Here is a 71,738-nt window from a genome sequence, read left to right as displayed (position 1 = left end):
TAAATGGGGAAAACCCGAAACAAATGAGCAGCGTTTGCGAAAATACAATTGACATGCTGCGGAATAAAAAAACGCACCGCAGGTCAATTTCTGAGCTTTTTTTTCCCCCCTTATCATTTACGCAGCGTGTGATGAGAATTGTTCACATCTAATCTACTCTGCTGCTACTGTATTAGGGCTTGTCCACACTTAACGGAATTGCTGCGTATTTTCTGCCCGGAAAATACCCAGAATGCAGTAGCAGCAAAGTGAGTGAGATTTACCAAATCTCATCCAGACGCTGCGTAAAATTTCCGACCAGACATTTTGTCCTGCGGTGCGTATTTCTCGTGCCGCATCATGTCAATTCCTGCTGCGGAAAGTGGACAGAATTGCTACGTCACCATCTCCCAGCATTGAGAAAAACGCAGGAAAATCTGCACCACTTACTGCAGTAAAAACCACAGGAAATGGTGCTTTTTTTCTGTAGCAGAATTTCTACTGAAATATATATATATATATATATATATATATACATACACACACACATACACACACTATACATATGTATGTATATATACACTCTATCTCTATCACAGATACACAAAGTAGGCACATTATACACAAAGTACACACGAGTATGCACATTATACACATATAAAGTACACCTTGTAAACACACATGAATATGCACATTAAACACATTGTAAACACACATGCACTTACCTTTTATGTAGGATATTTGTGAGTCTTCACTGCAGCTCTTCTCCTGCTCACAGCCCGACACAGAGCCCGCCGACAGTCTCCCCTCCCCCATGTCCCGACAGCTAGCAGCAGGAGGAGAGCTGTTTAGAGCAGGGAAGGGGAGCTGGAGGGGGAGCTTCTAAAGCAGCACAGACCACGGCTGCTAAGTAGGAGCGAAGCTCCCCTCGTCTCATGACAGGTGCGGTCCTGGCACCGGGGCTCCCTCCGGTGCTAGCGATGCCACTGGGCATGAGGGGGTTCGGGCGGTCATGGGCCCCCTGGGAGCCTTGGGCCCCGGGCGGCCGCCCGAACCGCCCTAATGATAATCCGCCACTGCTTAGTGGTTCCTTGGGAGCTTTAGATATTTCGGGAAGGAATTTAAACCAGGAAAATACCAGTAAGGGCAGATTTACACGAACGTGTGCGTTTTGCGCACGCAAAAAAACGCGGCATTTTACGTGCGCAAAAGGCACTTAACAGCTCCGTGTGTCATCACCATATGATGCGCGGCTGTGTGATTTTCACGCAGCCGTCATCATTATGACACTCCGTTTGGATGTTTGTAAACAGAAAAGCACGTGGTGCTTTTCTGTTTACATTCATAGTTTGACAGCTGTTGCGCGAATCACGCGCGTCCCACGGAAGTGCTTCCGTGCGGCATGCGTAGTTTTCACGCACCCATTGACTTCAATGGGTGCATGATGCGCGAACAACGCACAAATATAGGACATGTCGTGAGTTTTACGCAGCGGACTCACGTTGCGCAAAAATCACGGACTGTCTGCACTGCCCCATAGACTAATATAGGTCTGTACAACACGCGTGAAAATCACGCGCGTCGCACAGAAGTATATCACGTTTGTGTAAATAAGCCCTTATAGCTAGATTACCTGAAAAGGTTCTTTCCGGTATGAGAGGAGGCCGGGGGAATAGGTAGAAGGTTATGTACGGGTTTATAGCTTACAAGGTCATTTATGATGGTGGAAACAAGCAACATCGGGCTGCGACCCAGGTTTGAATCATCAAATGTTTCGGAATAACCACGGTGGACTTGGATTGTTTGGTACGAGCTGAAGCAAATGTAAAGTTTTATCTGTATGGTTACTCTTCCATATTTCTTACAGTAACGTCGATACATTATGGCAAATGTTCAATTGTTTTTCAATGTTGTTTTGATTTGACGTAAAAATGATAAAATGCTAATAAAAAAGAATGTTTAAAATAAAATCATAATTCTGGAGCATCTTTTAATAGAATTTTGTATTGTGTTGTTCCTCTGTTATTCCTCCTAGAAATTGATGAATAAATTGACAGCTGTGTGTTACCGTTCCCCTTGTCAAAGGGGCGTGTCCCTACACAGTCTGAGACTGTGAACACTGATTGGACATTGTCAGATGGTGTATAGACACACCCTCAACTGGTAACACCCAGTTATCAATTTCTGAATAAATTTGTAAGAGGAATAACAGAGGAACGGCACAACGTAGGGTTCTAAGAAAAGATGCTCCAGAATTGTTGTTTTATAGGGAACAATAATATTTACTAAAATAGACACGTCAGGTGAGGTGACAGGTCCTTTATAATGCAGCATTTGTCAAGGGATCACAAGAGACTGACTACTAGCGGCTCTCCATGCAGTGCTCGGGCCAAATTATCTTTCTCCCCCTACCCGAGCACATGCGAAGTATAACCACTAGGAGGGTAACAGATCATTTACCCTAAAAAAAATAATTCCCAGTAAATATGAGTCCTCCCTCTTCTGTCAAGTTCTTCTTATTTGTTTCTGGGAAAGTTGGATGACAACCAATATGGCCTGGCCACCATTACAGCTCCTACAATGACTGTCACCCAGCTTTCCCAGAGAGATAAATGGCAAATCTGGCCCTTGAAGCACCCCCCTGATTTTCTCCACCGCCTTGGGCTAGGGCTACATGGCGACAAATGTTGTGCGACATGAAATCGCACGAGCATCACATAACAAATAAGGTATTGGACTTGATGTCACATTAAAGTAGCGCAAAAGTGACTCGTTTTTTGTTTTTTTTTTGCCGTATAACCCTAGCCTTAAAGGAACAGTGTCACGAAAAAAAAATTTTTACATCAGTTTGATTTTAGTGTTTTATTAAAAACTTTTATATTTATTTGTGTGTTTGTGTGTTACTTTTTTTTATTTTTGAACTTTTTCTTCCCTATGGGGGCTGCCACTTTTTTTCCATCTCTGTATGTGTCGATTAATGACACATACAGACATGGAATACGGCAGCCACAGTCCCATAGGGAATGCGAACGGGGCCCGTTCCATCCACTATGCTGTATGCCGTCTGTGTGGGAACGGCGCATGCGCCGCTCCCACACAGTCCAAGTTGAACTGTGCGACGTCCGGCGCCATTTTCCTGTGGACCGGAAGTCGCGGCCGGACAGTAAGATTACTACTTCCGGTCGCGGCTTCCGGACTTGTGCACTTGGAGCGGCGGTAGCAGACGGAGTGGACGGACCGGAGGGAGCGGCGGCGACTGGAGCAGGTAAGTGATTTCTGTGTATGTACGTGTTTTACTGTGTCTTTACTAGTGTATGTAAACCTACTACACTGTGTGTTAGCTTAAAAAATGGCGACACACAGTGTAGGAGGTTTGACCGTTCAATCCCCTCGTTTCTCCCGGCACTAGCCAGGATAAAGGAGGGGGGGATTCTGAGAGTTCACTAGAGCGAGTGAGTTTTGGGAATTGCTCCATCTAGTGACCAGCGCTGGGAAATATTATAAATTAGAATCTAATTTATAATATTTCCTGACTCGTGAAAAAAATTAAAAAAATTAGAACAATGTTTAATCACCTATACACTAATTGTTTAACGAAAAAGAAAAAAAATAATTCTAGCGTCACATTCCCTTTAAAGGAGATGTCTCGCAGTGATTACCCTTTTTGTAATGAAGAAAAAACAAGAGTTGACATCCCTCAGGCCGGATTCACACGAGCGTTGCGTTTTTGCGCGCGCAAACAACGCAGCGTTTTGCGCGCGCAAACACTATTTGACAGCTGCGTGTGTCATCCGTGTCTGATGCGCGGCTGCGTGATTTTCGCGCAGCCGCCATCATAGAGATGAGGCTTGTCGACGCACGTCACTGTCCAAGGTGCTGAAAGAGCTAAATCTTTCAGCACCCTCGACAGTGAATGCCAAACACAACAGCGAAAAACCTGTTAAAAAAAAGATAAAGTTCCTACTTACCGAGAACTTCCCGGCCGTTGCCTTGGTGACGCGTCCTTGGTGACGCGCCTCTCTTGACATCGAGCCCCACCTCCCTGGATGACGCGGCAGTCCAAGTGACCGCTGCAGCCTGTGATTGGCTGCAGCCTGTGCTTGGCCTGTGATTGGCTGGAGCTGTCACTTGAACTGAAGTGTCATCCCGGGAGGTCGGACTGCAGGAAGGAGACAGGAGTAATCGGTAAGTTAGAACTTCGGTTTTTTTTACAGGTTCATGTATTTTGGGATCGGTAGTCACTGTCCATGGTGCTGAAACAGTTTAACTCTTTCAGCACCATGCACAGTGAATGTCTCCCGACGTCGCGGACCGGAAATTTTTTTGCCGGGTTTGGCCGAACCCGGTGAAGTTAGCTTCGGTTGTCGGGGTTCGCTAATCGCAAAGACACTCCGTTTGGATGTTCGGAAACAGAAAAGCACGTGGTGCTTTTCTGTTTACATTCATCCTTTTGACAGCTGTTGCGCAAACACGCAGTTCGCACGGAAGTGCTCCCGTGCGACATGCGTGGTTTTCACGCACCCATTGACTTCAATGGGTGCGTGATGCGTTGAAAACGCTGAATCAACGGACATGTCGTGAGTTTTTTGCAACGGAGCAACGCTGCGCAAAAAACGCTGCCATGTCTGCACGGCCCCATTGTCTAATATAGCTACGGGCAACGCACGTGAAAATCACGCGCGTTGCACGCGCGTATTTTACGTTCGTCTGAATAAGCCCTCAGTGTGATTGATCAGTCTCCTTACTTACATGGTCCCCTGACACCTCAATATATAATTTATATCCTGTTCTTCAGCGTTTCTGTATACTGTGCAATTACCCCTCACATGTTATCATTCTACTGAGATCACTCATATATCTTCTACACTCACTGGATGGATGACTTCATCCAATGAATTATAATTATAAGAGTTATCAGCGTGTAATAATTAGATTAATAGCGCCATCTAGTGTTATTTTTAAAGTCTTACACACATATAACAGAAATATCAATCATTTTAAAAAAGTTTCCAGCTTTAGAAAATAAAACCTATTCATTGTGTAATAAAACGTTATGCAATCTTCAAGTTTAAATGTCTGTCTATACATCCATTAACTTGTCAACGCTTCATATTGCACATTTATATCATGGTGTGCACAACTACTATGCCTATGTGATCAGGAGCCGAAGCAGGGCTGTTAGTTTAAAGAATCCTCTGATCTTTGTCATTAAAGGCTATATACACACATATACATACACACATACAGTGGAGGAAATAAGTATTTGATCCCTTGCTGATTTTGTAAGTTTGCCCACTGTCAAAGTCATGAGCAGTCTAGAATTTTTAGGCTAGGTTAATTTTACCAGTGAGAGATAGATAATATAAAAAAAAAAAAATCACATTGTCAAAATTATATCTATTTATTTGCATTGTGCACAGAGAAATAAGTATTTGATCCCCTACCAACCATTAAGAGTTCAGCCTCCTCCAGACCAGTTACACGCTCCAAATCAACTTGGTGCCTGCATTAAAGACAGCTGTCTTACATGGTCACCTGTATAAAAGACTCCTGTCCACAGACTCAATGAATCAGTCTGACTCTAACCTCTACAACATGGGCAAGACCAAAGAGCTTTCTAAGGATGTCAGGGACAAGATCATAGACCTGCACAAGGCTGGAATGGGCTACAAAACCATAAGTAAGACGCTGGGTGAGAAGGAGACAACTGTTGGTGCAATAGTAAGAAAATGGAAGACATACAAAATGACTGTCAATCGACATCGATCTGGGGCTCCATGCAAAATCTCACCTCGTGGGGTATCCTTGATCCTGAGGAAGGCGAGAGCTCAGCCGAAAACTACACAGGGGGAACTTGTTAATGATCTCAAGGCAGCTGGGACCACAGTCACCAAGAAAACCATTGGTAACACATTACGCCGTAATGGATTAAAATCCTGCAGTGCCCGCAAGGTCCCCCTGCTCAAGAAGGCACATGTACAGGCCCGTCTGGAGTTTGCAAATGAACATCTGGATGATTCTGAGAGTGATTGGGAGAAGGTGCTGTGGTCAGATGAGACTAAAATTGAGCTCTTTGGCATTAACTCAACTCGCCGTGTTTGGGGGAAGAGAAATGCTGCCTATGACCCAAAGAACACCGTCCCCACTGTCAAGCATGGAGGTGGAAACATTATGTTTTGGGGGTGTTTCTCTGCTAAGGGCACAGGACTACTTCACTGCATCAATGGGGGAATGGATGGAGCCATGTACCGTCAAATCCTGAGTGACAACCTCCTTCCCTCCACCAGGACATTAAAAATGGCTCGTGGCTGGGTCTTCCAGCACGACAATGACCCTAAACAAACAGCCAAGGCAACAAAGGAGTGGCTCAAAGAGAAGCACATTAAGGTCATGGAGTGGCCTAGCCAGTCTCCAGACTTTAATCCCATCGAAAACTTATGGAGGGAGCTGAAGATCCGAGTTGCCAAGCGACAGCCTCGAAATCTTAATGATTTACAGATGATCTGCAAAGAGGAGTGGGCCAAAATTCCATCTAACATGTGTGCAAACCTCATCATCAACTACTAAAAATGTCTGACTGCTGTGCTTGCCAACAAGGGTTTTGCCACCAAGTATTAAGTCTTGTTTGCCAAAGGGATCAAATACTTATTTCTCTGTGCACAATGCAAATAAATATATATCATTTTGACAATGTTATTTTTTTTTATTTTTTTTATATAATCTATCTCTCACTGGTAAAACTAACCTAGCCTAAAAATTCTAGACTGTTCATGTCTTTGACAGTGGGCAAACTTACAAAATCAGCAAGGGATCAAATACTTATTTCCTTCACTGTATACATACATATATATATATACACACACACACACACACACACACACACATATATATATATATATGTTTTTTTATATATATATATATATATACAGTCCAAAGGTAGATGAACACAGCACTCCAATGGTTTCCAGGAAATCAGGCCATGTGCTCGTTACCTGGGGTTGAATCAATTCCCCAAAGAGATAGACAGAAGCATAGAACACAGCAACGGCACCAGGACTTCAGAGTAGATGAAAGCAAAAAGTGGATTTTATTCACCTCAATACAGCAACGTTTCGGTTCAACAGGAACCTTTCTCAAGCCATGAAAGCTGGCTTGAGAAAGGTTCCTGTTGAACCGAAACGTTGCTGTATTGAGGTGAATAAAATCCACTTTTTGCTTTCATCTACTCTGAAGTCCTGGTGCCGTTGCTGTGTTCTATGCTTCTATATATATATATATATATATAACATACATATATATATATATATGAGTGTGTGTGTGTGTGTGTGTGTGTGTGTGTGTGTGTGTGTGTGTGTGTGTGTGTGTGTGTGTGTGTGTGTGTGTGTGTGTGTGTGTGTGTGTGTATATAAATAGTTTCGTCAGGGTGATTAGTGCAACTTTGTAAATCATTTTTATTAAAAATTCCTTTTACTTTTGGAGATACAGCTGTTCTGTGTGCTCTATACAGAACAGCTGTATAGTTTGCTTTACACTGGATCCGACAGTGCCGCGGATCTGACAGGTCCAGTGTCGGCGGGTCCTGCGTGTCTCTGACATGCAGGGTCTACATGTAAACGATCACAGCTAAGTTCATAACTTAGATGTGAGTAATCGATTACAGGTGGATCCTACCCACCGACACTGAAGCCATCCGGTCAGCGGCACTGACGGATTCAGTGTAAACCGAACGATACAGCTGTTCTGTATAGAGCATACAGAACAGCTGTATCTCCAAAAGTAAAAGGAATTTTTAATAAAAATGATTTACAAAGTTGCACTAATCACACTGACTAATCTAATTATGCCTTTAATCCCTTCTATGCCCAATAGCTCATCATGACATACAAGGGTCGGAGTAGAGGAGGATACCGATCTTTGATCGCATCACAGGGCCTGAGTGTGAGACGCATTGGATTCCTAAGGTTGCCACCTTCTCCACAAAAAATATAAAAGATGGGGCATGGTCCATGTAATATTCCTGGGCTGTAGGGTAATTAAAGCATACCTCCCAACTGTCCCTGAGTGAGCGGGCGGCCAGTGGTGTGCCCCTGTTTCAACTTTCAACTTTCCTCAGGACGCAGATACAGTTGAATTCAATGCTGAAGCAGGAAAATGTCAGCAGGGAACCTGCTCCAGCTTTCAACTATGGGGTCCCAGGCCAGAGCAGCTCAACCTCTCTGGCCGGGTACTCCTGTCTTGGGAAAGCCCTTGACGTCACAGTCCATATATGGACAGCGATGTCAGTGGTTCCTACAGGAGCGGAATCCCCAGCCAGAGCGTTGCCGGGGATTCCAACATCTTAAAGCCCCTAACATCACAGTCCAAATATGGACAGTGACGTCAGGAGCACCTCCTGGAGAGGAATCCTCGGCCAGAGCATTGCCGATTCTCTTGCCGGGGATTCCACTCCTGTAGAAGCCCCTGGAATCACTATCCATTTATGGACAGTAGACAAAAAATATGTAAAGAGGCAGCACTCCAATAGTCGTATCAAAAAGGATAAATTTATTCACCCATCAGTGCAGTAGAATGCAACGTTTCAGCTGCTGAATACAGCCTTTGACAAAGGCATTGAATTCAAACTGCATTCTACTAACCTGATGGGTGAATAAATTTATCCTTTTTGATACGACTATTGGAGTGCTGCCTCTTTTCATATTTTTTGTCTACATGTTGGGGATTTACAAGTCGGATCCCTAAGGCTTTGCACCCTTTTTACCCTGGAGGTTCTGTTCTACTGTGCTGCCCATACTTTTTCTGTTTGGACATATATGGACAGTGACGTAAGGGGCTCCTCCTGGAGCGGAATCCCTGGCCACAGCGTAGACGATGCTCTGACTGAGGATTCCGCTCCTAGAGGGAGCCCCAATGGATCTATCTACAGGGGTGTAGCATCCACGGTGGCATAGGACAAAGAAAGGGGTTTCAGGGTTATTCCCATCTAACAAAATGATGGTATTATAATTAGGGGGGTCCAGACTTCTGGGACCCCCATCGATCCTGAGATTGAAGTGGCCGCAGCGCTGGTTAGGAACTACAGCACGGCCCCATTCATTCTCAGTATCAGTGGGGGTCCCAGAGATCGGTACCCCAACCAAGCATAAAGTGCTGGCATATCCTGTCGATATGCCATAACTTCATAAAATGGAAATGGCCCTTTATTGTCTTGCGTTCTAGAACAGTAAGAACTTAAAGGGGTATTCCAAACTTAGACATTTATAGCGTAAATGTCTGATAGATGTGGGTTCCACCTCTGGCACCTGCACCTATATTGAGAACAGGGGACACCCGACCCCTGTTTCGCATTGTGAGGCGGCTACTAACTGCAGATTCCAGGTGGGGATTAGTGGAGCGGGGGCCACGTGTGGCTCTTTATTCTGTTCTATTGGAGTTACGGAACCAGCGTTCTGGCATAGGAGGAAGTCCAATCCATATAGGAAGTATTGCAAAAATGCTGCCACTTACTATTTTTTATAAACTTGTTACTATCACCAGCCTCCCAGTGTGACTGGGCCGGTGGTCTATGGGCCTGGTGGCAAACCCTAGTTTCACAGTATTTTTGTTTGATTTGAAACTTTTTCGTAAACTAGTCATGGAGAAGATGAATATCAGGTGCAAATGCTGTTTTCAATCATTTTTCCTGATTGTTGTCCAATAATTGGTCACATTAATTTGTGCAAAAGATAAATAGTCAAGAACATTTTGATCCATCGTGTTGGATTCTCTTTAGTATTCAGCCGTTATTTGAAGAATATAGTACAACAAGGCACGTTGTTATAAAAAAAAAATATTTTTAATTATTATATTTCTCTTTAACCCCTTTACGACCACCCATAGTGTATGTACGTCACATGGAGATGGGGTTGTTTGGAGCAGGCTCCATAGCGATTGCGGCATTAAAGCTGTTAGAAAGAGGGGGTAGCCCCCTCCGACAACCCGTCGGACCCCAGCGACACTTAGGCTGGGTTCACACGAGCATGTTACGTCCGTAATGGACGGAACGTATTTCAGCCGCAAGTCCCGGACCGAACACACTGCAGGGAGCCGGGCTCCTAGCATCATAGTTATGTACGACGCTAGGAGTCCCTGCCTCTCCGTGGAACTACTGTCCCGTACTGAAAACATGATTACAGTACAGGACAGTTGTCCCGCAGAGAGGCAGGGACTCGTAGCGTCGTACATAACTATGATGCTAGGAGCCCGGCTCCCTGCAGTGTGTTCGGTCCGGGACTTGCGGCCGAAATACGTTCTGTCCTTTAAGGATGTAATGTGCTCGTGTGAACCCAGCCTAACACAGAGTGCCGATGGTTCTCATGGCAACCTGAGGGCTAATGTTGGTCCCCAGGACTGCCAGCTTTGTGCTCCTGTTAAGCCTGTAAGGGGGTGCCTGTAATCGCCGGCGATGCAGGGGAACCCACGCAGGGACACGGGCTGATCTGCGGCTCGGGAGTCGGCTCCCGAGCGGAGGAGCGTCCTGGGCGTCATGGTAACGGCCGCTCTGCCGACAGCCATGACGCGTGCGCTCCCACAAGGAGGAGGGCGAAGTCTCGCGATGCGAGACAGCAGAGGAGGAGGACCGGATGTGGAGGGGGAGGAAGAGAGTGCAGTGGCGCGAAAGTTGGGCGGGAAGAGAGAGAGAAGAGGAGGGAAGCATCTAGCAAGGAGGGAGAAGAACGGTCAGGTGACCGGGAGACGAGCGGTCAGGACAGACCCCACAGGTGGCTATAGGAGACAGGAGGGCAGAGGGCTGCTGGAGCAGTGCCTGAAGAGGACAGACATCAGTGTGGCAGCAGCAGAACACTGCCAGAAGGGACGGGTCGCACTGCGGCAAAGAGAGAAGCAGAGGAGACGCGCAAACAAAGGACTGACCGAGTCAGGAGCGGATTGGAGCGTCAGCATTCGCTGCAGGTACCGGTCATTTCCCCGCAGCCCCTAACTAGGACCCTCAGATCGCCCCAGGGACGATGCCAATACCAGTTTGAGTCTGATCACCCCAAAGAGAGAAGTACGGCCCTCCTTTATTCTGGACACAGAGTACCGGACAGACTAGCCTTACAATCACCAGAAGATTAAGCCTGAATTTGGCCTAGCACAGGCTCGCTTCCTCATTAATCGCGACAAGGCCCCTGCGTGTCCCCCAGAGTGTAAACCCCTGTAACCCTTGCATGGAACTGTTGTTGATGAATAACCTCCTTAACCCTTGCATGGAACTGTTGATGGATCACCGCCTGTAACACTTGCATGAACTGTTGTTGATGAATCTTGTTGGCACAGGAGCAGACAGAAGGAACGGTCGGGTTGACGGGACTTTATTGGACTATTAGCTGGACTTTGTGTAAACCTTAGCGTCAGCCCGCCAGTTCAGTTGCGCCCAAGGGGGTCTATCGTTCGGACCACCGACTGAGGAGAGAGAGGGTTGTCATGAAAGGTAGCGGATAGCTCCGCAAGGACCCGTGATGGTGCTAGTAGGTACGGTAGTTCGCTGATTCCCACGACGCGACCCGTGGGCCGAGAGTGTGACTCTTACCCTAGGGTACGCTGCCAGTAGCAGGTAGCTCCCGCCGTGACTGACAGCGGCGTGTCCGTAGCCAAGCCTGGCAACGTGGGGTCAGGCACAACCTCTCTCCGGGGGACTTCCAGCGGGATCGAAGTCCTCAACCTCAGGAGTCCTGTCTGCTCCATAGAAAGAGAATTTGCTGTTACCTGCTCGCTGAAGTAAAGAAGTTGAACAAGAGAAGGTGTGTCTATTTCTTTGCGTGCCAACAGCGGTAATCCCTCCTACAAGCCTTGCCAGAGGCAGAACTTATTAGGAGCTGGTAAAAGACACAATAATCTTAAAAACAAACCCTTTTCCCCAAAAATAATTTTTTTAAAACACGCAATTTGTATCGCTGCATCCGTAAAAGTATGAAATATTACAATATAACATTAACCCGCACTGTGGATGACGTAAAAAAATAAAATTATAACGTCAGAATCGCTGTTTCTTGGTCACCTTGTGTCCCACAAAAATGGAATAAAAAGTGTCATCAAAAAGTCGTATGTACCCCAAAATGGTACCATTAAAAACTACAGCTCGCCCCGCAAAAAATAAGTCCTCACACCGCTCAATCGACGGAAAATAAAAAAGTCATTGCTCTCAGAATATGGCAAAATGTTTTTATTTTGTGAAAGTAGTAAAACAAAAAACAAGATATAAATTTGGTATCGCCGTAATCATATTGACCCGCAGAATAAAGATAACATGACATTTTTAACGCAGGGTGAACGCAATAAAAACGAAACCCAAAAAATCATTTGTCAAGGTTTCCCAGAACATTAAATGGTACAATATGTGGCTCCATTAAAAACTATAACGCAAAAAAAATAAAAGCCCTCATACGGCTACGTCGACGGAAACATTTAAAAGCTATGACAGGCGAAGAGGGACCACAGAGTTCCTTATTTTTCCCCTCCCACAACTTTTCCATCTGAAGAACCCCGTGTCCCACTGTCCCGACACTTGGAGGAAGCTTTGATGTGGCTCAGGACAATGGAGGTCCTCTACGGTTACAATGCTATCCTTATTGTTAACTAGAAGTTGTCGGAGTCGGACTAACATTATCTGCATTTTAATATAAGAAAGAACATAAAGGCAGTAAAAAGTACAACAGGGGTGTGGTGGTTTATTAAAATAAAGTTGTTTAAAAAAAAAAAAAATAACATCGGCGTGCCCTCTAGTCACCCTTTGTAAATGTGTTAATAAAGTTGTAGTGGAAAAAAAAAAGCCAATGAAAGTCTATTCGGCTAGCTAGTGCGCATGCGTGATTCTGACGCCTTACGGAACGTTACGTCAGAGTGCGTCGCGGGCGGGCTGTGACGCAGCGGCTGCCGTTCGGCAGGTGCGGGGAGCATGGACTTAGGGTTGGAATACACCGGCAACGGCGGCAAGTAGCCCCGGGGAAGCGGGGGTTTCTCACCCACCGCAGCCCCCCCCAACCTCCGGCAGGGGGCGGCAGGCGGGTAGCCCATGGCGGCGTCTCAATTACTAGTGGTGGGTCAACGGGTCAGGGCTGTGCTGGATGTGGCCTTGCGGGTTCCTCCTGTTTTCATCATTGATGCCATTTTAAACTCTTCCCCCGATGCCTCGGCGGGATACGCGTCCATCCTGGTGCAGTTTCTCCTCCGGCTGCTGGGTAAGAGCTCCATAGACCTACATGTATCACGTGACTCCCTACTTAAAGGGCATTTCCATCTAGTAGTCAATAAATCCCGGATGTTTCCTTTATTGTTGGTACAAAGTCTATTCTGCAATATCTGACATATATTTTAGTTTCTGGGAATCTGGGTGACAACCAAAATGGCCACCATTACATGATCTGTCACTGACCTTACACCCGGCTTGTCCTTTATAGTACATTTCACCATCATAGCAGAAGCCGATGACTCAGACCTTTACTTACTGTTGCGGATGTGTCAGTAAAAGTGACTCCTTTCTAGTGTGATCTCTCATTACCGCAATATCTGACAAGTGACACTTCTACCGCCTGTTTCTGAGAAGCTACTACAAAGGTGACAACAAATATGGCTGCACTTCCTGTTGTGGTGGCCATTTTTGCATTATTTACATCTGCTGTTGTTATGGGTCCTCCTTGCCCTGTAATGCAGGGACGTGTCGGGTCCTCCAGCGGTCAGCACTCTTCTGCGCTCCAGCTGTTGTAAAACTACAATTCCGACCATGCCCTGGTATCTTATGACTGTAATAATAAAGCCTTTGGTTGTCATGGCATTCTGGGAGTTGTAGTTTCACAACAGCTGGAGTGCTGAATGTTGCTGATCCCCCTGTACAGCAGCAATTGATGACCCCATGAATACAAGAGCCCCCATGATGAGCAGCTGATCGCCATGGTCCTGCTCCCCAGACCCCCTGCAGATAGCATATCTTGCCAGCTGCAGTCAGTGGCTCACTTCTTCTGCAGCACCCCCTACAGGAAAAATGTAGTATTACAAGATGTCCACTCGAATGACTGTTCATATATTATGCGGTGACTGGAGTGTGAGAGATATTACTTACTGAAGGGATTGAAAAATGTAGTATAGGGGGTAAGGGAATGGTGTGATAGACCTCACTAAAAAGGTGTCTTCAGGGCACACTTAAAAATGTGGATTTGGGGAACTTATTGAATTGTCCGGGGAGCGCAATCCAGAGAACTGGTGCAGGACGAGAAAAGAAGGCGAGATGGATGGCTGCGGGGTCAAGGACTCCACGTCAGAAGTTTTGATCGGTTGTGGTCCGAGTACTGAGATCCCAACCGATCGCTAAAACGAAGCGGCACGAGGGCTCGGGTGAGCGTCGTGCTGCTTAGTCTCTGCTCGGCTTTCCTGCGAGCCGTGTACGGGCTCAATAGAAAGTCTACGAGGAAAGCGGATCAGAAACGAAGCTGCGCAACACGCGAGCGCTTCTGCCGCTTAGTTTTACCTGGATGCTCTGGGGTTTATTATACAAGGGATTTGCCTTCTGAGTTATTCTCTATAATGTTATTATCGGAATCGCTCCCGTTACCAGCAGAAACCAATCAGATGTGGAGTCTGCTGAAATAATATTCCCTGCAGCAAAGGAAGAGTGGAGCAGCTGCCTGTAGAAACCAATCAGATTCCAGCTCTCACTTCTCAGAGGTCTGTTTGAAAATGAAAAGCACAATCTGATTGGTTGCTATAAACAACTTGCACCATTATTTTTTAGGAGCTAGGTTGTTATATTGGACAACTTCAGGACCCCCTTCCTACACATGCCGTAACTGTACATCGTGGCGCAGGTGGAGAAGCATGGGTTGGGCCTGCTCCATACGCTGCAGGTGTCAACTGTGTATTCTAGCTGACACTTTGCAGATTACTCAGATCCCGGTCGTTTAACTACTTAGATGTCGCGGTAAATATCGACCATGGCTTCTAAGCCGTTAGAAAAAGGGGAGCCGCCTCTGTCACTCCATCAAAGGAGGACTCACGGTTTTTTTCTATTCCACAATTTTTTTCTATATGATATGGTACAATAAATGGTGCCTCTTAGAACATCTTCATGCAAAAAAAAACCCTCTTATGGCTTTATCGACAAAAAAAAAAAAAAGTTATGGCTCTTGAAAGTCCGGGAGGAAAAAAGGAAATTGAAAAAAATAAGAAATGGCTGCCGCAGGAGGTGAATATAATTTTCTGCCAGCCATTGCTGTTTGCCATGTTATCTATACTGTGCCGCCTATGGTGGTCGGGTAGTTCATTGCTGCTGTACATTGTGCTGGCGCACACCCTTGTACATATGACCTATAGCCAATCTCTACAACCTTCGCACCGTGACACAGGACATGTATATGAACTGCCCCAGATAAGATGTCACTGATGTTCGTCAGAGTATAAGGCCCTGTTCACACTGAGTTTTTTGCAGGCAGAAAAATCGGCCTCAAAATTCCTTCAGGAGTTTTGAGACAGATTTTGCTCTGCCTGCAGTTTCTTTGTGTGAAGGGTCCGTGAAAAAATGGAACTTGTCCTATTTTACTGTGTCGCGCCTCCCTCCATACACTCGTCTATCGTGGATCCGAGACAACGCACCTCGGACGTGAAAAATGGCAGCTTGTCATGTCCGAGGTTAACTACGCCCGTATGAATGTAGCCTTACAGCCCGGCTTCTAGAAAAGACCACATTTACGTCTTTCCTGATCGTCGTCCATTTATCAGTCACTTTCTTTCATGCAAATAACAGATATCTGGCACTTTTTTGGACTGTTTATTGCCCATCATGTAATAATAATGCGGTAACCATCATTAACATATTCCTAATGTAAATTATTGAGATGTCGTTCCTGCCAAGTAACCAGACCCCCCCCCCCCCCCCCGCAGTTACAGGTCCGCCGTGACGACTGCTTTCTAATGTTTCTGTAATTACACCTGTGACTTGTGGACCTGGTTACACACTGACTTTTATATGGAAACCTTTAGCAAAGAATTACTTAAAGGGATTGTCCAGCAGTAACATTTGAGGCAGAATGTGTGTTAAAATAACAAAAGGGCCCATTACTCTCCTAAATCCCCACCTCTCCAGCGCTGGTGATCCCCCTGGTCTGCTGTCGGTCTATGTGCCATTCACTGGCGCAATGGTGATGCTGGTACGTTTGGCACGTGACTGCTGCTGCTAATAACGGATTGGCTGCAGCGGTCACGTGCCAGCTTATCACATCGCTGCTGTGAAACCGATAACAATGCGGGACCACAGGACTGTTGGCACTGGAGAACGGGTGTACGGACTGTTTTTTAAAGGGGTATTCCCATGTTAGACATTTATGGAATATCCTCAGGGTATGCAATAAAAGTTGGAAAATTTCATACAGCCGATTTGCAACAAAAAAAATTGCAACTAAATTTGCACCTATTACATTGTTGATTATTTTAGATCTTTACATCTTGCACAGAATCAAACCTCCTTTTTTAATTTTTTTAAGCTTTTCCTAAAATCCTTGTTCATTGACAGATCTATAATAACCTTCTGTTTGTTTTTCAGGTGTCCTGGCGTCCGCCGTAGTTCTCGTGCTGTCCCGGAGAGCACTTTTCAAGTTTTACACCATCAGCGTGGCCCTCGTAATTGCTGCAACTTCAGTGTTGATGAACTATTATTCCACTTTGCACATTAACTTGAATTCACCTTACAGACTGGAGGACCTTCCCTTTAAAGGACCTTCCCTGTGGATGCCACTGATTGTCTTACAGCTCATATTCGGCATCGGCTTCATCGCTTTGCTGGAGACCCATTCTACGTACTCTCATCTCATCATTGTGAACATGCTCGTCCCCGCTGTCGGATCTATAATTGAACTTCCGTTCGAGCTGCAGGAAACGCTGGTTTTCATTTCTGGCCTTGTTTTTGCCGTCTACACTACAGTATGCCTGTCCCTCCGCTTCAAATGGTTCTATTACTCCACCAAATACACGGTGCTCCTGCTCAAGCACATGTACCAGGTTTATGGACTGCAGGTCATGCTGGAAGACGCCTGGAAAAAAATCCACTTCCCCGAGGTGTTGAGAGTATTTTGGTTGACTCGACTGGCCACCCAAGCGGTGTTACTGGTCTACATGGTGAGGCTGGCGAACGCCAGTGCGGGAGACGCCGCCTACTTCATGCGGTGGAGCGACTTCTGGGAACTCGTCTGCAACCTCATAATAAGCGGCTGTGATTCCACGTTAACCGTCTTGGGGATGAGCGCCGTGATCTCTTCCTTGGCGCATTACCTCGGACTCGGAATACTGGCCTTCATCGGCTCCACCGAAGAAGAAGACAAACGCCTCGGCTTTGTAGCGCCAGTCCTGTTCTTTATTTTAGCCCTACAGACCGGCCTGAGCGGATTGAAGCCGGAAGAGAGACTTATCCGCCTTTGCCGGAACATGTGCCTTCTGTTGACCGCCATTTTACATTTTATCCACGGAATGACGGACCCGGTGTTGATGTCACTCAGTGCCTCCCACGTGTCTTCTTTTCGGAGGCATTTCCCAGTGCTCTTGGTCTCGGCGTTCCTCTTTGTGCTTCCGATTCTCCTCAGCTGCGTCTTGTGGCACTACTACGCCCTCAACACCTGGTTGTTTGCCGTCACGGCGTTCTGCGTCGAACTTTGTCTTAAAGTCATCGTTTCGCTGACGGTGTACACGCTGTTCATGATCGACGGCCACTACAGTGTAGTGTGGGAGAAGCTGGACGACTACGTGTACTACGTGCGGTCCACCGGCAGCATCGTCGAGTTTATTTTCGGGGTCGTCATGTTCGGCAATGGAGCCTACACCATGATGTTCGAGTCGGGAAGCAAAATTCGAGCTTGTATGATGTGTCTTCACGCTTACTTCAACATCTACCTGCAAGCCAAGAACGGGTGGAAGACTTTTATGAATCGTAGGACGGCCGTCAAGAAGATCAACTCCCTTCCAGAAGTCCAAGTCTCCGAGGACAGTGAAATCGATGACGTCTGTGCAATCTGTTACCAGGAGTTTCGTACGTCCGCCCGAGTTACTCCCTGCCACCATTACTTTCACGCTCTCTGCCTTCGGAAGTGGCTGTACATTCAAGATACGTGTCCGATGTGCCATCAAAAAGTCTACATCGATGACGACTTAAAAGAAACCATGTCCTCGTCCAACAACAACGGATTGTTCGCGCCAAATGAAGAACCCGTACAAGATCCTATCGATGGGGAACCTGAGCGGGAGCTGGACGGCCACGATCTGAGTGAGGACGAGAGCACGGAGAACGAGGAGGAAGAGTGGACGGCCGAGCGGCGCCGGTCCGGCGCTGAAGAAGAGTTGATTCAGGATATCGATAATCCGAGGGATTAGGCATTCTTTATTTATTTTTGGTTTTTTTCCCTCCTCTGCTGTTGTGTCTCTACTAATAAGACGTTTAAAGGTGGATTTAAGATCAGGAAACTTCTTTTTGTTCTGTAATTCTGAAAGCACAATCAGAATCCTGACGCCGGGTCTGAGCGGATAAGTGTCTACCACGTGCTGCTGTAAATATCTCTCGGTCTCTTTTGTGACCTGATTAAAATATGTACATTCTTGTACATGAAATAAAAAAAAAATGATTTTGCTTCCGTCGCTTCTTTGAAAACCGCATTGAGGAGTTTCTATGGCATCGCATATACTCTGGATGTGAAGTTCTGCAGGTGGGTAGGGGGCCGCTCCGTAATACAGAAAAGTGACGTGGGTGACCTCCCTGCCGCCCCCTTACCTCTGACTAATGACTGCTACTTATCCTGCTGGCACAAGAGATTGGTTCCCTTACATCACCCCATTATCTAAATGGTGTTATTTAGGCAACTGCTCAATAACTCTCGTATAGCAATTTCTGTTTTGTGGACTCAACCGGTTCACAATATATCAATTTAATATAAATCAGTGTTTTAAATCAAGCCCCATATGGGGAATATTTCAAGCTTGTCCTATATGCTCAAAAATGGCCACCTCCTATAGTGTAAGAAAAGCCACTTCTTATAGTGTAACTAAAATTTTTAAAAACTTTTGACATGTCAGAAGTTTTGGTCGGTGGAGGTCTGAGGCCCCCATCGATTCCCCCCCCCCGCTCAGGTGAGCGCTGTGCTGCTTCATCTCTGATGGGCTTTCCTAGGAAAGCCGAGTGAGCACAGCGCTCACCCAAGCACTTCTGCTGTTTGGCTTTAGCAATCAGCGGGGGTCTCAGTCCTTGGACCCTCACCAATCAAAGCTTCTGTTGTGTCAAAAGTTTTGTTTTAAAGGGTAATTAAACTTTTACAGGGTATTTGCATTTTTGCAACCCAATTATTGCTCCAATTCATCTGTGTCTCCGTGTTCAGACTGCAAACAAACCCTGTGTGTGAGATCTGATCCAGCAGCAATGTTACCTGCCCATCAGCCCCCTCTTGTTACCCTACAAACAATAGTAGAGAAGGCAGATGGAAGTGAGTAATGTGACTAGGGATGCACGATGCATAGAAACTTCGATACTCTGCATCCCCAAACGGTTCAATACCGCTATTTCATGTATTTCTATACTAAGCTGCGCGGCCGCACAGCTCAGTATAGTAACACATGAATGTATGAGAGCGGGGCTGCGGCCGCACAGCTCAGTATAGTAACACATGAATGTATGAGAGCGGGGCTGCGGCCGCACAGCTCAGTATAGTAACACATGAATGTATGAGAGCGGGGCTGCGGCCGCACAGCTCAGTATAGTAACACATGAATGTATGAGAGCGGGGCTGCGGCCGCACAGCTCAGTATAGTAACACATGAATGTATGAGAGCGGGGCTGCGGCCGCACAGCTTAGTATAGTAACACATGAATGTATGAGAGCGGGGCTGCGGCCGCACAGCTCAGTATAGTAACACATGAATGTATGAGAGCGGGGCTGCGGCCGCACAGCTCAGTATAGTAACACATGAATGTATGAGAGCGGGGCTGCGGCCGCACAGCTCAGTATAGTAACACATGAGTGTATGAGAGCGGGGCTGCGGCCGCACAGCTCAGTATAGTAACACCTGAATGTATGAGAGCGGGGCTGCGGCCGCACAGCTCAGTATAGTAACACATGAATGTATGAGAGCGGGGCTGCGGCCGCACAGCTCAGTATAGTAACACATGAATGTATGAGCGGGGCTGCGGCCGCACAGCTCAGTATAGTAACACATGAATGTATGAGAGCGGGGCTGCGGCCGCACAGCTCAGTATAGTAACACATGAATGTATGAGAGCGGGGCTGCGGCCGCACAGCTCAGTATAGTAACACATGAATGTATGAGAGCGGGGCTGCGGCCGCACAGCTCAGTATAGTAACACCTGAATGTATGAGAACGGGGCTGCGGCCGCACAGCTCAGTATAGTAACACATGAATGTATGAGAGTGGGGCTGCGGCCGCACAGCTCAGTATAGTAACACATGAGTGTATGAGAGCGGGGCTGCGGCCGCACAGCTCAGTATAGTAACACATGAATGTATGAGAGCGGGGCTGCGGCCGCACAGCTCAGTATAGTATAGTAACACATGAATGTATGAGAGCGGGGCTGCGGCCGCACAGCTCAGTATAGTAACACATGAATGTATGAGAGCGGGGCTGCGGCCGCACAGCTCAGTATAGTAACACATGAATGTATGAGAGCGGGGCTGCGGCTGTGTAATACAGTCATTGCCCCGCTACTGAGTCCTGACAAGTGCGCGCCGCGAGGATGATGCGGGCGGCGCTGCACTAATGAGCGGCGGCACTGAAAACCGAACATGGCAGGCGCCCTGCAAAACACCCCCATGTTCTGTCCTCCGTGCCTGAACCGCCGCTCATTACTGCAGCGCTGGCCGAATCACCTCGTGCTGACCGCGCGCGCACTTACTGTCAGGAGCGGGGCCATGGCTGTATTACACAGCCGCAGCCCCGCTCTATATAACAGCGGAGATCAGAGAAACCGCTCATCTCCGCCGCTATTCTCCTGAATGCTGCGATCAAAGCTGACTGCAGCATTCAAGGGAAAGTGAGAAAGGGGGGGGGGGGGATGCCCCTAAATCGCTTCACAGGGAATTCCTGTGATGCGATAGAGGGCCATACCATATATAGGCAGACAGCCCAGAGTCCATTGAAGGACCCCAGGACTGTCCTACCATATTTCCTGTTAGGGCATACTCAGGTCTGTCCTAACTGCCTGCCTTTTTACTATTCGTACATTAAATTTTAAAGTAAAAACAAAGTAATATTAAATTTTAAAAAACACACACTTTTTTTTTTTTTACAATAAACATTAACCCCTTCCCGTTGTAAACAACTTTCAAATTTTTCATTTTCTCCTCCCCACATTCCAGAAGCCATAACGTCTTTATTTTTCCGTTGATATAGTCCTATGGGGGCTTGATTTTTGCGGGACGAGTTGTAGTTCTTTGTAGCACTATTTATTTTGCCGTATAATGTACTAGGAAACGGGAAAAAATTATTTGTGAGGTAGAAAATGAAAAAAACAGCGATTCCTCCATGTTTTTTTGCACGCCGTTTTTACGGAATTCACTGCAATTAAAACAACATGTTAACTTTATTCTATGGGTCAATGCGATTACGGAGATACCAAATATATATAGTTGTTTTCTATATTTTACATGTAAAAACCTAAGTGTAAAAAATAAAATTTATTTTGCATCGCCAAATTCCGAGAGCCGTAAGTATTTGGTTTTTTTTTCCGTCGATTAAGTGGTATGAGGGCTTGTTTTTGGAGGGATAAGCTGTAGTTTTTAATAATACCATTTTGGGGTACATGCGACGGTTTGATCACTTTTTTTATTTAATTTTTTTGTGGGAGATTAGGTGACCAAAGAATAGACATTCTGGTGTGTACAATTTATTTTTTGTGGTTTTTTACGGTGTTCACCGTGCAGGTTAAATAACGATATATTGTAATAGTTACGACTTTTACGGACGCGGCGATAACAATTGTTTATTTTATTTTTTTACTATGCTCTAGGGGGAAAAGGGGGGTTTTTTGAACTTTTAATTTTTCATTATTTTTTTTACACAAAAAAAGAACAAATTTTTACTGTTCTTTTTTTTTTTTTTTTTTTTTTTATTCCCCCTAGGGGACTTCAACCAGCGATCGTTAGATCACTTGCACGATATACTGCAATGCTAATGTATTGCAATATATCGTCATTCTGACAGGCCGGAGGCAGGGCTTAATAGGTGTACAAAGATGGCGAACCTGGGGGCATTCATTAAGCCCCCAGGCAGCCATAGCAACCATCACCCCCCCCCCGCGATTGCATTACGGGGGGCGCGATGAGCTGTTAGGGGGGGTCGCCCCGCTCTTTCTGCCGATTTTAAATGCTGCGGTTGGTATTGACCGCAGCATTTAACGAGTTAAACTAGCGGGATCGTGCTCGAGCGTGATGCCGCTAGTTACTCTGACACCGGCATCGTATGGAGCGAGCTCACTGTGGGGGCCCGCTCCATACTTCCCCTACCCAACTTTGGCGTATGGATGCGTCACATGTCGGGAAGGGGTTAAAATAAGTCTCAATACATAAAATATACACATTCGGTATTCACGCGGTCGTAATAACCTGCACAACTATTTTTTTGCGTCATTTATGATACACTAAAAAAAATAAAAACTTTTCACTTATTATTGTGGGGCACGAGGTGCGATGATGAATTTAACCTCCATGCGCCTCACATTAATAGTAATAAACCCCATCATGAACCTCACACATTAACCCATTATGACTGAGAAACATGATGGGGTTAATTACTATTAATGTGAGGCACATGAGGTTAAATTTACCATCACACCTCGCGCCTCACATCAGAAAATGGAAGAACTATTTTTTTATATTACAGTATCATTTTGGTATCGCAATACTACACGAAGTATCGGTATCGAAGTCCAAATTCTGGTATCGTGACATCCCTAAACGTGACTGCAGGATCAGACTACACAGGGTTTTTTGTACCAGGAAGACACACCGGTCTTCATACACAGCACTCGCACAGTATTGCAGGGACTTGCTCTGAGGGTGAGTCCGTACATGGGGTAAATATACGGCACAAAATCCGCAACTGTAATCCTACAGCAAAAACACGCATGCAGAATTACTTTTACAACTTTTGCACCATATTTGTAGTGAGGAATTTTACACAGCGTTGAAATCTGCATCCAAAATCTGATGCCTAAATGTATTATTTAAACCATTTTTTTTTTTTCCATCCCCCACCCATAGGAATACATGGTGCAAATTTCGGCAGTGGTTTCCCACAACAAAACTTTGGCCACGTGTGAATTAACCCTTAGACAGCCATTCAGCGCTTGCACTTTAGTAACAGTGTCCGGTGCTGCAGGTCGATATTGCCCGGGGTATTGTAAATTGCTAATACAATGTTCCTCAGGTTACAATATTCCCACATCCTGTTATTTTACTGTGACAACTTTGCCAATGTGTAAATGATTTGTCCAAAGGTGTTTGTAAAGCGTTTACACAACCAGGATCTGTTGTGAACTGAAAAAACGAAATCCCCCTTCATTTACACAGCAGTATGGACTTTGTGGACCATGAAGAAGGTGACGGTAGCGGTGGCTGCAGGCAGCGAGAATTTTATATTGTAAATGTCTATGCAAGGAATTTGCTGCTCCGACCGCTACAAAGATATTATGCAATAAATTGGCACATAATTTCTAACCTAGTAATGACCGTGTTAAAAAATGGATATTTACTGTAAGGCCTTGATTCGTCTGGCAAGAAATATACAGAGGTTAAAGTGTTAAACAGACGGCCGGGAAAAGGTATGTCGTGTCGTGTTCTCCACTCTGACACACACGGAGCGGCCTTTCACAATCCAGCTGGTTCCTCCTGTCAGACGCGACCTGCCAGCTGAGCGCTCACATTCCTCCGGTAACCAGAACCAGCAGAATTCTGAATCTAGTTGTAAACCGTAAGGGTACGAACCCACAGGGCGGATACTCTGCGTAAAACGACACAACGTATCTGTCCTGGAAGCCACAGGGAGCTTCGCCTGACAAACCCCCCACCAAATTATAGTGCAGCTCTTCAGGTGCCACGTCTGCTGCGGAAATAGAAAAAAAAGATTATACTTACCAGCCGCGCGGCGCTCTCTTCTGAGCGTAGTCCGGCTTCTTGGGATGACGCTGTAGTCCATGTGACTGCTGTAGAAGTCATATGGGATAAAATGTCAGCCCAGGAGGCCAGTCTGCCCTCAGAACAGAGGGACACGTCGCTAGGACAATGTCCGGGGGTAAGTATAAGCTTTTTTTTTTTTTTTTAATTCATCCTAACTCAAAAATAGCTTGGTGGCAGATTCGCTGTATTTACATTGAAAAATACCTAGCTCTTGATTGCGGGTTTTACCTCCTTATTGCATTTAATAGGAAAAACCCACAACAGAAGAGCGGCGATTCCGAAGCATAAATTGACAAACTGCAGCTTTAAAAAAAACGCTCCGACCAATTTATGAATTATTTTTAAGCTGATTTTTTTTATTTTTCTGTGTGTGAGATTTGTTCAAATCTCATCTACTCTGCTGCTACTGTGATAAGCTGTGGATTCCCCGCACTGTTTACGCCTAGTGAGTTCCTACATTAATTTGAGAAAACATCGTGTAATTCAAGATCAGCGAAACAAATAATGTACAAACCCCCCGGACATCCTGCGGCTCCACTGAACCGAACATAGATCTCTATAAAACCCTGTGATCACCCCAGCATGGCTCGGTAGCACCGCAGGGGGGGGGGGGGGGGGGTCCAGGTCTTGTGGCTGTAATGTGGTCTGAAAGTGTCTGTATTATGACCCCCTGAAACCAGAACGAAAGACCATGTTGTCTAATAATTGGCTCACTCATCCCGCTGATTGCAGGTTTATACCGCCGGTGCTTGTCCTGAGGCCATGGCGGAGATAACTGCAGCAGTGACCTAGGTAGCCGGCTGTGTAGCATAGTTATAAAGGGGTTAATGGATATTTATGGCTTCCACGCTCCCCTATATCGGATCTGGACTTTACTCTTCAACCTCCAGATCGGCCCCAATGTTCTGGATGTAGGCAGACGGCTGCAGGATCCCGGGCAAGTCTAGAACTTGTCTGATACTCTATATCTGGAGCAGGAGCTGGTCATCACTACAAGAATTCTCACATAAGGGGATGTTCACACGCAGTGACCAAAAACGTCTGAAAATACGGAGCTGTTTTCAAGGGAAAACAGCTCCTGATTTTCAGACGTTTTTTAAGCCACTCGCGATTTTGGCTGCGTTTTTTTACAGATGTTTTTGGAGCTGTTTTTCAATGGAGTCCATGAAAAACGCCTCCAAAAACGTCCCAAGAAGTGACATGCACTTCTTTTGACGAGCCGTCATTTTACGCGCCGTATTATGACAGCGACGTACAAAATAAAGGCTCGTGGGAACAAAACATCATAATTCCCATTGAAAGCAATGGGCAGATGTTTGTAGGCGTATTAGGGGCGTTTTTTTTCCAGGCGTAATTCGAGGCGTAAAATGCTCGAAATACGTCTGAAAATAGGCCGTGTGAACATACCCTAAAGGTGCTGGTTATATTTTCATATAATGTACAGATGAATGGAAACCCAAGAACTTCAATTTGATAAAAAAAACTTCCCTTAAAAATTGCATGATTGGATTGGTTGAATCTGCCCCCCCCCCTCCCCCCATGACTACTCTTCAGTCAAGATTGTAAAATGGGTAAATGATGCAATAAAGCAACTATTGGAGGCAATGATAGTGATCCGGATTTATGGCAGGAACCCGGGTGCTCCTCCTTAGATATCACTGGTCTGTTCTGTCACATTGTTTTATGAATGAGTGCACAAGACAAACAAAAAAAATCTTATCCATAGCAACCAATCAGAGCCCAGCGTTTCTCACTACTCTAAAAACATGCTCGGTATATTGAAAAAATGAGAGATTGCGCTCCTTCCTCTAAGGTGATGACGTACTTCAAAAGGATTAATATATACAAGTCAATCTGGATTGATTCACCTGAGGATGATCGGCACAACTCGACTTTGATGCCCATCGGGTGGGTACACCCTGGTCTCGACACGGAGCAGACCCACGGTGTACAGATCTGTGTTTTACACCTTTTAGCATGTTCACTAAATAAATTGATTTTAATATCATCCGATGGTCCTGTGGACTCACTAAACCATCCACACGAGCGGTCGATACAAGGAGCATCTTTTCTACGTTCCTTACTCTAAAAATATGATAGCCGCACTGTGATTGGTTGCTATCACCACAAGGCCAGTATTTCGCTGCGGTTTGATGAATGAGGCCCCGCGGGTTTATTAGTACATTTTCCTATAATATTAGCTACACACACTACGCGTCTGGTAAGAACACTTTGGTGGTGTTGTTGTACAGAGTTTTCGCCAGCTCCTCGGGTTCCTCTTCTCTGACCGCCGCCATGATCTCCAGTACTTGCCTGCAATATAAAATAATCTATAAAAACCTCATCCCATTAGGGTCTGCGCTTGTATTGCTCTTTTAGATCATTTGTAATCAATATTGGTGAAAATGCCACAAACATCTAAAGTGAAAAAAACCCCTTTAACATTTTGGGTAACGTCAATGGCGAAAACCTGCAACAGATCCCGTCATATGTAAATACGTTTTGCCATATTCATGTTAAAAATATCTGAGCTTTATCAAAACTGGCGCAAAAGAAAGCGGAGCAGTCGCCTTCGCAACCAATCGGCTTCCTGCTCGTTTTTCGGAGGGCCTTTATAAACGAAAGTTACACCTGATTGGCTGTTATGGACGACTTTAACATTTCCTTTGCACTGGTTTTGATAAATCCTCCTCCAGAGGAAAATGAATATGTCCTAAAGCCTCGCTATATGTTAAATAGCGGTAAAAAAAAAAACCCTGGTCCTTTCTAGAATGTGTCTGAATATTCATCTAACCCCTCCGGGACGTCGCTGGTCTACATATTTTATTTGCACTAAATTTATATGTTCTGGAATCCACATTCCCACAGTGTGGGGGGGGGGATTTTAGGGCACGCGACAGAAATGTAAATCTGCACCATGACCGGCTTATCCAAACACCAGGCAGCAGCGGCTTATTACTGTAGGTGTGATGAATGTCTGTAGGTTTACTGTGCTGCATGATATAATTATCCATTAGAATAGCTTTATTAGGCAATGTATATGGCGTGCGCCACGCGTTTTAGACCCTTTGTGTGCCTGCTGCAACGGATTTGAAAACTTTAGGAAAACGGCCTATGAGTTGTCCTATTAAAGGGGTATTCATATCTCAGGATAAGTAATGTGGAGAACGGAGGTCCCCCTCCGGCCGCGGCTTCCTTCATTCACTTCTATGGGTGTAAGGGGAAACAACCCAGCACGTGGCCACCTTACCAGGCAGATCAGGAGACCCCCATTCTTCACATAGGTGTGGATTCCTGCACCTATTCGACATTAATGGCAGATTCTTTACATATACCATAAAGCGGCTTGCAAATGACAGAGTGCCGTGGTATCTGATAGTTTTTACTGACCCATTCACTTCAGTGGGGGAATTGGGTCCATGAAAACGGACCGACTCTTCCATCTGTGGAACGATAGTTCATGTCCTATCTTTCCACGGGACTCGGGCGTCACACACGATCACGTGCAAGATGTCTAAGTACCTGAGATGAAACTATCCCTTTAAGGCCCAGGGATGTCTGCTCCGTGGGACTCGGTACGACCCTGTGTTACTAGCACTGCAGCACCTTCATTCCAAGGCCCCGTTGTGGCCGCAAGACCCGCACACCTTGTGCTTCAAGTGACCCGAACATAAATCATCGAATCCTTTGGTGATCTAAGTTTGGGTCAACTGAACCACTAGGAGTCTTGTGGCGCTTCTATGGACTTTAAAATGCGTCCGCGTTATCTCCATCCCCGGCCTACGGTGGGTGGGGGTCTGTTTTTGTGCCCAGGCAGCTGTGTTATGTGCCAGATACTCACACAATGTGGCAGGGCTCATTCCTGTCCTTCAGACACTGTCCGGACTCCCACTTCTTTTTCGTTGGGAATGTGGTTTTCACGTACTTTGAGCCAGCATGGGTATTTTTCACCCCACACCATGGGGCATCTATATAATAAAAACAGGAGCGCAGCGTCATACATCTGTAAGAATACGCGGAGTTCCCAAGTCCAGTCCTCAAGAAACCCCTGCAGGTCATGTTATTAGAATGTCCTATTGAGATAACACATGTGCCCAATAGGAGGCTGCGGCGCTGACCACCAGGGCTGCCAACAGTCCGACCCACACCGATCTAATTTTAGATGGCCATCAATTTTAATAACCCGGATGACCCCTTTAATATCTTCTATGCTGAGATATAATTGTTTGAAGCTACAGACACAAGGCCGGAGGCTGCACTACTGAGGGGTTCTAGTTTCTCAGATGCTGTGTTGTCATGACCTTGTGTGAAATAAAAGGAATTGTTCATTAGGAAAACATGGTTACTTTGTTCCAGAAACAGCGCCTGCCCATGGATTGTGTCTGGTATTGCAGCTCAGCTCCATTGACGTGATGAGACTGAGCTGCAATACCAAATACAACCTGTGTACGGGTGTTTCACTGTTTTTGGGAGAAAGCAGCCATGTTTTTCTAAACCTGGACAACCCCTTTAAATCACAATCTATATCCTACCCAGTTTTTATAGCGACGCTTATGTCTGAACATTTGAATCAGAAGGGAACGTGATGTCACCAGAATCTCTCAGTAGTGCAGCCTCAGGCTCTAGGCTTGCAGTCACGTGATCATATCTCAGAATAAAAGAAAGATATTATAAAACAGTTTTTTACTTTGTATTGCACACTAAAGAGTCTAATACATTTCTTCTTAAAGGGGTATTCTCATCTTCGACATTTATGGTATATCCACAGGAAATTACATAAATGACCGATAGATACGAGTCCCACACCTATCTATAGAACAGGGACCTCTGTCCTCCCTTCTCTCGCTGTCCTATGAAAACAGCCGAGCTTGCTGGGTTATGCTGTATCCGTAGCTCCCGAGTTCTGTATACTGCTTAGCGTGCTGTGCTACGCTGTTTCCGTAACTTTCATTCACTTCTATGGGAATTACGGAAACCACATAACCCAGCAGGCGTGACTAATTTCCATAACTCCCGGGTGGAGCCCAGCAACAGCGGCAGAAGGAAGGACAGGGGTCAGTGGGCCCCATTCCAGAGATAGGTGTGGGCTTCAGAGGTGGAACCTGCATCAATGCCATAAATGTCAGAGATGGAAATATCCCTTAAAAGCTCTGCCGACCTGACGTGTCTATTTAAGTAAATATTAGTATTTTTCATGAAATAATAATTCTGGAACATCTTTTCTTAGAACTCTGTGTTGTGCCGTTCCTCTGTTATTCCTACTGGAAATGTATGAATAAATTTACAACTGGGTGTTACCGTTTCCCTTGTCATACTGGTGTGTTCCTACATCGTCTCACTCTGTCAGCACTGATTGGACAATGTCAGACTCTGTAGCAACACATCCCCAACTGGTAACACCCAGTTGTCAGTTTATTTAAAAATTTCTAGGAGGAACAACAGAGGAACGGCACAACTAGAATTGTTATATTATGGGGATTACAAGTATGTACTAAAACAGACATTTCAGGAGAGCTGACAGGTCCTCGATAGGAAATGTCATCACTTGTGGGGGGTGGGGGCTGGGTAGACATCTCATCCCAGCCCCCCTATGTTACAGAATGGGCTCGGCTGCACATAGCAGGGCATTTCTTGGATGATATGCCAATGACCGTTTCCCCACAACTCGTGCAGAAACAGGATGGGTTCTTCTTTTGAGTTCTACCCCGTACCAATTCCAACCTGCGGGGCACCATTTTATTAAAGTCACACATCCCTTCATACTGAACAGGTACATAACGGCTGACTGGATATTGTCTCGGTGCCTACCTGTCTCTATCATCAGCCTCTCGCTGGGTATGGACTTCAGCACTTCCAGGTTGGATTCTGTTTTTAATGAACTAATAGAATAAAAGTAAAACAGGAATTAGCCACATATTGGATTGACACGCTGAGGATGATTTATTCATGAAGAGGATATACCAGGCATTAAGGCCTTGATCACACAGTGCAGATTTTTCATGCATTTTTTAAGCCAAATCCAGGAATGAAACCGAAACAGAAGAAATCTATAAAGGAAGGCCTTATAGGTCTGTTCTCCTGGATCCAATTCTTGTTTTGTAAAAAAATAAAAATGCATGCAAAATCTGCACTGTATGAACAAGGTCTAATAGTTCAGAGTTCACCTGTGGGTGAAAAGAGGGCCAGCTGAACCCCCCTCCCCACACTAGCATTTGGGGGTGCTTTATGCCACCCAGGGCAATGCTGATTGGAGGATAGCAGCTGACAGACGAGCCTCTCCACTCTTGTTAATATGGACGAGTTGTCCAGTTTGCAGCTTTTAAGATTAGCTGCTAATATCACTACAGGTCCTTTACACCGGCCAATTATGGGGCAAACGAGCGTTCACAGCGATCATTCCCCTGGGCAACGATCAAACGATGAATATGCTGATCGTATCGTTTTAAATACTGAAAATATTATCATTGTCGGCAGCACATGTTCCTGTGTAAACATGGCGACACGATGGAAATGTATGTGGACGATCGATCGTAGTAATCATTGATCGACCCCATACATAACCGATCATTACCCCTTGTGAAAGGAGCAAACGAGCGGCGATCAACAAGCTGTCTCGATGATCGGCGCTCGTTTACACAGCCCACATCGGGCCGCGTGATAGGACCCTTACACATGCTGGAGGTTCTTAGCACATAAGAGATCATGGGGGAAGGGATTTTTTTGGACTTTCTGTTGTATTCTCCAAAGTCAACACTGACCGGCACATTCTGGACCTGGACTTAGCCAGTTACTAGTGAAGCATATTATAAGCGACAGATCTGTTTTAATACAAGACTTAAAGGGTTTGTTTTACGATTAAAATATAACATCTGGAATCATTAAAAAAAAATAATGTTCCATTGTGTAAATATTGATGTCACATGTTTGTTATTGCGCCCCCTGCTGTTCTTTTCTTAATTCTCGTTCTGTCTATCTATGAGAAAAAGTCGCTTCTAGCGCAGTGATTCTCATTGGCTGGACAGCACAACGGCAGGAATCACTCTGCCCCGCCCCCCCAGTGCAAGAAAATCCAGGCTGCGGGACTGAACTACTGAGCATGTGCGGCCGGTGCCAATTCACACATTAGGACATTCTGAGAGGAAATGAAAAGAACACCAGGGGGCGCCATAGCAAGTATAGAACAGTAAGATCTAAGCACAGGGGCAATTTTTTTTTTCTTATTCCAATTGAAAAATGTTTCAGTTTTGCCTGATCTAACAGTGTACATTAATATTTATTGGGACAGCCCCTTGAAATAGGTTTTCTGGGACAAAACATTGATGGTTTATATTTAGAATAGACCACCAATGTTTGATCAGTGGGGGTCTGACCTAAGGGACGCCGGCCGGCCAGCAGAATCATGTGATTGGGGCTTAGCTGCAGTACCGGGCACAGCCACACGAACAGAAGAGCGCTTGTGCCTCAGGGTATGTTCACACGGCCTATTTACGGACGTAAATCGGGCGTTTTTGCCCCGAATTACGTCTGAAAATAGCGCCTCAATAGCGCTGACAAACATCTGCCCATTGAAAGCAATGGGCAGACGTTTGTCTGTTCACACGAGGCGTAATTTAGGCGCCGCTGTCAAATGACGGCGCGTAAATAGACGCCCGCGTCAAAGAAGTGACCTGTCACTTCTTTGGCCGTAATTGGAGCCGTTATTCATTGACTCCAATGAATAGCAGCGCCAATTACGTCCGTAACTGACGCGGCGTTCAAGCGCCTGCACATGCCGTTACGGCTGAAATTACGGGGATGTTTTCAGGCTGAAACATCCCCGTAATTTCAGCCGTAACGGACGCCCTCGTGTGAACATACCCTCATATTGCGGTCCCTACAGTCTGTTGATCGGCAGATGTCCAGCATTAAATTCTGTTTTTTTTTGGGGACTAAACAATGTTGGACAAGACCCTTTAAATGAAATTTCCTTCTTACCAGCCATTAATGCCAATATAGAGATCTAAGCCAATTATTGCGTCCGCGTCTTCTTTCGTGCCATCAAATGAATGAACCTAAATGAGTAGATATCGTGTTACATGTATAGAACGACCTATTACACACACTATGTATACAATACCATTACCCGTATTACCAGCTCCTGTCACGACTCATATGACTAGTGCCGACATTTCACAGAAAATAGGTTTTGATGTTACTACTTTGTTAGGCCCCATGCACACGACCTTTTGCGGCCGCAATTCCCCCAAAAATCCACAGGTGAATTGAGGTCCCATTAATTTCTATGGGCCCATGCACACGACCTTGGTTTCCACGGTCCGTGCATTGCCGCAGAGCCTGGACCGCAAAAAGAACGGACATGTCTTATTACAGCCGTGTTTTGCGGTCCAGGCCATGTGGGTGACACTCCTCTGCCGACCGACCCGAAAATCACGGCCGTGCCCATGGCTACAATTGTGTGCATGAGGCCTAATTTCCATCATGCCTCAGGCTGGAGCAGATTTTATATTCTCTTCACCCTGATAGCATCTTTCTCCTGTTCTCACTGTCGCCCCCTACTAAGTAATAATACATTTTGTATGAGCTGCCAGTAGGAGTGGGGGAAGGGAAGTGACAACTGCTCTGAGCACAGTTCTGGAGCACAGAAGTGGTTGTCGCTACATTGAATATCTTTGTTAGACCAGTGCTCTGCTTCTGATGGTTTGGAAGTCCCACATGTCACACTGATAGCAGCACCCACAATGTATCCCCACATGTAATAGATGGTTAGGGTATGTTCACACGCACTGTTTTCAGGCGTAATTCGGGCGTTTTACGCCTCTAATTACGCCTGAAATAACGGCTTCATTACACCTACAAACATCTGGCCATTGCTTTCAATGGGTTTTACAGTGTTCTGTTCCCACGAGCCTTTATTTTACACGTCGCTGCAAAAATACGGCGCGTAAAATGACGGCTCGTCAAAAGAAGTGCAGGACACTTCTTGGGACGTTTTTGGAGCTGTTTTTCACGGCTCCGAAAATGGCCGTAAAAAACGCCACGAAAAACGCGAGTGGCTCAAAAAACGTCTGAAAATTAGGAGCTGTTTTCCCTTGAAAACAGCTCTGTATTTTCCTAGTTTTTTGTTAAGCGTGTGAACATACCCTAAGGGTTTGTTCACATGGTGCAGTCATATTGCGTTATTTTAAAATGCATTTAGCTGCGATTCTGTGAAAATCGTAGGAAAAAAGACAAATACACCGTAAGGCTATGTTCACACGCTTAGCAAAAAAACTTCTGAAAATACGGAACTGTTTTCTCTTGAAAACAGCTCCGTATTTTGAGACGTTTTTGACTCTGCATGTGAACCCAGCCTTATACTGCAACAGCCACATTTGTAGAAGGCTTCAAAGGGGTTTTCTGGTTTTAAAGACGACCTGTTAGGAAGTCATGACATGTCTATTTAAAGAAGACCTGTCGCTTCTCCTGACATGTCTGTTCTAGTAAATACTTGTACTCCCCATGAAACAACAATTCTGGAACATCTTTTCTTAGAACTCTGCTTTGTGCCGTTCCTCTGTTATTCCTCCTGGAATTTAATAAATTGATAGCTGGGCATTACCATTCCCCTTGTAAAAGAGGTGTGTCCCTATACAGTCTCACTCTGTCAGCACTGATTGGACAGTGTCAGTCTCTCTAGGGACACACCCCCAACTGGTAACCTCAGGGTAGGAAAATTAATCTGCTGATGTGTTTAGCTTAGACAGGATTGTCTACACTAATACATTGTAACAAACTGCCAGCTGCGAGAAGTATTAGGTCTGTACAGATTTTCAGTCTCTGGATGTAAACAAGGATACTTCACTTCACTAGCAGCAAGCAGAGCTCTTGAAAATGGTGAGTACATCAGATGGTATAGAAGAAAGTTGCAGAACTTTTCAAACTTGTCATAATCATTGTCATTTGATAGTAAACCTTCAGCTCGGGTGACATCACATACTCACCACTCCTCCAACGCAGCGCCCTCGATTTCTCTGCATTATATCTAAAATGGACAATGGCAAGGAGATAAAGAAGAGTTAAAAAATATTGAGGTCTCAATAATGTCGTAAAGTAATGTAAAAAATTACTTATGAGCTGGTCAAATTTGGGAAAACAGCGCACATGGAATTATAGTTTTCTGTTCGGTGCCATGAGTTAACTTTTTCGCATTTTACAAGCCATCTTAGCCACACCCCTTTTTTAGACACTTCTTAAAACTGTTGAGAAAAGTGGAAAAACTTTCTAAGGCCCTGTCCACACCATGTTTTTTGGCCTACGTTTGACGTATACGCAAAGAAAAGCACCTGACGTGTACATTAAATGCAGGCTGTGACGGATTGTTCACATTGCATTCGTTTTTATGTTCCGTCATGGGAACTGAAAAACTGAAGTGCCAGATCCGTCGCATGGTGGACACCGATGGTGCCAGACTGAACTCATTGACCGTTTTCCTTCATTTTATCGGAAACAATAGCGCAGCTCACAGTCTATGGACTCCCCCTAGTGGTGGCTGCAGAAATCCAGAATTCTATCATTTTAAATTTGGAGCTCTGTATCAGAAAAATGGAGCTCCAACCCCTATGATATATTATGAAATGATGTTCATGCTGAAACATGATTACATTAATCCTTTCATGACCTTTCATGTGTCCAGTTCAAATTTCCCATTTCTGATATGCACTTCTTTAAACGATAATATTTTTGGAATCGCTTTGAATATCACCACTATTTTTACTTTGTTGTTTACAAGACTTATGAGGCTTTCATTTTCTAGATTAGCTTAGTAAATTCCAATTTTGAATTTTTATTATGAGCAGACAAATCACAAAAAAAGTGAAAAAAAACAACTTTTCTATCGTAATTTTTTATATATTTATCTATATTCTATATATTTCATGGCTGTTTTGCATCAATGTGTCTCAAATTTTTTATTTATTTCCCAACCGTTTTTCATTGACATTAAAAAATAGATGAATTTTATTCGTTAGGGTTTTTTTTGTCCCAGCCACCTGAAAACACCACAGTGCCCATGTAGATAGTGACGCAAAACCACTGTAGATAATGCCACATTGCCCACTGTAGATAGTGCCAGTGCCCACATAGATAGTACCCACTGTAAATAGTGCCACAGTGCCCACTGTAGATAATGCCCACATAGTGCCCATGTGGATAGCGCCACAGTGTCCCCTGTAGGTTGTGCCCATATAATTCCATAGTGCCCATGTAGATAGTGCCACACCCCCTGTATATAGCAACCCCCTTGTAGACAGCTCCACATGCCCTGTAGATAGTGCCATCCCTGCAGATAGAGCCATCCCCCTCTGTAGATAGCAACATCCACTCTGTAGATAGCGCCACCCCCCTGAAGATAGTGCCACCCCCCCTGCAGATACCGCCACTTCTGCAGGTAGTGCCGCTCCCCCTGTAGATAGCAGCAACCCCCCCCCCCCCTTATATGGCACCCCCTTCCTGTAGATAGCACCACTGTAGTTCCCTAGCCGGGGATTCCACTCCTAGAGGGAGCCCCGGATGTCTCTGTCCGTGTATGGACAGTGACGACAGGGGCTAACTCTAAAAGCGGAATCCCCTGCCTGAGAGTCGGCAGTGCTGTGAACGGGGATTCCGCTCCAGGAGTAGCCCATGACATCACTGTCCATGTATGGATAGTGATGCCAGAGGCTTCTTCAGTAGCAGAATCCCCGGTCAGAGTGTCGGCCGGGAATTCTGCTCTAAGAGAGAGCCCATGACGGTGGACCGTGACGTCAGGGACTCTCTCTCTCTAGAAGCAGAATCCCCGGCACAGAGCTATCTGACACTGTGGATTCCGCTTCTAGTGGGAGTTCAGGTGTCGCTATCTACAAGGGGGAGGGAGCGTTTGATGCTATCTACAGCAGGGAGGTTGCTACCTACAAAGAGGGGTGGCAATATTTACAGATGTTGAGACTTCGGGGGCTCCCTCTAGGAGGGGAATCCGCGGCCAGAGCGCTGGTCGGGGATTCAGCTCCTAGAGGGAGCTTAGGTGGCGCTATCTGCGGCGTGTTTTGAGGGGTTTGTATCTACAGTGGGTGGTGTGTTCCGGACTCTTAAAGCCCTGGCAGACATGAGAGTGCAGCGCTGCTCACACTAAGCACCACTGCACTCAGTAAACCTCATTCCAGGCTGCCAACGTTTATATACGTGACAACTGCACGGGGCATCGGCAGTTGGAACGTATTCAGCCGTATGGCAGTCGTGAAGGGTTTAAGTTACAGGCCCAAAGCCTAATGCTGCACTACTGAGAAAATCTGAAGACCACGTGGCCCCAATTCTGTCTGGTGCAGTGTTGTCATGTTGGCCTTGTGTGGATCTAAATCACCATCCACATGACTGTCCACATACATAGACACAGCCGGGTAGGATGCTGATGTAGGTGGCAATTAAAAGGGCCTCCTTTTATTTTTCTTCTGGTAGGTCTCCTTTAAGACTCACAGACGTACCTAAAAACTCCTTGTGTGCATTTCTACAGTGCAGGAACATGGGGAGCCGAGACTTCTCAGCCAGGGAAAACTGCTTCTCAAAATACCTGTATAGAAAGAAGGATTATTAGAATTAATGAGGAAACATTTTAGGCTCTTTGGTATTTGCCCCCACGAGCTGCCCCCAATTACTGTATTTGCATCACTAAACGGCTCCTGATCTTTAAGGGTGCGCCTGCTCATAGTGGTAGTTTTCTACACAGTCTAGCTACTACAGCGATGTTACATCCATAGCGCCACCACAATATATGTCAGGTCAACACGCATGGTGGGACAAAGAGTTTACACAGGCAAATTTTCAAAATTAGTAAAATGGAGCTACTAGGATTATTTAACAAACTGCTCCCTTTTAGGTAATTCCCCCGGCTTTCTGGTCCAAATGTGGGAGGAAGCAGCTACAATGGACCAGAGAGCTTCATACAGTATTGTAGAGTGCACGCAGGGGGCGGGCACAACAGGAAGTCTGTGAGGTACAGCTTCAGCCAATGACTGCAGAGCAGGAAGTGATGTCAGAGAGGGGCGTTGTTCTGGCAACCTTTCTTTCACAGCCTAGTAACAGGCAGCCATTATATTATTTCCTGTGGTATTAAGGACTTATACCCTACAATGCACCTTGGAAACTTGACGGACCAGAGTGAAAGAGTTAAGGGGTTTTCCTATCTCATAAAGTGATGGCATTTCGCTAAAATATAAATCGGTCCGAACTCTGGGAGCCACCACCAATCCTGAGAAGAGGCCACGATGCTTCTTTAAAGGGGTTTTGCAGGGACCAAAAATTATTAGCAGTGTAATATGTACGTCCACTCGCTAATATACATTCCGGTCCCCCGTCGCGCTGATTCTGAGATTTTCTTGATTTTTATAGCCCTGCCGGGGGACCGGAAGTCTAGTTATGCAGCCTTCTTTGATGACGATATTTCTCTTCGTCGGGGCCGGTCACATGACAAAGAGTTGTATCAAAGAAGACTTGCAACTAGACTACCGGTCCCCTGGCAGCGCTATAAAAATCTATGAAATTATTTTTGGTCCCTACATAACCCCTTTAACACTTGAACGGGACAATGCCGTGATTCCCAGGTGACCGGGATGCGGGGTTGCAGGGAAAAGCAGTAAAGGGTCCGCACTGCTAAACCAGCGTTGCGGCCTCTTCATTCTCATGATTGGTGGCAGCCCCAGTGGTCAGATCCCCACCGATCATACTGTATCTTCGCAATATGCCATCACTTTATGAGATGGGAACAAACCTTTACAGTCCTTGGTATGTTGAATGATCCGAGTATGTTCCATTTTACTAATTATAAAAACGTGCCCCAGAAAATCCTTTTTATCTAGTACTAAATTAGAAAAAGAATTAGAGGAATATTTCTTACTTGAGTTGCGTTTCCTTTGGGCAAAACTCCAGTCTATCAAAGTCTGTAAGTAAAAAAAAATGTACAGAATTCAAGTAGATCCATAATAAGGCACAGATGTAGCAGAGTTCAATTTACTGTTTCACTCTTTGACCTGCATTGTGTGCGCACGGAGTTAGGATACTATAGAAGGTTTACCTGCAGTCCTATGTAAAACCACAGTTAACACTTTGTGATATCTCCATTAAATGTGCTAAATGACAAGCTGTAGAATGTTTCAACTTAATATCCTGATTATTATTACTATAAGGCCGAATTCAGAGGACCGTTGTATACGTTAAAACAATGGCCGTCACACGGATAAATGTATATCAATGGGGCCGTTGTTTCAACGGACTGTGTGAAGGGTCTGTTGAAAAATAGAACATGTTGTATTTTCTTCCGTTATCACGGATCCCTCCATAGACTTAAGTCTGTGGGAATCTGTGAAAACGGGACCTGCACGGGGCAACCCGGACGTGAAAAACGGCTGTTTTTCACGTCTGAGTTTCCTCACGTTCGTCTGAATTCGGGCTTAGGTGGAGTTGACACAGGGCAGCGTATCCGCCCTGTGTGCCGCATGGAATTCCAGGCGAATCTGGTGCAGTTTTTCGCCCGGAATGTCCACCGCGGAAAGCTGCAGCATTCAGCCGGCCGGCTAGCAGGCCTGCCTCCTGTGATTGGCTGCAGCGGTCAGATGGGATGAAACGTCATCCCAGGAGGCTGCACTGGAGGAAAAAACACAGACTTCTGGGTAAGTATAAGATTATTTTTTTTATGACTTGCGTTTTTTGCGTCAGAATCGCTGCGAACCCGCTGCAAAAAAACAAAACAACACTGCTATTTGTTCGGGTATTACATCCCCATTGAATTCAATGAGGAAAACCCGCAACAAATAAGCAGAGTTTACGCAAATACAGTTGACATGCTGCGGGATAAAATTCTGCATCGCAGGTCAATTTTTGAGCGTTTTTCCGCTCAATATTTACGCAGCGAGTGGATGAGATTTGTTCTATCACATCCACTTTGCTGCTACAGTATAATGCTGCGAATTTTACGAAACAAATTCCATTATGGAAAATCCGCAGTATTTACGCAACGTGTGAACTTACCCTTATGCTACATGCACACGTTGCGTATTGTAATGCGGAAAATACGCACCAAAACCGCAATATGCAGGAAATTCGCAGGTAAAAACCGCACATAATTGTGAGCCTTTCGATACGCTTTTTACGTTTTGATGCGTTTTTCGGCGCGTTTTCATGCTGCGGGTTTTGGTGCGATTTTCCACAGCGCTCGGCACATACAATTTGCAGGTGGAAACGCAAGATAAATTGACATGCTGCAGATTTTAAAATACGCACCGTAGGTCAGTTTCCGTCCCGAAAAATACAGCAGCGTGTACATGAGATTTCCTGGAATCTCATTGATTATGCTGCTACTGTATTACGCTGCGGATTTGCCGCACACAAATCCACACGGCAAAGCCGCACGTAATACGCATCGTGTGCATTGAGCCTTAGAGTTTTAGTTAGACCGTGTCACTTATAACCCAACGCTATTACATACATTCAAGTTGAAGGATGTGTGCACATTTTATCGTGGAGACATATCGGCAGATAAAATTGGTTGGGATCTGGACTCTAGGATCATCACTGATCGCCGCTTCTTTATAAGCAGGGGTTGTCGAGTTGGCTTTACAACTTGAATCAAAAGAAGCCGAGATCTGCTTGACACTTACCTAGACCGCACTCTCCGACAGCCACAACCCTCCCTTTATTGTCGTCTATCAGCTTCTGTAGATCAGATAAGTACTGGTCGGGATCTCCAGCCTCAAACTCTCCACACCTGGTGGGATGGCAGCCGACCGTGCTGAAGAACCGATCTGTAAAACTCATGGGATTAGACACAAAACTGTGTATTTTCTATAAGTAGCATAGCTCCACTTTTAAACATCTTACATTTTAACTTTTATACAATTCTGTTAGTTGTTATTGGAAACTGTCAACAAGCTTGTTGACAGACACGCCCCCTAAGAGTTTAGCTAAACTCTTATAATGCCGGGGGACAGTTAGTTTCTCCTACATTTAGGATACTGTACGGTGTAAAGATTACACATCCCAGAAATCATAGCAAGGTGTGCGCAGGATCCGTACAGGATAAGTAATGTAATGTATGTACACAGTGACTCCACCAGCAGAATAGTGAGTGCAGCTCTGCAGTATAACACAGGATGTAACTCAGGAGAGTACATGATAAGTAATGTATGTACATAGTGACTCCACCAGCAGAATAGTGAGTGCAGCTCTGCAGTATAACACAGGATGTAACTCAGGATCAGTACAGGATAAGTAATGTAATGTATGTACACAGTCACTCCACCAGCAGAATAGTGAGTGCAACTCTGCAGTATAATACAGGATATAACTCAGGATCAGTACAGGATAAGTAATGTAATGTATGTACACAGTCACTCCACCAGCAGAATAGTGAGTGCAGCTCTGCAGTATAACACAGGATGTAACTCAGGATCAGTACAGGATAAGTAATGTAATGTATGTATACAGTGACTCCACCAGCAGAATAGTGAGTGCAGCTCTGGAGTATAATACATGATATAACTCAGGATCAGTACAAGTAATGTAATGTATGTACACAGTGACTCCACCAGCAGAATAGTGAATGCAGCTCTGGAGTATAATACAGGATGTAACTCAGGATCAGTACAGGATAAGTAATGTAATGTATGTACACAGTGACTCCACCAGCAGAATAGTGAGTGCAGCTCTGGAGTATAATACAGGATGTAACTCAGGATCAGTACAGGATAAGTAATGTAATGTATGTACACAGTGACTCCACCAGCAGAACAGTGAGTGCAGCTCCAGAGTATAATACAGGATGTAACTCAGGATCAGTATAAGATAAGTAATGTAATGTACGTACACAGTCTCTCCACCAGCAGAATAGTGAGTGCAGCTCTGGAGTATAATACAGGATGTAACTCAGGATCAGTACAGGATAAGTAATGTAATGTATGTATACAGTGACTCCACCAGCAGAATAGTGAGTGCAGCTCTGGAGTATAATACATGATATAACTCAGGATCAGTACAAGTAATGTAATGTATGTACACAGTGACTCCACCAGCAGAATAGTGAATGCAGCTCTGGAGTATAATACAGGATGTAACTCAGGATCAGTACAGGATAAGTAATGTAATGTATGTACACAGTGACTCCACCAGCAGAATAGTGAGTGCAGCTCTGGAGTATAATACAGGATGTAACTCAGGATCAGTACAGGATAAGTAATGTATGTACATAGTGACTCCACCAGCAGAATAGTGAATGCAGCTCTGGAGTATAATACAGGATGTAACTCAGGATCAGTACAGGATAAGTAATGTAATGTATGTACACAGTGACTCCACCAGCAGAATAGTGAATGCAGCTCTGGAGTATAATACAGGATGTAACTCAGGATCAGTACAGGATAAGTAATGTAATGTATGTACACAGTGACTCCACCAGCAGAGTAGTGAATGCAGCTCTGGGGTATAATACAGGATGTAATTCAGGATCAGTACAGGATAAGTAATGTAATGTATGTACATAGTGACTCCACCAGCAGAATAGTGAATGCAGCTCTGGAGTATAATACAGGATGTAACTCAGGATCAGTACAGGATAAGTAATGTAATGTATGTACACAGTGACTCCACCAGCAGAATAGTGAATGCAGCTCTGGAGTATAATGCAGGATGTAACTCAGGATCAGTACAGGATAAGTAATGTCTTTACAAAATGACTCTACTTTTCATGTAGATTAATTCAATGTGTAAACTATAAAATTATGTTGAAAGATGTCAAAACACAAGTCGCTCAAAACTGCAACAGGAAAAAAGACATGGGAGACAAGTGACACTCACGCCAGAATTCTTGTGCAAGTTTTTTCCACATATGGAAACATTGAGGTAATAACCTGACTATACTGTGACTTGTGGGCACCTCTGTTATAGGCATATTTGGGTCATACAAACAGTCGTGTTATTTCAGTAAAGCAGAGTGAGTGCAGACACCTATGGCGCAAATTATCTCCAGGGTAAAGTACTGGACACAAACAAAATCCATCTTGCCGGATCCTTGTTTCCCCAATGACAACCCCCCACTATTTGCAGGAAGAAAAAAATGGTGGACCATAAACGGCGCTGGTAATAATGGTAGAAGCAGTTCCAGTATTATGAAATACAAAAATAAATAATTTATTGTAAAAGTCTAGTTTCAGCGCTGAACCAGCGTCTTCATCAGGCCATCAACCCCCCCCCCCCCCCCTCTATGTGCTACAAGGCTCGGAGTTAAAGGGTAACTAAACGTTCAACAAACTTCTGACATCTCATAGAGACATGTCAGAAGTTTTGATTGATGGGGGTCCGAGAACTGAAACCCCCACCAATCGCTAAAACGAAGAGGCAGAAGTGCTTGTGTGAGCGCTCAGCCGCTTAGTTTCTGTTCGGCTATTTACGGAAATCAATGTATCGGAGTACAGGATCAATAGAAAGTCTATGAGCCCGTACTCCGCTACAACGGCTTTCCGGTAAAAGCCGAACAGAAACTAGCGCTTCTGCTGCTTCATTTTAGCGATCGGTAGGGGTCTCAGTGCTACCACTGGAGGGAGCTCACTCGCTGAACACAATAATAAATATGTCTTCAGTAGGCTCCCCCTAGTGGCAGCTGCTAGAGCCAGATTAGGATAATTTAAGTCCATGTCTATGCAGGGGATTTGGAGCTCTGCATACAAAGGGATAAAGATATATTATGAACTTAATTAGCACAGAAATTCAGACCTAAAAACGAAATATTGTTAAATGGTGGAAATTCACTTTAAGCTTTATGCAGTTTTGGTTCACCACCCAAAAAAGTCAAGTGTGAATACCATTGGTCCGGGCCATCTCTATCGCCTCTTTGCTCTCATGTAGGTTTCCTCCTGTGATCATAAGCTGAAATAAAGTTAAAAAACAGAAAGTTCAGTTAATTTTGGGTGACGTCTGACAGAATGTGCTAAACAAAAAGGGAGGGACACTATTCCCAAAGGGAAAAAAAAACCTAAAGGGCTTTTCCAACGGTAAACACTTTTGTGGCCTAATCCCTTTGCATAACCCAAGAATATGTAAATTATCACCTGGCCATGACCCGAATATTGGAATTTATGGGAATCAGTAACAACAAGCCCAAAAAGAGGCATCAGAGGTAAATTTGGATTGATACCAGTACAGACAAGCCTCCGCATCTATTGCAGCCATTATGAGGCCGTGCAGCGGGTATGGGGCACACCTCTTACCTTCTCCACACCGATTTTTACGGCACGTTCAATAATATCAGCAAAATCATCTGTGAAGGGAATACAGATCATTAATGTCGTGCAATCCATGGCTTTAGTTATGTATACAGTATGGCAGCGTTATTTATGTATACAGTATGGCAGCATTATTTATCTGTACAGTATGGCAGCGTTATTTATGTGTACAGTATGGCAGCGTTATTTATGTGTACAGTATGGCAGCATTATTTATCTGTACAGTATGGCAGCATTATTTATGTGTACAGTATGGCAGCGTTATTTATGTGTACAGTATGGCAGCGTTATTTATGTGTACAGTATGGCAGCATTATTTATCTGTACAGTATGGCAGCGTTATTTATGTGTACAGTATGGCAGCGTTATTTATGTGTACAGTATGGCAGCGTTATTTATGTATACAGTATGGCAGCATTATTTATCTGTACAGTATGGCAGCGTTATTTATGTGTACAGTATGGCAGCGTTATTTATGTGTACAGTATGGCAGCATTATTTATGTGTGCAGTATGGCAGCGTTATTTATGTGTACAGTATGGCAGCGTTATTTATCTGTACAGTATGGCAGCGTTATTTATGTGTACAGTATGGCAGCGTTATTTATGTGTACAGTATGGCAGCGTTATTTATGTGTACAGTATGGCAGCATTATTTATGTGTGCAGTATGGCAGCGTTATTTATGTGTACAGTATGGCAGCGTTATTTATGTGTACAGTATGGCAGCGTTATTTATGTGTACAGTATGGCAGCGTTATTTATGTGTACAGTATGGCAGCGTTATTTATGTGTACAGTATGGCAGCGTTATTTATGTGTACAGTATGGCAGCATTATTTATCTGTACAGTATGGCAGCGTTATTTATGTGTACAGTATGGCAGCGTTATTTATGTGTACAGTATGGCAGCGTTATTTATGTATACAGTATGGCAGCATTATTTATCTGTACAGTATGGCAGCGTTATTTATGTGTACAGTATGGCAGCATTATTTATGTGTACAGTATGGCAGCATTATTTATGTGTACAGTATGGCAGCGTTATTTATGTGTACAGTATGGCAGCGTTATTTATGTGTACAGTATGGCAGCGTTATTTATGTGTACAGTATGGCAGCGTTATTTATGTGTACAGTATGGCAGCGTTATTTATGTGTACAGTATGGCAGCATTATTTATCTGTACAGTATGGCAGCGTTATTTATGTGTACAGTATGGCAGCATTATTTATGTGTACAGTATGTCAGCGTTATTTATGTGTACAGTATGTCAGCGTTATTTATGTGTACAGTATGGCAGCGTTATTTATGTATACAGTATGGCAGCGTTATTTATGTATACAGTATGGCAGCGTTATTTATGTATACAGTATGGCAGCGTTATTTATGTGTACAGTATGGCAGCGTTATTTATGTGTACAGTATGGCAGCATTATTTATCTGTACAGTATGGCAGCATTATTTATGTGTACAGTATGGCAGCGTTATTTATGTGTACAGTATGGCAGCGTTATTTATGTGTACAGTATGGCAGCATTATTTATCTGTACAGTATGGCAGCGTTATTTATGTGTACAGTATGGCAGCATTATTTATGTGTACAGTATGTCAGCGTTATTTATGTGTACAGTATGGCAGCGTTATTTATGTATACAGTATGGCAGCGTTATTTATGTATACAGTATGGCAGCGTTATTTATGTATACAGTATGGCAGCGTTATTTATGTATACAGTATGGCAGCGTTATTTATGTATACAGTATGGCAGCATTATTTATCTGTACAGTATGGCAGCGTTATTTATGTGTACAGTATGGCAGCGTTATTTATGTGTACAGTATGGCAGCATTATTTATCTGTACAGTATGGCAGCATTATTTATGTGTACAGTATGGCAGCGTTATTTATGTGTACAGTATGGCAGCGTTATTTATGTGTACAGTATGGCAGCGTTATTTATGTGTACAGTATGGCAGCGTTATTTATGTGTACAGTATGGCAGCGTTATTTATCTGTACAGTATGGCAGCGTTATTTATGTGTACAGTATGGCAGCGTTATTTATGTGTACAGTATGGCAGCGTTATTTATGTATACAGTATGGCAGCATTATTTATCTGTACAGTATGGCAGCGTTATTTATGTGTACAGTATGGCAGCGTTATTTATGTGTACAGTATGGCAGCATTATTTATGTGTGCAGTATGGCAGCGTTATTTATGTGTACAGTATGGCAGCGTTATTTATCTGTACAGTATGGCAGCGTTATTTATGTGTACAGTATGGCAGCGTTATTTATGTGTACAGTATGGCAGCGTTATTTATGTGTACAGTATGGCAGTATTATTTATGTGTGCAGTATGGCAGCGTTATTTATGTGTACAGTATGGCAGCGTTATTTATCTGTACAGTATGGCAGCGTTATTTATGTGTACAGTATGGCAGCGTTATTTATGTGTACAGTATGGCAGCGTTATTTATGTGTACAGTATGGCAGCGTTATTTATGTGTACAGTATGGCAGCATTATTTATCTGTACAGTATGGCAGCGTTATTTATGTGTACAGTATGGCAGCGTTATTTATGTGTACAGTATGGCAGCGTTATTTATGTATACAGTATGGCAGCATTATTTATCTGTACAGTATGGCAGCGTTATTTATGTGTACAGTATGGCAGCATTATTTATGTGTACAGTATGGCAGCATTATTTATGTGTACAGTATGGCAGCGTTATTTATGTGTACAGTATGGCAGCGTTATTTATGTGTACAGTATGGCAGCGTTATTTATGTGTACAGTATGGCAGCGTTATTTATGTGTACAGTATGGCAGCGTTATTTATGTGTACAGTATGGCAGCATTATTTATCTGTACAGTATGGCAGCGTTATTTATGTGTACAGTATGGCAGCATTATTTATGTGTACAGTATGTCAGCGTTATTTATGTGTACAGTATGTCAGCGTTATTTATGTGTACAGTATGGCAGCGTTATTTATGTATACAGTATGGCAGCGTTATTTATGTATACAGTATGGCAGCGTTATTTATGTATACAGTATGGCAGCGTTATTTATGTGTACAGTATGGCAGCGTTATTTATGTGTACAGTATGGCAGCGTTATTTATCTGTACAGTATGGCAGCATTATTTATGTGTACAGTATGGCAGCGTTATTTATGTGTACAGTATGGCAGCGTTATTTATGTGTACAGTATGGCAGCGTTATTTATCTGTACAGTATGGCAGCGTTATTTATGTGTACAGTATGGCAGCATTATTTATGTGTACAGTATGTCAGCGTTATTTATGTGTACAGTATGGCAGCGTTATTTATGTATACAGTATGGCAGCGTTATTTATGTATACAGTATGGCAGCGTTATTTATGTATACAGTATGGCAGCGTTATTTATGTATACAGTATGGCAGCGTTATTTATGTATACAGTATGGCAGCGTTATTTATGTGTACAGTATGGCAGCATTATTTATGTATACAGTATGGCAGCATTATTTATGTGTACGGTATAGCAGCGTTATTTGTATACAGTATGGCAGTATTATTTATGTGTACAGTATGGCAGTATTATTTGTGTGCAGTATGGCAGTATTATTTATCTGTACATTATGGCAGCATTATTTGTATACAGTATGGCAGTATTATTTATGTATAGCGTATGGTGGCTTAAGGTTATGTGTGCAGTATGGCAGTATTATTTATCTGTACAGTATGGCAGCATTATTTGTATACAGTATGGCAGCATTATTTATGTGTATTGTATGGTGGCTTAAGGTTATGTGTGCAGTATGGCAGTATTATTTATGTGTACAGTATTGTATTGTATGGTGGCTTAAGGTTATGTGTACAGTATGGCAGTATTATTTATGTGTACAGTATGGCAGCATTATTTATGTGTACAGTATGGCAGTATTATTTATGTGTACAGTATGGCAGCGTTATTTATGTGTACAGTATGGCAGCATTATTTATGTGTACAGTATGGTGGCTTAAGGTTATGTGTACAGTATGGCAGTATTATTTATGTATAGCGTATGGTGGCTTAAGGTTATGTGTGCAGTATGGCAGTATTATTTATCTGTACAGTATGGCAGCATTATTTGTATACAGTATGGCAGCATTATTTATGTGTATTGTATGGTGGCTTAAGGTTATGTGTGCAGTATGGCAGTATTATTTATGTGTACAGTATGGCAGCATTATTTATGTGTACAGTATGGCAGCATTATTTATGTGTACAGTATGGCAGCATTATTTATGTGTACAGTATGGCAGCATTATTTATGTGTACAGTATGGCAGCATTATTTATGTGTGCAGTATGGCAGCGTTATTTATGTGTATTGTATGGTGGCTTAAGGTTATGTGTACAGTATGGCAGTATTATTTATGTGTACAGTATGGCAGTATTATTTATGTATAGCGTATGGTGGCTTAAGGTTATGTGTGCAGTATGGCAGTATTATTTATCTGTACAGTATGGCAGCATTATTTGTATACAGTATGGCAGCATTATTTATGTGTATTGTATGGTGGCTTAAGGTTATGTGTGCAGTATGGCAGTATTATTTATGTGTACAGTATGGCAGCATTATTTATGTGTATTGTATGGTGGCTTAAGGTTATGTGTACAGTATGGCAGTATTATTTATGTGTACAGTATGGCAGTATTATTTATGTATAGCGTATGGTGGCTTAAGGTTATGTGTGCAGTATGGCAGTATTATTTATCTGTACAGTATGGCAGCATTATTTGTATACAGTATGGCAGCATTATTTATGTGTATTGTATGGTGGCTTAAGGTTATGTGTGCAGTATGGCAGTATTATTTATGTGTACAGTATGGCAGCATTATTTATGTGTATTGTATGGTGGCTTAAGGTTATGTGTACAGTATGGCAGTATTATTTATGTGTACAGTATGGCAGTATTATTTATGTATAGCGTATGGTGGCTTAAGGTTATGTGTGCAGTATGGCAGTATTATTTATCTGTACAGTATGGCAGCATTATTTGTATACAGTATGGCAGCATTATTTATGTGTATTGTATGGTGGCTTAAGGTTATGTGTGCAGTATGGCAGTATTATTTATGTGTACAGTATGGCAGCATTATTTATGTGTATTGTATGGTGGCTTAAGGTTATGTGTACAGTATGGCAGTATTATTTATGTGTACAGTATGGCAGCATTATTTATGTGTACAGTATGGCAGCATTATTTATGTGTACAGTATGGCAGCATTATTTATGTGTACAGTATGGCAGCATTATTTATGTGTATTGTATGGTGGCTTAAGGTTATGTGTACAGTATGGCAGTATTATTTATGTGTACAGTATGGCAGCATTATTTATGTGTACAGTATGGCAGCATTATTTATGTGTACAGTATGGCAGCATTATTTATGTGTATTGTATGGTGGCTTAAGTTATGTGTATAGTATGGCAGCAGTATCTATGTACGCTGTATAATGACATTATATATTCACTTTATAATGAGGGCCCTGTCTGTCAAGTGTCTGCATCTATTTGTATGTGTGTCCCCGCTGCGTATGCATAACCATACAGTAAACCCCAAAATGTGAAAACCTTGTGTGCACCCGTGGGCCTGATAAACACAAATGAGTAACAGTGATCGTGATTGGTCAAATCCCTCATTAATGAGTCTATACACTCCCCCCCATAGACAGCAGAACAGGACACTAAAAAAATAAAAAAAGATGTGATTTTATTCAATACATTGTATAAGCAAACTCACCTTGATGTTTCTTTGTGCCTCTGTATATTCCTCTGAACATTGGATCAGTCAGATTTATTCCAATGTCTACAAAGAAACATAATGTAGAAAATTGAATGACCAAGATTTGCATCTGAAAAAAACAAATCACATTATATATATATATATATGCACTATGAGTGTGCCAGCTGTACCCACACCTGAAAGCGGACCTGTCACCAATTTTTCCCAGGTTATTTTACACAGGTTCTCTACACAATGATGGAGGTTACTATTTTTTATTGTACTAATCACTGTATGGGAGAGTTTGGAGACCCAAAACCTCTCGATTGGTCACGTGCTGCATATTAGCCAATCACGACAGGAAGGTTTGTCATAGGAAGAATAAAAAAAAAAAGCACAAGAACAGAAGAGTGGGACTCCTCTCGGCCTGAGACTCCTGTGAGCAGCAAGACCCCAGAATAAATACACAGAATTAGGGAACAAATATATGAGACCGCACAGCCAGTTCTTGCATCTAACCAGGGACCCTGGATATTAAAGGAACACTATTTCTAGGCAGGGACTGAGGGGCGGCGCATCACACAGGGATTCTCTCTTTGGTGTTCAGAAAATCCCTGTGTCATGGGCCGCCCCTGGGCTCGGCATTGTGGTGGATATAGTTTTTTTTAGGTGTTCCTTTAAGGAATCTATTTGGGATTTCTCTGGCGGCATAAATGAGCTTATACAAGCCGGTGGCATCGTGACCATTGCGATCCAGTGCGGAAGTGTTGTGATCTTCAGGAGATTCCAGTTCAATACGATGCCGTGCATAACAGATCAACAGATCGAGACGCTTTCCCTTTTGAAAACGGCCCAGGCACATGGGTCTGTAATATTTTATACCACAAAAATTGTGGAATGTTCCAAGGGCAGGGTGGCACTATGTGGCGGTACCTATGGGGGCTCTATGTGCGGACGTACAGGTTTAGTGGTCATGGCCCTTAATAAGGCAACTTCTTCCACAAAACCCAATAGGGTTATCTGTAGCGAGCTGACCAAGACTGAGCGGGTGAGTCACGTATGATGTATGGACTGTACAGAGATTGAGAACGTGCGGATAATGTGCCCATATTATTAGGAGAAAATTGTCCATGTCTGCCCCACATCTAGAACGATGAGAACCAGGGAGAGCGCCCTTGGCATGTAAACGAACCAGGGTCTAAAAAGTTGTCGTTAGGCGCCTAGAAAATGGCGCCATTCATTCAGCACCAATGTGTCCCGTGCATGTGCCTCATTGTATTTACACATGGGGTGTCTACATAACTGGTCTGCAACCCTTGACTCTCCAACAGTGGTACAACTACAGCTCCCAGCATGCCCTGACAGATGCTGGCTGTCAGGGCATCCTGGGAGTTGTAGTTTTACCATTGCAGGAAAGCCACAGGCTGCAGACCACTGGTTCACAAAATGTCAGGATACAAAACATAGAGAACCATGTAAGGAGTGGGATAGGGGTACAATAATCCTCTCACCAATTAATCTGAAGAGTGACATACTGAATCCAGCGTGGCTGAGCCTCTCTCTTTCCCAGGATGCACTGCGAGCTATCAATCATCTTGGTACACCCTACAGATGTTTAATCCCTCCACCTTGCTACACCCAAAACCCCGGAGTAATACTCTGTAAACCCAATAGATACGAAATAATGGGGGGTCTACGTTCATTAATCAAAACACAATTCTTAATTATATAACAGTTTTTACAATAATATTAAATGTGTTTTTCCCTCCCTATCAGTCTATACTGTAACAGTCAGTCAAATTGTCTCCAGTATATGTGGTTGAATACCATTTGCCTATATTATTCGGTCTTCGGGAAAATGTCCGACAACCTCCCTCTAGCGGAGAAACAAGACGCTAAAGTGTACGTATCGCGCGTCAGTTGGCCACGTGGTTCCCAGATGACCAACCACTGAAGAGAACGATGAGACGCCCCGTCTCTGCTTCCAGTGTTGGTAGGGCTAGGTTGGAGGAGGGGGTAGTAAGATGGCGGGGCTGCTGAACCACCATCAGAAGGTGCTGCGGCTGTATAAGAAGTCTCTGCGGCACCTGGAGTCGTGGTGTGTGTTCAGGTAATAGGAAGACGTGTACGTGCAGGGAATCCAGCAGGCGCCGGCTGTGAGGGCTCCTGGTCCTGTCTGTACCCGCTTCTGCCCCCTAGAGAGGACACTCAATGACAGCCGGGGAAGGAGGAGGGGGCAGGGGGGCATTGACTTCTATTCTGCACAGTGTATTGTCTGTGGTCACGTGATTTTTAATAATTTCATGTTATATTCTAGTAAGAAGGATTTTCCCAATCACTTTGGCGTATTTTGCGCGACAGTCGCCCCCCTGAGTCGCGTCCAAAGAAACACATTGAATTGCTTCATATTTGCGACTTCTTAGGGAGAATTCAGACCGCTGCTACTGATTTTATGTTCACGCCGTAACGTAATGTCTTGTCCGCCGCTACGTTTTTTTGGGTGAAAATTGTCAAAACCCGCCTCGCCACCTTCACTGACACAAGTGGAAAATAATGTCCCTGATCCATATGGAGAGTGTCCCTGTTATCACCTTACAAAAGTCCAGTTTCAGCGCACAAAACGTATTAAAATGAAATGTGGCGCGTTTCACCGTTGACTGCTGGCAGAGGTAGTACACGCCATGTTTAATGATCCAAGTATATACTATATTTATATCTTAATGCCACGAAAAGGTATTCGGAAGATACCGCAAGTTTCTAATATACTTTGTGTGGCAATTGATCAGTTTTCAGGATCTCTGCTTGCTGTCAATAAATGAAATCTTCACTAGTTACTCACAGGAGGAGAATCTGCCCTGGTCATGTGGTGTGGTATCCGATCTTTATGCACAAATACAGTAGAAAGATGTAAAACGTAATCCGTTATTTGTGTTAAATCCTTCCGCAGACATATTTTTTATTTTTCGTTTTCGCTTTTTTATTCCCACCTTCCAAAATCGACCACTTTTTTTTATTTTTATATTTTCCTTCGTTCTAGCCGTATCGGGTCTTGTTTTTTGCGGGACGAGTTGTAGATTTTCACGGGCCCGTTATACCGTATACCGTAGTGGGAAGCTGAGAAAAAAACGGGTGTAATGGAAAAAAAAAAGAGAACCGGTGATTCCTCCATTGTTTTTTGGGGTTTGGTTTTTCTGTCGTTCACCGTGCAGTAGGAACGAGACTTCACTTTATTCTGCGGGTCGATACGATTACGGTGATGCCAAACTTATGTCGTTTTTTTTTCATGCTTTACTCCTTGTTCAAGAAAAAAAACAATTTGTTAAAAATAAGAACAGTTTTTTGTGTCGCCGTATTCTGAGAGCCACAACTTTTATTTTTCCATCGATTTTATTGTTTTACGGACGTGGCAATCAAATTATGTTTATTTTTTACACTACTTTACGGGGTAAATGGGAAAAGGTGTTTTTTTTTTTGTTCTTTAAATATGTACAACAAAAACTTTATTAAATTTAGTTTTTTACAATTTTTGTGTCTCTTTACGGGATTTGAACAAGCGATCATTTGATGGCTGGTAAAATATGCTGCGTTACTTATGTGTTGCAGTTTTTGTGCTATTTACCGGCCTCTGGCAGGACTTTATAGGAGCAGCAGGGTGGCAGACATGGGGCGCTTTATTAGGCCCCCAGGCTGCCAGCGCAACCATCAGCACCCCACAATTACTTCTCAGAGCGGGAGGACAATGGGGTGACTGACGTAGAAACAATGGTGTCCAGAATCCCTTTCTGCTCCACGTCCTGTCCTGATTCTCCCTCCTCGGTCGCGCGGCTGGTGAGGCGGTAGCCCTGCTGTGTGTAAAGCTGGCCGACATTAGGGTTTTCAGGCGGCCGCTTCCTGTGCGACCGGTCGATTATGGGCTGTCGGTTGTCGCTCTAGACGACATCGCCGTGAGTTACAGATCACCGCTCGATCTCTGCCTCGGTCTGCGGCCTGGTCTGGGCTTCTATTCGAGGGATGCAAATCTGTCGTTTGGCATGAACGAAAAAAATCCAACATGGCAGATCGATTCTTCCACAGATATCTGTCTTTAGTCGGTGTCTGTCGTGCTCGGTCAGACTGGACCATTTGGGTGATGCCCAATCCTACAAAGTGATGCGGATTTTGTAGGTTTTAAAACCACCCCAGAAATGTTTAGGGTAAGCGTAAAAAACAATGGCGGAATCACTTTTTTTATTCCCGTTCCACCCCACAAATAATTTTTCCCCAGTTTCCCACTACGTTATATGGTACAATCCCTTCTACGGCTTTATTGATGGAGGAATAAAAAAAAAGTTCTGGCTTTTGGAAGATGGGGAGGAAAAAACGAAAGTGAAAATCTGAAAAACGGCTGCAGCGGGAAGTGGTTTTACCATAATCCATGTTTATCACCTATCCACAGGATAGGTGATAAATATCTGATCCATGAGGGTCTGACCGCTGGGACCCCACCGATCACAAAAATGGGCTCACTGTGCCGTTTTTGGGAGCCCCATAGGAATGAATGGCGTGGTAGTCGAGCGTGTGTATTACCGCTCCATCCCTATGGGGCTCCCAGGAACTGCAGAAGGAATCCGCACCATATTTTGGATCCATTTAAAGGTTAACTAAACGTTTAACAAACTTCTGGCATGTCATAGTGATGAGTCAGAAGTTTTGATTGGTGGGGGTCTGAGCGCTGAGACCCCCACCAATCGCTAAAACAAAGCAGCAGAAGTGCTCGTGTGAGCGCTCGGCTTCTGCGGCTGCGTTTTAGTGATTGGTGGGGGTCTCAGCGCTCGGACCCCCACCAATCAAAACTTCTGACTCATCACTATGACATGCCAGAAGTTTGTTAAACGTTTAGTTACACTTAAAAAAACAAATACAAATAAAGCCGCAATATTCCGTTCATTCGAGGTTTTCCGGGAATATATGTAAACCTTTGAAGTGCATTATTTTATTTCTTTTACTAATCAGGTCAGTGTGTTTAGTGTAACGTTAGAATTCATTTTTATTAAATGATTTTTACTTTTTTAGATACAGCTGCTTTGTATTCTCTATATAGAGCAGCTGTATGGAGCGCTAAATCCTGTTCCTGTCAGGTCGCGGGACTGACGGGTTCAGTGTCAGAGGGTCCTGCGTGTCTGACAAACAGGAGCCATCTGTAATCAATCACATGTAAATGTCAGACACGCAGGACCCTCTGACACTGAACCCGTCAGTCCCGCGACCTGACAGGAACAGGATTTAGCGCTCCATACAGCTGCTCTATATAGAGAATACAAAGCAGCTGTATCTAAAAAAGTAAAAATCATTTTTAATAAAAACTATTTATAAAGTTACACTAATCCCGTTGACTGACCTGATTATTAAAAAAAATGCACTTCAAATGTTTACATGGTCTATGCTAAAGCCAGAAAAGGCTATCAATATATGACCGATGGGGGAGGGGTCCCTTCTGATCAGAACCAATGGGCTGCGACCTGCTTATCCTGGTACTGCGGCTCTGCTGCTGTTATTATATGAAATACCCTTAACTGCTGAGCGACTGTTACATTGTATCAGCGGCACTTCATCCACATTCTAGCCGATATCTGGAACCAGACATTAATCCTGTATGTAAATCTGTCCGCAGAGACCAGTTCCGCTACGAGGCCTGCCTGCTCAGAGCGCGCTTCGAAGAACATACAAATGAGAAGGACCTGATAAAAGCCACCTTACTGCTGAAAGCGGGCGAAGAGGAATTCTACATTCGCCAACACCCCCAGCCGTACATCTTCCCAGACTCCCCGGGAGGAACGTCATACGAGCGATACGATTGCTACAAGGTCAGTATGGACAGCCGGGTCTAGTTCCACTCCCTATTCCAGGGGTGGACACGATAATGAGGGACCTGGCGGCCCGTCCATCATATGAATACATTTCCGTTGTTTGCATCCCGTGGGATTGCATGATGGATATTACTTTTTATGGGGTTCTCCACTTTAGACAATCTTTTTGTTAGAAGGGTCCCCCAATGATGAGCTGATCACATGGTGTCCCATTGATGGCATGAGCTGTAATCTGTGGGGGAAACCTCTTCAGTTTCGTTGCAGCTCATCTACAGGGAGCTCGATGGGCTGTCCATGTAAAGCACTGGGTCCTCCAGGGAGACCCACGCGCTAGAACGCCAGTAGTTGAGGATCCAATGGGACGCACTTGGCGTCCTCATACAGCATGAATGTAATGAGAAGCATTGTGGTCTATCTTTGATCCATGTGCAGCCAGATGCATTGCCGTGTGTCCGTTTACGGAGGGATGACGCAACGCTTTGGCTGTGGCTATAAAGTCGCTGTGAATCTGCATCATGTCATATGCACGTATTGTTACACACATCAGTCTTACAGCAGTCCATTAAAATCTGCAGGATTTGCTGTCAGGGACCTAATGTGTATGGTTAGCATAAAGGGTTGAGTAACTTTATAAATACTTATCTTGTACTGATCCTGAGTTACATCCTGTATTATACTCCAGAGCTGCCCTCACTATTCTGCTGGGGGAGTCACTGTGTACATACATTACATTACTTATCCTGTACTAATCCTGAGTTACATCCTGTATTATACTCCAGAGCTGCACTCACTATTCTGCTGGTGGAGTCACTGTGTACATACATTACATTACTTATCCTGTACTGATCCTGAGTTACAGCCTGTAATATACTCCTGAGCTGCACTCACTATTCTGCTGGTGGAGTCACGGTGTACATACATAACATTACTTATCCTGTACTGATCCTGAGTTACATCCTGTATTATACTCCAGAGCTGCACTCACTATTCTGCTGGTGGAGTCACTGTGTACATACATTACATTACTTATCCTGTACTAATCCTGAGTTACATCCTGTATTATACTCCAGAGCTGCACTCACTATTCTGCTGGTGGAGTCACTGTGTACATACATTACATTACTTATCCTGTACTGATCCTGAGTTACAGCCTGTAATATACTCCTGAGCTGCACTCACTATTCTGCTGGTGGAGTCACGGTGTACATACATAACATTACTTATCCTGTACTGATCCTGAGTTACATCCTGTATTATACTCCAGAGCTGCACTCACTATTCTGCTGGTGGAGTCACTGTGTACATACATTACATTACTTATCCTGTACTAATCCTGAGTTACATCCTGTATTATACTCCAGAGCTGCACTCACTATTCTGCTGGTGGAGTCACTGTGTACATACATTACATTACTTATCCTGTACTGATCCTGAGTTACAGCCTGTAATATACTCCTGAGCTGCACTCACTATTCTGCTGGTGGAGTCACGGTGTACATACATAACATTACTTATCCTGTACTGATCCTGAGTTACATCCTGTATTATACTCCAGAGCTGCACTCACTATTCTGCTGGTGGAGTCACTGTGTACATACATTACATTACTTATCCTGTACTAATCCTGAGTTACATCCTGTATTATACCCCAGAGCTGCACTCACTATTCTGCTGGTGAAGTCACTGTGTACATACATTACATTACTTATCCTGTACTGATCCTGAGTTACAGCCTGTAATATACTCCTGAGCTGCACTCACTATTCTGCTGGTGGAGTCACTGTGTACATACATTACATTACTTATCCTGTACTGATCCTGAGTTACAGCCTGTAATATACTCCTGAGCTGCACTCACTATTCTGCTGGTGGAGTCACGGTGTACATACATAACATTACTTATCCTGTACTGATCCTGAGTTACATCCTGTATTATACTCCAGAGCTGCACTCACTATTCTGCTGGTGGAGTCACTGTGTACATACATTACATTACTTATCCTGTACTAATCCTGAGTTACATCCTGTATTATACCCCAGAGCTGCACTCACTATTCTGCTGGTGAAGTCACTGTGTACATACATTACATTACTTATCCTGTACTGATCCTGAGTTACAGCCTGTAATATACTCCTGAGCTGCACTCACTATTCTGCTGGTGGAGTCACGGTGTACATACATAACATTACTTATCCTGTACTGATCCTGAGTTACATCCTGTATTATACTCCAGAGCTGCACTCACTATTCTGCTGGTGGAGTCACTGTGTACATACATTACATTACTTATCCTGTACTGATCCTGAGTTACATCCTGTATTATACTCCAGAGCTGCACTCACTATTCTGCTGGTGGAGTATAATACAGGATGTAACTCCCAATCCGTACAGGATAAGTAATGTATGTACACGGTGACAACTTTTTCTGGCGTTTATATTAATATATAAAGTTTAAGAGAGTGAACATACACTTACAGTAGATTTCTCCTAAGCATTATATAAAAACCCCTTTACTGCAAACTAAACCCTTTTATTCACACCCTTGTTCCTGTTTACCACTTTCATTGATGGACTGTACAGCCCCAATGCCTGCAGCTTCTCTCTCCGCTGTCCCTGTGACAACACTTCCTGTCTTATGCCTTTGAAGTTCTGTTTTATAGGGACGGCAAACTATTTTCACATCTTTACTGTGCTGTAAATTGATTTCTATGTTTAGACGAAGGTTTGCCCCTTCCGGGTGATGGCAAACCTCTTCATAGCTTACAATGCTGGAGCGATGACCTGCGATCTTATAACTGCGGATGATTAATATGTAAGATGTCTGTTCTGAATGTCGTCCTCAGGTACCGGAGTGGTGTCTGGATCACTGGCATCCCTCGGAGAAGGCCGTGTACCCGGATTATTTTGCTAAGAGAGAGCAGTGGAAGCAGCTTCGTGAAGCAAGCTGGGACCGCGAGGTCAGTGCTGCGCCATGTCCGTTTTCGCTCCCATCCTATAGCAGTCCTGTATACTCCGCTCATTGCAGCAGAGGACGGACTATATGCCGGCCCTGATCAGGGATTTTTTAACCTGTCGTTTGTATTTCCCTGGGTCCCATTGACTGTTTGCGCACTTTTTGGGTATATTTGCACATACCCGTGTTACTTGATGTAAATGTTCCTACAACCGCCTGTATGAGGGACCGCAGCGCCCCATCACAATTGTGTTTTCCCCTCTGTTTTTAAGGCAAATTTGGCCTGTCAAATCCATATTCCCTACCTCCTGGATTTGCCAGCCATGTCACATTCGGTATATGCCGTAGCATCATTCTTGATCCTTTGCGACTAATACATTGTACTTGTTTTCCTCAGGTTCAGCAACTAATGGAGGAGACTCCACCCGAAGGTGTAAAGACGGAAGCATTGCCCCCAGCCCGCAGGGAGTCCGACCTGCCCCCGCTGTGGTGGGATTATGTGACAAGACCACGTGAACGACCCACATAAGAACAATAGCGCACACCGCATAGATCTAGTCAGCGTGACTCCGACATGATCAGTATATATTAAATGTCTCTGCACATCTCAGGCCGTGGGTTTTGTTTTTCTTTATAAATATGTAAAAGGGGAAAAAAATATCACTTATTATTGTGTAAGAAATTAGTCTCCCAATATAACGAAATGCGTGTCTTAGAACTGCACTATATAGAGAAAAGTATTGGGACGCCTACACATTACACCTACAGGAGGTTTTATGACATCCCATTCTACATCCATAGACATGAATATGGAGTTGATCCCCCTCTCTCGCCCTTTGCAGATAAAACATCTTCCACTCTTCTGGGGACTTTCTACAAGATTTTGGGGTGTCTGGGTATTTTTGCTCATTCATCCAGATGATCATTTGTGAGGTCAGATGCTGATGTTGGGGGAGGGGACTTGGCTTGTAATCTCCGTTCTAGTTCATGCAAGGTGGATGGGGTTGAGGTCAGGACTTGGTGCGGCCAGTCAAGTTCTTCCACCCCAAACTCCCCCAACCACCCAGCCATGTCTATATGGACCTTGTGCACTGGCGCGCAGTCATGCTGGAACACAAAAGGGACAAACTCCAAACTGTTCCCAAAGTTGGAAGCTACAATTGTCCACATTGTCTTGTTCTGCTGAAGAATTAAGATTTCTCTTCACTGGAATTGAGGAGCCGACCCCTGAAACCCCCCATAGCGTTACCACTCCTCCACCAAACTTTACAGCTGGCATAATGCATTCTGGCGGGAAACATTCTCCTGGCATTCACCAAACCCAGACTCATCCATCAGACTGTCATATAGAGAAGCGTCACTCTACAGAACACGTCATATGGAGAAGCGTCACTCCACAGAACACGTCATATGGAGAAGCGTCACTCCACAGAACACGTCATATGGAGAAGCGTCACTCCACAGAACACGTCATATGGAGAAGCGTCACTCCACAGAACACGTCATATGGAGAAGCGTCACTCCACAGAACACGTCATATGGAGAAGCGTCACTCCACAGAACACGTCATATGGAGAAGCGTCACTCCACAGAACACGTTTCCGCTGCTCCAGAGTCCAGTGGTGGCGGCTTTACACCCCTCCATCTGACGCTTGGCATTGTGCTTGGTGATGTGAGGCTGGCACGCAGCTGCTCGGCCCCCATGCCATGAAGCCCCTGGGGCACAGTTTTTGTGAATGTTAATACCAGAGGAAGTTTATACTCTGCAGTTATTGAGTCAGCAGAGTGTTGGTGACTTTTATGCGCCTCAGCACTCGGCGCCCTCGCTCTGTAACTTTCTGTGGGCTCCACTTCGGGGCTCCTTCCATTTTACAACAATATCACTCACAGGTGATTGTGGAATATCTAGAAATTTCAGGAACTGACTTGTTTACAATGGTGGCGTCCTATTATTTCAAGGGAAAACAGCATCTGATTTTCAGTGGTTTTTCCATTAACGCAATGAAAAACGGCTCAAGAAGTGACGTGCTCCTTTTTATGGGATGTCTTTTTATGCTCCATTTTTTTAAACCGCAGCATAAAAAAAACGCAGTCTGAACAAAAACCTGTTCTTCCCATTGAGTTGAATGGGCGGATGTTTGTAGGCGTTTAGCTTTTCTTTTTCATGGCGTATTTTGAGGTGTCAATGCCGTGAAATACGCCTAAAAACTGCGTGTGAGCATACCTTTACATTTTGGAAAGAATGGGTTATTGTAAGGGTATGTTCACGCGACTTATTTTCAGCCGTTTAAACGGCTTAAAATACAGAAGCTGAATGCTTCCAAACATCTCATTGATTTCAATGGGAAAAACAGCGTTTCGTTCCAACGGGGTGTCATTTTCCGAGACTGTTTGTAAAAACACGCCCTTGTCAAAAAATGCATGTCACTTCTTGAGCCGTTTTTCATTGTCTCAATAGAAAAACGTCTGTAAAAAAACGCATCATGCTTTAAAACCAGCTGAAAATCACAAGTGGTTTTCCCTTGAAAACAGTTCTGTATTTTACAGCTGTTTTTAGTTTAGCGTGTGAACATACCGTCCTGTAATCATGTTTTCAGTACAGGACAGTGACACCTAGCGTCATGGGTAACTGATACTAAGGGCCCGGCTCCCTGCAGTATCCGGTCCGGGAAATAGAGCTGCCGTATGGACCGTATATCACGGACCGAACAAGCTCGAGTCTGAGGCGCCTAAAGGTGACTGCAGGGGCGAGGTGCTGGAATTTATACACCTGTGACCATGGGACCGAAGGAAACCGCAACATTCAATGATTAAGAGGTGTGTCTCAATACTTCTGTCCATATAGTGTATGGTTGACTAGATAGTAGGTGTAGGAATGTATTGGTGCAGAATTGTCAATCGGGACTGGTAAAGCTGATGTTACTAGTGCCAGGATGTGAAGGTGCTTGTTTTGTGTGATCCTTCTGGAAGTGGCCACGAGAAGCTGTGTAGACCGTGGCCTAACTCGCCCCTCGTCTTCCAGCGCTGGGTTTCCAGAGAGGACCATGAAAAGCAGCTGTTTTTTTTTATGGGGTACGTGTCTTCCTCACGAATGGAGCCTGTTATCCGATTTCCTTTATTGTAGCTCCCCTGACTTAGGCCGCACTCTGTGATTATAGGAACGGCTGTCGGCTGTGGATCGCCACCTGCATTTTTGGCGCGTGCTCCCAAAGTATGGGAGCACAGTCTGTAAAAAGCAAATGATAAAACATGTCCTATCTTTGGCGGAGGCTTTCTACAGCCCAGACACCTTCAGGCAAATACACAGGAAAACTTCCATGGTCAAAAGAAGTAAATTGGTCCGTAAATACGGACAAATTCTTTGGTCGCACGCATTGGGCCTTAGAATGGCAGCTGTCCCATCTGACATCGGGAGCCGCGGGTGGGACGGGCACTGGAGCTGCACTTTAACTTTACCATAAATGTTGAGTCTTTACAACTCCACCAATTTGCAGGCCCTCTGCCGTGGGTCCTAACGTTCGCTTATTAATTCAAACCCTGAAACGCGTTCCTATACTTGTCTGAAAATGATTCCAATCGTTCCTCACCAAATTGGAAAGGGAGCTTTTTGGTCGTCTTCTCAAGGGACCACAGAGTCCACATCTTGGCGCATAAATCTATGAGTTGTAAGTCCCAAAAGGTCACAGACAAATAGTGGCGTGGTTGTACAGAAAGTTTTCTATAATTTCCTAAAGGGTTTCCTTTGGAGCAAGGAGCATTCTTACCGATTCTCTGGGGCAGTCTCATGCGGACTCTCCGGGCACGAGATCCACTGACTCAGCCAGACTATGTAGGCAAATTAAGCAAATTCCAGCTCTCTTCATACTCCTTGGTTACTGCAGCGTTTCCCAGAGGAGCAGCCAGAGTTCACATCCCATTCATGGGAATCTCCTTCAGCACTTGATCAAAGATCTCACAACTTTCTAAAAAAAAAAGACTCCAGATCGGCCTTTATGAATCTGATTTTATTGGAAAGACTTAGAAAATACTAATGAATATAAACCCTACATGAGGCTCAGAGCAGATCCTTCGTTTTCCATTATTCAGATGGCCTTATATGCAACCGCATTTTACGGCAGAACGTCCCAGTCCGACTGGTATTTATGACCCAGAATTACAAGGTACTATGATGATAGCTTGGATTATTAGACGGCAAAATGCACCAGATGAAATTGGACAGTCCTCAAGGAAAAAAAATGCTCGTGGGCCTACGGATTGCAATACCTGTGAAAGCTTCCCATACTAAGGCCGGATTTACACGAGCGTATTCAGTCCGTGATATACGGTCCGCAGGTCGGCCGCATTTCCCGGACTGAGCACACTGCAGGGAGCCGGGCAACTAGCATCATCGTTATCTATGAAGCTGGGAGTCGCTGCCTCTGCACAGAACTACTGTCCCGTTCTGAAAAAATTTTTTTAGTACGTGACCGTTTTCCCCGCAGCGAGGCAGCGACTTCTAGTGTCATAGATGATGATAAGAGCCCAGCTCCCTGCAGTGTGCTCAGTCCGGGAAATGTGGCCGACCTGCGGACCGTATATCACGGACTGAACACGCTCGTGTAAATCCGGCCTTAGCAAATGTTATCTGGCCGCAATAGCAAACGGAAAAATTGACCGATGACAAAACACGAATGAGGCTCAGGCTTGAAAAACTAGAATCAAGATGTATCATTCTCTTATTTCTTAACATTGGGTCACATGACGTATAGTTTCCAGCTGCCACTTTTACATTAATCGACTAAACTAAGGATAAGCCATCAATGTTTGATTGGTTGGTTAGGATTCGGCGTGCGAGATCCCCGCTGGTCAGCACGACGATGGAGCGGTGGTGCTCGCCCTTGAATGGGAGGAGTTGCTCTGCCTGTGTAAACAGTGGAGGGGGTCGAGGCTCCTTTCTTGTGCTGAGCAGCGGGGGTGCTGAAGGTTGATCCCCACCGATCAAAAATTGATCCTGTCCTGTCTTAAGGACAGACCAACAAAATTAAAAGTCCCAGAGAACCCCATTGCAAACCTTACCTACAAATCTGTGTCATCGAGATAAGAGACCCAGACTGTTGCAATGTAGAAACCAAATTGTAACAGAGCATTCAAGGTAAGTTCACAGAGGGCGGAGGGGCAGCGTAAAGGCACAGAGCGTATTTGCAGGGAATTTCAGCCGATGAACCGCACCAAACTGGTGCAATTTTTCTGCCGGAACGTCCGTTGTGGAAAACGTAAAAATAAAAACGTGCACGCTTACCCTCTGATGTCCGGCCTTCTGGATTGATATTTCATCCCATGTGACCACTACAGCCTGTGATTGGCTGCAGTGGCCACATGGGATGAAACATCATCCTAGGTGGTCAGCCTGGACGAAGAAGCACATAATTCTGGGTAAGTATAAGATTTTTTTTTTTCTTTGTTCCGAGTTGCGTTTTTTTGCAGTGAAAATGCAGCTTTTTCTCCGCAGATATCACATCTATTTGTTTCAGGTTTTACCTCCCCATTGAATTCAATGGGGGAAAACCCACAACAAAAAAGCAGCGATTACACAAATACAACTGCTATGCTGCGGCTTAAAAACTGCACTGCAGGTGATCATTGACGTTACGTGTGGATGACATTTGTTCAAATCTCATCCACTTTGCTGCTACTGTATTATGCTGCGGACTCTCTGCAAAGAAATCTCTTGTGGAAAATCTGCCATATTTACAATACTTGAGAACCAGGCCTCAGGGAGCACAAAAGTGGTCTAAGGGGTGGCATTGATGCCGATACAATGTGACCGAAAACCGTATGTACCTTCCGTTCGCCGTGGTTTTCCCAATTGCTTGTCAATAAGCGCACGGTACTGTGGGTAAAACGGATGTTTACCTGCAAAATTGTGAAGCCCGAGGGTCTATTCATTAATGGCCGTACGATTTTGCAGGTAACCAGCAGTTTTACCCACAACACCCTGCACCATTAACAGGCAATCTGAAACCTGCACCGGCCGTATTAATACCGCCCTATGAGGCTTTACCCTTAAGGCCAACGTAGTGAATCCAAAGGGCCGATACTTCCTGCAGTCATTTTTATTAACACATTAGTACCCAATGCAGGTATTCTGTATTGATACGTTAGACTACTTAGATGTTCATATTTTAATGAGCTCCGCTGCAGTGTATTACGGTACACAAGCCATAAGACCGCTTTCAGACTGTTTTAATACGAGTGCTTTTTTTTGCGGCCTTACTACGGACGCAACACAGACCTCCCACGGATCATCAAAACTGGACTAAGAGCACCATAGAGTGCATACTGGAATGAATACCGGGGCGAATACACCCTAACTAGAATATAGGGCAAAATATCTACGTAGCCGCTAGCCTGCATGTTGATGGTTTCCAGTTGGGTGACCTTTTTTTATTTAGAGAATGTAAACTGAAGTGAATAACAGAAAACAGGAAAAATGAGGGTATACACTGATAACATCGGATTATATATCCCAGGTTAGTGAACGGTGGATCTTCAGTACATAGTCGTGGAGGTACCCCCAATACCGTCCTACATAGATCTGGCCGACAAGACGCTCCCTAAATGTGGAATGACTTTATACCAGACACATGCACATGCCTTTATCCAGGTTTTCTTTATTCTTTTTTTTTTTTATGTAGGCTGAAGCAATCGTTACAATGTACAGGGAGGCACAGTTACAGCAAAAAGTCATTTAAACAATGTAAAACAACCTGCACAGGGAGAGGTCAACTCTCAGAACAAACTAGCAACTAAACACAAGAGCAGAAGAATCACTTATTTATCGTCTGAACGACTCATTTCTTCTGCCGTGACACAATATGCAAAAAGAACACAAAACAGAACAATAAAAAGAGAGCGTAATCCTACAGTGAACGCGGTCGATATTCTCATACTAAACGTTAAACAGGTCAGAGGGAAATAACAACCACGTACTTCATACTAGCCACTGAATTCATTTCAGACATGGACAACTGCGTCCTTATATTAACAAAAAAAAAAATGGAGCCGTCAGATACACGTAGTGGGGGGCAGCCATTTTGTGGGCTATATTGGTACTGACAAGTAGGCAGTCAAATCGATTTACTAGGTCGGGACTATCTAGCCGATCTCTTGGCATTGAATTGAATTGTTCGGTACGTAAAATGTCTACTACGATGTTGACTAACTTGCCAAGTACTAAGAGGGTACCCTGTTAATGTTGGTGACCTATCAGATACATGCATTGGGGGCAGCCATGTTGTGGGCTGTACCAATAGTCACAGGTAGGCATTCAATCAATCTACGACTTCTATTGGCCTGTGTTCTTAGCGTAACATTTGTTCAGACAAAACGGCTGTCTACTGTAATCCGGACAAGCTCATGTATTGTGCAAAAAAACAAAATGGCCGCCTTCTTGGATTTCCACCAGCTTGTTATGTACTCCGGGTGGATTATTTCTATAGCTAGAAATCAAATTAAAAAAAAATATAAACTTTCTAATATAAATACATTTGGAGCAGCCATTTTGTGAGCTGTCCTATTTATAAGCAGGCAACCAATCAATTCGCTAGAGACGGTGACGTCACTGAGCATTAGTGGGAATTCTCAGGTCACTTTCACACAGCTGTAATAGGACTCATTTTAGTGTCTGTATAAAGTCCCTGAGACCTTCTGAGATTCTACTGAACCGGACTGGATTACCATAGGAACCGATGATGATCTAAGTCCGGTTCAGTAGAACCTCAATAGGGCCGGATATTGCAGCCGTAATACAGATACACAAAGCTGTACTAGGACCCATTTTTGCAAGTGACCTTAGGGTGAGACAAAATGGCTGTCCACTCTGATCTCAACTAGCTTGCCATGTACAATGTGAGTAAACAAACTACAAAATGGCCGCCTTCTTGGTACTCATCGGTCAACATGAAGGTGTCTTGTTAAATGGTCAAGTTTTTTTTGCATTTGTTAAAAAAAAAACCTCAATGGCTAAAAAAAAATATCACCAGATGTTTTTCTTACTATACCCTTTAATAACACCATACGGCGACATAACAGCTTGAAAGGAATCACAGCAGTGTACGTCTTCATATATGAAACACGACGACTTCACATCTTGAACGATAGCCAATGAGGAATTTGCAGTTGGTTTTCGGAGTCTAGCACCATTGACAATATTGTATTTTGGCATCAAATATCCAATGTGCCCAAGGACCCGAAATCCTGTTTGCCGATCGTTGTCCATAAATAGATTTCTACAAGGGATATTGCTCTAGAAAGAATTATCTATTGAGATCAATGCTGTTTAAATACAAAAGGAGGATTGTGTTTGGGGGGGATTTTACAAAATTATTTTGGAGAAGGGGGTGGGGGTCACAGCACTGTACATGGGAGCCTGGCAATAGCAACATTCCTGTTTTATAACGCGATCTGTGATCCTTATAAGAGAAGAGGACATTTACCTCGTCATAAACGTATTCAGACGTGCGATTTTAGGTATCCGAGATCTAAACGAGGAGGGATTGCTTTTCTGTGTTTTTAAGAAATTTCCATCTAAATTCCTGGCCAAAGACCTAGGACCTCATGTTTAAAAAGAAAATTAGAAAAATAAATGGGGAAAAAAAATGAAATAAAAATACAAATATTGCCCATTGAAACCAATCCAGGTTCAGATTTTATTTTCTATTCTGTAATGGTAAAATAAAACATGGCCATTTTATCCCCCCCACCCCCCCCCAACCCCACCCCCCCCCCCGCAACCCCACCCCCCCCCCCGCAACCCCACCCCCCCCCCCCGCAACCCCACCCCCCCCCCGCAACCCCACCCCCCCCGCGAGTCAGACTATGAGGTCTGGTAAATGCTCATGTTGATGCCGCAACCATTCGAGTGTTAACGCGCGCCCCCCCCCCCCCCTAATGGTTCCCTATTTTATTGCCAATATAGGGAACCATTAGTCAAGTCATCGAAAAACTCAGGTACATATTTTGGGGCCACTTTAGTTTCTCAGAGGAAAAATTGTATCTCAACCAATTAGAGCATGAGAAACTCTGGTTGATTTGGGCAACGAGGCCACTTTTTTGGCTGAGGAAGGTTTTTGTACTGGAATATATTACACGTTAACTAGTGAGTTCCTTCTGGTTATTTATATTTTTTTTCATCAAAAAGTTTCGGCTTCAGAAGTCGTCTTCTAGAATCCAACTAAAAGCTACCGCATCTACCAAAATGAATATCCAAAAATAATTGAATACTAAAAATTTTTTAAAGCCCTGAGAAAGTATCAGGGGAAAGAAGAATGGGGCATGTTGGAGTCGGGAGGTCCCTATATACGCGTTTGTAAAAATGTCTCCATTTTATGTGATATTGAAACAGGAGTCGCTGTATGTCCGGTTAACCTAAATACCATTTCAGTGGTTTCTCTATTTTGAATTCCTTTTTTAAAAAATTCTTACCTTTTAAAGTGTGTGGGGAGGTTTCATGGAAAATCCCATCGTAATCAGTATTATATATATATATTTCTTGCTGTGCTGCAGTGCTATTTCCCACCATTAAACAGTCTAAAAATACATAACGTATAACCCAAATAGTCATTCACAGAGAATATACCTGAAACTAAATATTCCCTCCTTTCACGTCAGTCCTGTGCCAAATTTGAGTAAAAAACGAAAAAACTAATTAAAAAAAAAAATGTTTGTAAAACCATTCGCCTCCACAAAACTCAATGTGTGTGGTGTGCGTACGTGTGTGTGGTGTGTGTACGTGTGTACGTGTGTGTGGTGTGTGGTGTGTACGTGTGTGTGGTGTGTACGTGTGTGTGTGGTGTGTACGTGTGTGTGTGTGGTGTGTACGTGTGTGTGGTGTGTACGTGTGTGTGGTGTGTACGTGTGTACACGTGTGTGTGTGTGTGTGTGTGTGTGTGTGTGGTGTGTACGTGTAATGTCACTTCAATGTGATTGCATTTTTCAAATTTGACCCAGCCAGCTGGGTCTCCAATGTGAATAAGCAATTTTTGAAATGTCTTTTTTATATTTTATTTTTTATTCTATTTTACATCTCTGAACTCCCAAATATCGTAATATTTTAATAACTTTATAATTGCCTTAGCCTTTTTTATGAATTTTTATAATTAACGTTATAATCCCCTTATTATGTTAGTACTTGGTGAGATAATGTGAGCGCACGCACATACATATATATTTATTTGAGTGCTTTACGATATAGGAAAAACAAGCTATTTTAAGGCAGGGCCATCTTAACGGTCTTCAGAGAAGGCAGCCACATCATGTGCTAGTTCTATATGTACATATTGGCGAGATCTCTTCTTGGAGCCCTACACTGACAGCTATTGCCCAAAAAATGGCCGCCATCACTATAGAAACCAGATATTATTAAATGTAAGTTGCAATTTAAATACCTGCCTTATCCGGTCTTATGTAATTCCTAACAATGCGGAGTAGAAAAATGTATGCAATGGGTCTAATATATTACATTAGAGAAAGCGACGTGAATGTCGACGATGGTCGAAAGCACTCAATGGAACAGAAACAGTGGAGTCTGGTTTGGTCTAACTGGTCTATCATGGAGCTACAAGCAAAGACTAGATTACAGGTGATGTGTGTGACAGCATATGTTAAAATGGCGTTCTTAACCCTTTATTCCCCCTTGGTTACATGCTATTATTATTTTTTTATATTGCTCTTAATTATTGTTAATAATTTATAACAGTTAAAAAACGGAAAAAAAATATTAAAAAATAACAATAATTAAAAAGGAAAAACCTAAATTTGTAGTGGTGTATAGGAAAATCTAAGCTGCTGTGATACGGAAGTGTTCTACACCTCATCCTCTGGCTGTGCAGCGGTTGTTGAACTACATCTCCCATCATGCCACAAAGGTTTGCTCATGCTTGATCTGTACAAAGTTTTTTTTTTGTTTTGAGGGGATGGGGTGAGGAGGGTTCACAAAAACAGTCCTTCGTCTGTTGCAATGCACACTTGTTCTTATCCCATCTGAAGCGTTTTAAAATTGACATAGACTTGTATAAAATGAAAAGAAGATTTTGGCACTTTATGGAAAAATGGGAACAAAAAAAATAGGACGGACCAAAAAACCAAGAGAAACATAAAAGGGGGTTAACTATGTGCAGAGGTAAATGGACTATGTACAGTTTGAGGACACGGACAGATAGTAACCTTGCTCTTCTACTCTGCTTTACCGTGAGAATATAGATTTCTAGATCTTCTTTTATTAAGAGTCAACCCTGTGTACGCTCCTACACAATCCGCCGATCACAGACTGGAATGGATTAAAGAGAGTTGCCAGGGTGAAGTTCTTTAGTCCCGGCCTTAGTATCCCAATTCTTCTAGGAGAGCCGAGGGGCTGAGCGATCATTTGTGGCGGTTCTCTTAAGTTTAACTCCACGGCGGATAGCAAATAGCATATCTTCTCCTTCAGTTGCTTCCGTAAGAGCAGACTCTGTTGTCCCTGGGTGGACTTGCATCGGGGCTTCAGGGATGGAAGTTTCATCCTGATCATCTTCCGCATCATTTTCGGACCTTCCTTGCCTCTGTTCTTCCACGATCATGCCTTGGGGTCCCGGGACTGGGGGGTTTACAGAAGCCTGCCCACTCCACAGTGAAGTTGGCATTTCGCCTGTAAGCACCGCAGCTTCCATAACAAAGGGTGAGTCAGGGCTTCGCTCAGAGCATTCTTCGCTTGTGCTGGTGGGGAGCCCACTTGGCATGTCTGGTACTGTGGGGGTCTTAACTGGTATAACTGGTGTCTTTATTGGTATGGGACCTCCACCAATAGTGCCACGTCTCACTGATGGCTTGGTGGATGGTGTCCTACGAATGGTGGCCACACCAGGAGTGACGATTACAGGTCCGAAGGTAGCCGGCAGCCCCGCGGTGGAGGCTGGACGTTTCGATTGGAACATCCTCCTGTATGACTGGCTGATATCACTGTTTCGAGGGATGGTGGAAGATTTATCAAAATCCTGTTGGTCAGGTTCTTGGTCTCCACTCACCGAGAAGTAATCATAATCTGAAACTGAAGACAAGAGCAAGGTTAAAAAATGTGGTTTTAATTAAAAGATTTTGCAGGTCCTATACATTACATGACTAGGCAAATTTGCCACTCCTAGAAGAATTCGAAAATTCATGACAACGACTAAGAGAAGTAATAGTGGCCATATTGGTTGTCACTCAGCCTTCCAAGTAACCGAGTAGTGGCTGAATAGAATTTTGAACCACTTGACAGAATAGACAAGTCATGGACTAATTTGTGATATTTTAATTTTTAAGTAGAAAAGCTAATTAATGACATTTTTGCAGACAATATACTAGGAAATCTCTAGGTACGACCCTGCCAGGACCTTCCTCCTCAATGACATCAACATTGATACAATATCCTCTACTACAGTAACCTGCATTCCTTGTGGTGCCCTTGCAGCAGAGTATGGGCTCTGCTTGTTTATATATGTATACAGGGCCACCATCAGGGCAGTACTGCTATGTAGGGCCCGGCTGCAAGTCTTATAAATAGGGGTCCGTCTAGTGCTGCCGCAGCCAAACTAGACACAATGGGGCCCAAATAGCTTCACGTAGATGAAAAAGGTCATGGGGCCCGTTCCTTTCACCTAAGCCAAACTTTACGGGCCCTAAGCAATAGTGCCTCCTGTTATCTCCTGGCTCCTTCCTCCTCAATACAGTAACATGGCGTTAGCTCTTCCCTCTTCTCACACAAATGAAGACTATCAGTATGATGGCGGTGGCAGTTCTAAGTAAAAGCCTAGCACAGTTTTGCCAGCCCAGCAGTGGCAGTCAAGCTTGCTGTAAGGAGAGCCTGAGTAGCGAGTCCCAGGTAGGAAAACTCTGCCTGCCTGTCACCTTGTCCCCCGCCCTTTCCTTCCACAGAGCCCCTGCTACCTACTATCTACATTCTGGCCCCCTAGAGAACCTCTGTTTTTTCCTGTGCCCCCTAATCCCCTTCATCCACAGAATACCTACCACTTTGTGTCCCTTTCCCCCTCCCATCACGTAACCCCTGCCACCTTCTGTGCCCCTTGTTCGCTACCCGCTACAGAGCCCCAGCCACCGTTAGTTTCCCCTACAGTACCCCTATCAGTTTATGTGCCTCCCTTCCCTAACAGAGCCCCTGCCACCTTCTGTCATTCAGGTCTCTGCCTACCCTTACACAGAGCCCCCAGCACCTTCTGAACCCCCATCCCCCAGACAAATAAAAAGTTAGAAGGAATAGGTCTGATATAACATATGAGCTCAAGGGCTTATGGGTCGGATGGTAATGTGGTCTGAAGAGAACTGTGGACAACTCCTTTTGGAAAGTAAACTCAAAAAGACTTATCCAGGCTGGACAGACATATACGGTCCATACACGGCTCAATTTATGGCTGAACGCTACAAACAGACCAAGAATTTGGTTGGATGGAGAACTTTATATCAAGCATCTCCAATGATTAGAAGTTTCTTGGAGAAACTACCGGAGATCCTCATTATTCTCTGTGTTTCCTGGAGGTCTTCTAAGCTTAGGGCTTACCACTAATTCTGCTCTCTGGTGGGCCAGTTTGGGCAGCAGTATTAGGTTATGAATGCCCAGCTAGTATGCTCTGGGTCTACAAGTTGTCATTGTGACCAGGAGTAATAAGTAGGACAGGTCTTGGTGCCCGTACCTTGTGAAGGGATGGTATCTTCTGAACAGCATGGGG

General features: G+C 44.1%; 4 protein-coding genes across 12 annotated transcripts in view; 2 read left to right on the top strand and 2 right to left on the bottom strand.

Moving 5' to 3' along the window:
* The first annotated feature begins 12,843 nt into the window (after positions 1-12,843).
* RNF139 (ring finger protein 139) lies at positions 12,844-18,613 on the top strand. Its single transcript, XM_075825759.1, has 2 exons — positions 12,844-13,193; positions 16,544-18,613. Exons 1-2 carry the CDS (start codon positions 13,028-13,030, stop codon positions 18,358-18,360), a joined length of 1,983 nt encoding a protein of 660 aa, XP_075681874.1. The 5' UTR covers positions 12,844-13,027; the 3' UTR covers positions 18,361-18,613.
* A 7,662-nt stretch (positions 18,614-26,275) lies between these two features.
* TATDN1 (TatD DNase domain containing 1) lies at positions 26,276-51,383 on the bottom strand. Of its 3 annotated transcripts, none has more exons than XM_075825757.1 (12): positions 51,030-51,383; positions 49,221-49,286; positions 43,427-43,476; positions 43,022-43,085; positions 39,827-39,970; positions 38,068-38,110; positions 36,659-36,744; positions 34,145-34,185; positions 32,139-32,215; positions 29,973-30,043; positions 28,006-28,132; positions 26,276-26,477 (listed from the first exon to the last, which is right to left on the bottom strand). In XM_075825757.1, exons 2-12 carry the CDS (start codon positions 49,258-49,260, stop codon positions 26,375-26,377), a joined length of 846 nt encoding a protein of 281 aa, XP_075681872.1. In that variant the 5' UTR covers positions 49,261-49,286; positions 51,030-51,383; the 3' UTR covers positions 26,276-26,374. The 3 variants fall into 3 exon arrangements, with proteins under 3 accessions (XP_075681872.1, XP_075681871.1, XP_075681870.1); XM_075825756.1 differs by lacking the exon at positions 51,030-51,383 and adding an exon at positions 50,714-50,819; XM_075825755.1 differs by lacking the exon at positions 51,030-51,383 and adding an exon at positions 50,714-50,773 and having other exon boundaries at positions 49,221-49,332.
* Positions 51,164-58,612, top strand: NDUFB9 (NADH:ubiquinone oxidoreductase subunit B9). The gene is made up of 4 exons (XM_075825758.1): positions 51,164-51,312; positions 54,853-55,045; positions 57,893-58,006; positions 58,400-58,612. The coding sequence occupies exons 1-4, from the start codon at positions 51,227-51,229 to the stop codon at positions 58,529-58,531; spliced, it is 525 nt and encodes a 174-aa protein (XP_075681873.1). The 5' UTR covers positions 51,164-51,226; the 3' UTR covers positions 58,532-58,612.
* A 9,308-nt stretch (positions 58,613-67,920) lies between these two features.
* Positions 67,921-71,738, bottom strand: part of MTSS1 (MTSS I-BAR domain containing 1) — a 148,300-nt gene continuing 144,482 nt past the window's right edge. For all 7 annotated transcript variants that reach the window (XM_075825747.1, XM_075825749.1, XM_075825752.1 and 4 more), the window contains 2 exons: positions 71,703-71,738; positions 67,921-70,063 (listed from right to left, as the gene is read on the bottom strand). The exon at positions 71,703-71,738 is cut by the window's right edge and continues 127 nt beyond it. In XM_075825747.1, the coding sequence (XP_075681862.1) occupies positions 69,375-70,063; positions 71,703-71,738 (725 nt within the window). In that variant the 3' untranslated portion in view covers positions 67,921-69,374. The remainder of the gene's footprint in view (positions 70,064-71,702) is intronic.

Source organism: Rhinoderma darwinii, chromosome 5, assembly GCF_050947455.1.
Source record: "Rhinoderma darwinii isolate aRhiDar2 chromosome 5, aRhiDar2.hap1, whole genome shotgun sequence".
Taxonomy (NCBI): domain Eukaryota; kingdom Metazoa; phylum Chordata; class Amphibia; order Anura; family Rhinodermatidae; genus Rhinoderma; species Rhinoderma darwinii.
Note: the sequence above shows the minus strand (reverse complement) of the source record. Positions and strands in the feature narration are given on the sequence as shown.

What these genes read in the sequence shown, in the direction of transcription:
- RNF139 (XM_075825759.1), top strand. Translation starts at nt 13,028, where the DNA reads ATGGCGGCGTCTCAATTACTAGTGGTGGGTCAACGGGTCAGGGCTGTG. An exon ending in GTTTCTCCTCCGGCTGCTGG is followed by an intron (nt 13,194 to 16,543) that starts GTAAGAGCTCCA and finishes TTTGTTTTTCAG; the next exon opens with GTGTCCTGGCGTCCGCCGTA.
- TATDN1 (XM_075825755.1), bottom strand. Translation starts at nt 49,332, where the DNA reads ATGCAAATCTTGGTCATTCAATTTTCTACATTATGTTTCTTTGTAGAC. An exon ending in TGTCGGAGAGTGCGGTCTAG is followed by an intron (nt 38,111 to 39,826) that starts GTAAGTGTCAAG and finishes TTTTACTTACAG; the next exon opens with ACTTTGATAGACTGGAGTTT. An exon ending in GGCGCTGCGTTGGAGGAGTG is followed by an intron (nt 32,216 to 34,144) that starts GTGAGTATGTGA and finishes CTACTCATTTAG; the next exon opens with GTTCATTCATTTGATGGCAC.
- NDUFB9 (XM_075825758.1), top strand. Translation starts at nt 51,227, where the DNA reads ATGGCGGGGCTGCTGAACCACCATCAGAAGGTGCTGCGGCTGTATAAG. An exon ending in GAGTCGTGGTGTGTGTTCAG is followed by an intron (nt 51,313 to 54,852) that starts GTAATAGGAAGA and finishes ATCTGTCCGCAG; the next exon opens with AGACCAGTTCCGCTACGAGG. An exon ending in AAGCAAGCTGGGACCGCGAG is followed by an intron (nt 58,007 to 58,399) that starts GTCAGTGCTGCG and finishes TGTTTTCCTCAG; the next exon opens with GTTCAGCAACTAATGGAGGA.